Below are 72089 nucleotides of genomic sequence, written 5' to 3' on the forward strand. Positions count from 1 at the left end.
GACGTATGGACAACAAATGGACAATAACCATCGGCTGCATTCAGATAAATGTTAATGCATTAGTAATTATATTCCAACAACATATTGTATGTATATAAACATTAAGAGGTCATTTACAGCAGCATTAAGAAGGGCCATTCGGTATAATACTCTTGCTTCAGTGGTCGTGTGTAATCACAATTAAGATCATCAAAATGTAACAACCATCTTTCTGTCTATTTAAGCCTGAGATTACATTTATATATAGGCTGTTCAGAGGCGTTTGACTGGCAGCTCCTCACACACAGACTACCCCCCTCCTTTAATTGATATGCAGGCTCTGCTCACGAGGACAATGAGTTGTACTTTGGTGAGGGCTGCGGAGAGTCACACATTGACCAGGAGAGGGCATCTCAAGTCCTGAAAAGAGCAGCAGTGAGCTCAGTATAATCCTACACCAGCATAATTCCTGTTGCTATACTACTGATTTATTCTTGATGCCACGTTCACTGGGTGAAATCCACAGCAGACTTCGCCTTATCTCCCACATCTCCATCTGGATACAACTTGGGTTTGGACTTGAGTTTATTCCTCTCTGATTTCTTCACTTGGTCGGGTATCTGGTGTCTTACCTGGCACTTAACCTTAACAATTGGCGACTCTGTGTTGAAAATGTATCTAGCCTGCCAAAGCATGCGCTCAACAGTGTGATTCTCATGAGGCTATAACAAGCTTGAGCGCTTCCACCCAAACGGCTTTGAAAAGGTGGAAGGATGAAATATGCATCATCCAGCTGATGTTGTTCGGTAACGTAGGAAACTATAGACGGGGGTTGATGCGCACCTTTTGGAGCTACTCACATCTCCGACAGGTGTGCGGCTGTGCGCAAAGCGGATCTGACTGCGGTGCAAAGTACTAATATTCTCCGGGCAGACAGTCGTCCTGGGTGCGTGTCCAACTGTTTGGACTAAACGCCGAGTGTATCTAACATGTGGACCTGGGACGCATGCAACAGAGAGCCCTAACCATGAGGAGGAGCCGACACCGCGCAAATATGGGTATGTACACCGTTCCGCATGGTACTCGTGCATTTCAAAGTCTTTTTCCTAATTACAATTCACTTAAAGCCAATGTCGCTGGTGTCTTTGCCCCCTGTGGTGTATGAGTGATGACTGCAGGCTGGGGGATCGGATGGAGGTTTTTCTCTCAGCAACTATTTTACGGATACTGCTTGATGCATGTGATTATCAATCTCCTTTCCAATGTTCAAGAGCATGACTTTGACTGTGATAATGAATGTAAATGTGTGTCTAGATGCAAATGAAGTAGGCTGCAAATAACCCCTCTGATAAAAAATGAATATGGGTTAAAATGTTTGGTCCCCTGATTCAGATTACATTTTATTCAATGTATTCTCTTCTTGTTTGTGTATAATAGTTTTGATTTCTATTTATGAGTGCTCATACGTCTATCACTTCTCTGTGTGTCTGCAGGACTTCTCTTGCTATTCAGATGGCTTGTATTCACAGTGGTGGTGCCCGCCTGGCTGCTTGCTGCTCCAAGTGGCATCCGTGAGCGTCCCTGCCTCCAGAGCTGTAGATGTGATGGGAAAATAATATACTGTGAATCCAATGCCTTCCGTGACGTGCCAAACAATGTGTCTGTGAGCACCCAGGGCCTCTCCCTGCGTTACAACAGCCTGGTGAACCTCCGAACACACCAGTTTGCAGGCCTGAGTCAACTAGTGTGGCTCTACCTCGACCACAATTACATCAATGATGTGGACGGCCAGGCTTTCCATGGGATACGGAGGCTGAAAGAACTGATTCTCAGCTCAAATAAGATCACACTGCTCAAAAACAACACTTTTCATGATGTTCCGAATTTACGCAATCTAGACCTTTCCTATAATAAACTGCAGGTTCTCCAGCCTAATCAGTTTGTGGGTCTGCGAAAACTGCTCAGTTTACACTTGAGATCAAACTCCTTGAAAACTGTCCCCATGCGAGTTTTCCTTGACTGTCGCAACCTGGAGTTTCTTGATATTGGCTACAACAGGCTACGGAGCCTCACACGTAACGCCTTTGCTGGACTCCTTAAGCTCATCGAGCTTCATCTGGAGCACAACCAGTTCTCAAAGATAAACTTTGCTCATTTCCCCCGCCTGACTAACCTGCGGGCGCTGTATTTGCAGTGGAACCGTATCAAAGTGCTGACCCAGGGCCTGCCGTGGATGTGGACCTCCTTGCAAAAGTTGGACGTCTCTGGGAATGAGCTCCAAGTGTTGGACCCGAGTACGTTTCAATGCCTTCCTAATCTGCAGACTCTTAACCTGGACTCCAACAAGCTGAGCAATGTGTCTCAGCAGGCAGTGGAGGCTTGGATCTCCCTCACCACAATCAGTCTGGCTGGTAATTTGTGGTACTGTAACCCAAATATATGTCCCCTAGCGGCCTGGCTCAAGGCCTTTAAGGGTAACAAGGAGACCACTATGATTTGTGCCGGCCCAAAGGAGGCCCAAGGAGAGAAAGTGACCGATGTGGTGGACACTTATAACATTTGCACAGCAACACCGGCCCCCGTCCCATTAACAACATCTCCCCTCACCTCTGCATTTCAACCTGAGCTGCTGTCTCTTCCCACAGAGTCTGTGGAGGATAAGAAGCAGATCTGGAACAGGACAGCCTCCCCTACTCCCTACGAGGCCACCCCCACCTTCTCTTTGCCAGACACTGAGTATGTTTCCTTCCATAAGATCATAGCTGGTAGTGTGGCACTCCTCTTATCCGTGGCTATAATTCTGCTGGTAATCTATGTCTCGTGGAGGCGCTATCCCAGCAGCTTAAAACAGCTTCAGCAGCGCTCAGGAGTCAAAAAGCGCCAGAAAAATGCACGGGAGACCGAGCGCTCCCTTAATTCACCACTGCAAGAGTACTATGTGGACTACAAGCCTTCACACTCAGAGACTATGGATGTGCTGGTTAATGGGACAGGACCTTACACATACACCATCTCAGGCTCCAGGGAATGCGAGGTATGACCGTTGCCCTCCAAAAATCCATTTCCACTGCGAGGCATGAGAGGTAAATTTTCTAACAATCTGTGGAGAAAAAACGTTATTTTTTCTCCTCTGCTCTTGTCTGTTTTGGGATAAGGAAGCAAAGGTCAGTGCATGGTGACTTGTTTTACAATATGCTGGGTTTGTTCAGTTCCATATGATTACCCAGCTGTTGTTCTGAATCATACAGTTTTGCTGCTAAAATATGATTCCCATTAGCTGAAACTGCAGAGCCAGCTCTTCTCCCTGGAGAACTTACAGTAAGATGCATTATGCACAAAGGAGACCCATCTTTTATTTTTGACATGAAACAGCCTATTGATGAATCTATGTATTATCAGCCAGCCTATTATTTATTCACAAATGGCTTGCTGTCCACACAGGAATAACAACAAATCAAGTCACTCTGCAGGTGGTCCTTTCCTCTCCTGTGTGTTTGCTGCAACAACTGTAGTGGCAAAAACACAAGTGGTGTGAATTTTGATATCTGTTTTTATTTGCTGTATCAAATATGTTAATATTTACAATCATACCAGCTGATCATATGTCTCCTTGTCTGTCTCTAGCAAGCATGTACTTAAGATTTTACTTAATCTCCAAAATGAAAATAGTCACTGCAGGCTGGAGAACACTATAAAGGCCTGCAGCCAAATAAAAGATAAATGATGCATTTGGGCTCGATTCCTGTCTGGCTTAAGTGTACTAATGCAGTTACAAACTTCAATATGCTGCTTTTGTTAATCTCAAAAAGATAACGACAATATTCGGCATCACAAGTGTAACTTTTGTCCAAAAAGTTGAAATTGACAAAGCCAGACTCCTTCACACAGCAGACTCTGAACCACTGTATGACACGGAGGGATTAAGACAAAAAGCCTTGACAGAAGGACTAATCAATCTGCTCATGCTTAATTAGGCACTTTTTCGCCTGTGTAGTCTTTTTCGTCCCTTAATGCTACGCATCTGTCTTCCTCTGTCCAGTATCTTTGTTTTTAATTGGCAGTATGGTTAAAGTGTGATTACCAGGACATGTTGTGTTGAGGGAAGACATTGTGTCACTGGAAACCTAGTTGAACCTTTTGTCGGACTAACCCAACACGTTGTAAAGTCCAGAGGACATCTTTCTTCTTAGTTATTTCTGTCAGTGCAGCTCAGAGACACAGTTTTATCTAACACTCCCACACAGCTCATTAAATATATTCCATATGTACCCTATGAATCATTCCATAATATTTCAAGTCAGTGGATTGCACTGTAGCCTGACTCACGTTCTTGTTTTGCCCTTTACTGAGGACACCAGAGAGACCAGCTGAAATGTGTCATGGTTTCCAGTAATGTCAGATACTTCGAGGTACACAGGTAGCTAAATCAGCTCTGTGTTAGATTATCTGTGGTAGAGCATTTCTCAAACACAAAAGTGGCTTGAGGTGAGATGGTCGGCTCATCAATCTTGTTGCTTTCATGTGAGAATGTGGCATGGGAGCATTAAATGGCAGACCTAATGGGGCTTCTACTAGCTAGAATAACGAATAGCCCATCAGAGGTAAGGAGCTGAGGCTTCCCTCAGCTTTGTTATTTCTTGCCCTCTACAGTTCAAGAGGGCAGTTTTTCACAACAGTAGTTGTGAAAAATGTAATAGGATTTTGTTGCCCCTTTCTGTGTTTGTGTATATTGGGCCAAACATCGCAAGGATACATAATACATCAGGAGACTTTCCAGACCAACAGCAGTTTTTTTCATGCAAGTAGAAACAATTTCAAACTGTTCGATCAGCTGCATTGTTTAATCTATTACAGTGTCATGTTTATTACCCATGACACTTCATCAGAATGATAGGTCGCAGTACAGGAAGCTCATAATGTGCAGTGATAGTGTCTTATTAGCATCACAATACAGGCAATGAAGCACAATCTCTGCATATACAAAATAAGGTTGCTCCTCAGTTTAATTGAATGGCACACAGTAGATAGTGTAGATAAAGATGGAAGAGATAGAGATGTTTCTGAAAAAGGCTTCTCTAGAGTTTAAACCCCACAGTCAGTATAGTCATCACCCCAACATAGTGAGCCCCCTGTACATTATTTTAGCTTTCCCAGATAGCAAGCACTTAAGCTATTAGCTGTATTTTCAATTAGGAGAAAGAGCTTTGTAAATGAAGTCTGTTATCTTCTGAACATGCCTGGATCAGCAAACTTGTATTACATTTGTTTCTATAGGTTTCCTCCAGGACAGCTTAGGAGGTTGGTTTTGACGCTGCAATCCGAACCCGGCAAGTGTGCATTTCCATGAACACTTTGAACTGTGCGGTTACACAGCCTTCCTGTGGCTCATTATTTAAACAAAAAAAAGCTCTCTCTTCCCTTGAATGCCATCCACTTCTGAACTCACAGAGCAGCTGCAGTCGTTGACGTCCGCCCACGGATCATCCCCAGCAAAGTTAGCTCAGAAAATATCACCGTGCAAATCCTACTGTCTTAGCCGAAGGCGATTCTTGTACTTGGGCAGAATTTGCAAGCATTAATAAAGTGAGGGGTTCCTGCTCACAGATAATTTAAGTGGGCTGTGAGATCAGATAAAGTGAGGAGAAATGAAGGTGTTCCACCTCTGCTGCTGCATCGACCGACTGATACAAAGCTGCCTGAACTAGACTTTATTATTACAATTTTCAATTCCACTCATTTTTAAGCTCAGGGGCTTTGTCACCTAAAGGTCACCTACAGTATCATGCAAAATCCACTTTTTCATGTATTTTATACGTGTCCTTTCTGTGTAAAGAGATTCTGAAAGTTTCAATAACAAAGATTCGCTCACTTTTTGTCCGGATCCATTTATATAAAAACCTGCCTGAAAATGAGCTGATCAGATTTTGGCCACTTTATGATGTCATAACGATTTTTTGGCTTGTGTAACCATTAGCCAATCACTAACCAGGGTTATCACCTGAATCACCTTATCACCTGCATCTCCTCCTAGAGCACCATTGTGTTTTTTTTAACCAGATATCTCTCAGAGGGGCGTGGGGAGTGGCTCCTTATTTTCATCTAAAGTAACAGACAGAGAATCAGCACTTTGGAAACAGGGCTGAAACAGAGGGGATTATGGGATGCTGCAATGATCTGTTTGGTATTTCAGCCAAACACTTCAGAGACATGTTTTGTATATGTCTGAGACCTATAATATATTGATTAAAAACAGTATAATAGGGGACATTTAAAGTAACGATTTAGGCTAGCACAAGCCTTAATCGTGCATTAAGTCGTTTTCACTTTTCATTGCTCTCTGAAATGTGGCACCCTGCATCTTCCTCGTGGTTATATTTCAAACTAATGGCTTCTCTGGATCGAACTAGTGTTTGCATCTTTCAAATCCTGCAGCTGTGGGTACATTTCATTCAACAAACATTTGTTTAATTCTTAGGATTTAAAAGCTGATCCCTGTCTTGAAAATGTCACGAATAAGAAACAAAGATGATAAGCGATCAAAATATACTGCTTTTTCTTGCCAACATGGCAGCTTGCACTTCATCTTTGCGTAAATGCACAGAAGGCAGGCTTTCATCCTGTGAAGGGAGTTTGACAGCCTTCAACATTTTTTGTTCACTTGCCAAATAAACGTTGAGTAGAACTGCCTCTTGAAAAAGACGTGTCATTTCCTGACACATCTGTTTTTACGTATGTTGTGGGAAGAACGTTGGTGTAATTTATTCATGCTGTGATGAAAGAATACTGTATGATAAATGACACATCATTTGTGCTTTAGACATTCTATAAAAAGGTAATATCCGACCTATGCCATTAATTCTCATTTTTCTAGGTTGCCTCTTGTTTAGTGGATTTGAAAATTACTGTTACAACAAGACCGTATGGCAACGATCCATGGTTCCAAGAAGTAGAGTACTTAGCTTTTTATCATACCTGATGATTTTCTGAAAAATGGGCTTTGGTCATCTTGACTCGATTCAAACTCAACTGCAGCAAAATACAGGGAGAAACAGCCTTTTAAGTGAATTGGCTCTAATGGCTCTTACATAACATCATTTTTAATGTCATGTATTATTTATCATCAGTTGTTTACATGTATACACTTATGGAAGCTTTACAGCAACAGGATAACGTCCAAATCCAATTTTTTTAGATGTTGAAAGCAACAGTTGGATATTTTGGTAATCTTAATCGCTTCTTGTTAAGAGTTAGATTTATACTGCTCTCATTCTAAATGTAGCTAGCCTGGTTCTGTAGAAAGGTAACTAAATCCATCTACTGCTAAAATGTCTCAGTTTACTAACATGATAAAGGCTTATCTTGTTTTCATCCAGGCAAATGTGTAAAACAGCATGCCCGTGGTGATATGGGGCGTTATGTGCCAGACTTGCCTGGATTCCTTAACAGTCATAACAAAAAAGGAAGAAATAACTCCTTTTCCACTCTATATGTGAAAATAAGCTAACCAGCAGTAGCTTCATATTTAGCATACATATCAATCTTTAAATAACTCCCTGCAAGACAGTGAAAAAGTATATTGTACTGTATGTTAATCTACTCCTCGAATGAACTATCCATACTTATCTGCTTTAAGTTCATATTATTCAGTATTTACTTAATCAATAGAAATCTATATTAACTGTATACTAGCCTATTTGTGCGAAAGCCAGTGTTTAAGTGTAGCAATGTATGTAAAAGTGTCTAATGAGACTTTCACACCGGACGCACCTTAAGGCTGTGATTTCATGAGTCTAAACGCTGCAGTGTGATTCATTAGCTCCAATTATCATAATCAAAACTGAGGCCTATCTTTGGTGTTAAGCACTGCTCAGGTTGCTCTGTGTGTGGGGTGAGATCAACTCTAAATAAACATACTCTGCAATATTTATGATTCTGACTTTTGGCAGATGTTCCCTTCTGGAGGTGTGATGTCTGCTGTGGTGAGGAGGTGGAATACATTTCACAAAGCTAGCAGCAGGAAGAAGAGACACGAGCCTGTAATCCAACATGGTTTGTTTAAACGAAGACGGCAATTTGGTTGCTTCATAATAATTAATCTTAGCATCTCCTCTTTCATCCAATAGATGTTTTCAGGATTGTATTATTCTCATTATGATGTACTAATAGAGCATGCCCCAGCCTGCTAATAGCTTGATCTGGCACAGGCGGGAAATGTGATGTTCTTCCTCCATGCTTCGACACAGACAATATTGAATTTCACTCCGGGTTAGATGTACTTATTTACAGAACATGTACAATGAACTGCTTTTTGTGTCTCTGACTGATCATCACAGGCTCTCACAGAGGCTTAAAGCCAGACGAGTGATAGTCGCAGGTAGATATATGAGAAAACATTTAGCCGCTGAGGAAAAATAAATGGAAATTATTGCTTTGTTGGCCTCCAAACCTCCGATTTAAATTGAGGTCAGCATTGATTGACAGCATCATTAACTCTGATATGCACTTGATATTATACAATAACCGGGCCCTTCACTTTAAGCCCAAAATCAAATTAACTTGTCTGTTATAAACAAATCAGGTGACTGACATTTACTACACTGTAAAATTCATTTTAACAAAGAACTGTTGAAATTACCAAATGGAATTAGAGGACCCCTTTTTACCGAAAGTAATTTGAGGGAGAATGACAAAGACCACTGAGATAAATCAAGCTAATTCAAACATTCCCATCACACAATCTGCAGTGGTCCTTCCCTCCTGCAGCCACACATAAACCATGATGAATATTTAATGGGATATTAAACTTCTCTTCTCTTTTGTGTTCATGGCCATTTTGTTCCGGCGATTGTGAATGAGCTAAAAACCAATTTTGTGTTAATTAGAGGTATGTTTTAATGGAAATCCTCTCTGATACTGAACATCTCACATCCGACTGAGTGAAAACAGCTGATGTCAATAATTAACTGGAAGAGTGCAGACCTCCTTCAAGGACAATGGTGCATTCACTTACAGCTCTGACGGTCCCATTTTTCTAGTTGGGAATTCTTACTTAAGACTTCCGTGTGTTAATGAGCTTTAAATCATAATATGGAAATAACATGGACATTTAAAAAAAAAAGGTGTGTGTATTTTATTGCTCACAACCTTTAACCTACAACTCAAAGTGAGGGCACAGTAACGTACATTTTCCAAGTCAGGAACAAATGTTCAGCACATGAATGCACCACAACCAAAGAGATGATTAGATACTTCCGACTTAACGAGCCAACAGTCTGACATTGACATCCATTATAGTCATTGTTGCAAAATGAGTCATCTGTAAATGCTTTTCAGAACTAAACAGACTGCATTTCCTGTCTTAATCTCTCCCATTCTACAGGCCAATTAAATATAACGAACAAATAACTGAAAAAACTATTCTTAGGTAGCTATCTATTGACTACTACTATCTACTTAGTATTCATATACAGAAACTATAGATTTTCTCTCTCAGTGATCAGAGAATCTGCCCTCTAGCTATAATTTTCCTATTTTGCTGTTTTTGGGACATTTCTTGGTGTCAACTTCTAAGATCATTATCACAAAAACCAAGAGAACACACACACACACATAACGAGGTGAAACTTGCTACAAAACAAGAGGGAATCTCTGGCTTTCACAGTTGGGAGGGGGGAGCACTTCTAGTGTTGTTGTCCTACAGTAGGCAAGGGATCACACTTGTGTTATTGTGTTAACAATGCACAATCGACAAGGTTAGGTTTAGGCATAAAACAAGCTTAGTGAAACATTGTGGTTTTTCATTAAATCAATACTTTGACAGAGACAGGACTATTTAAAAATGAGGTGAGGAACAGGTGGAAACAATCAGGGGCGGGGCAGACACTGATGATGGCGGGAAAACCACACAAGGGGAGGAAGAAAACAGGGCCTGAAATTAAAGACAAGAGGTAAATACAAAATAAAACAGGACATGACAGACAAATACATAAACATAACTAACACATTTGACGAGACACAACAGTACCCACCCCCACCCCCCCCTCTAGGGACGGCTCCTGACGGCTCCTCCTCCACTCCTCTAAAGCTGCCTTGACTGCTAGCAACTTCTTGTCACCTACGTCGTAGTTCCGCTCAGCTGAAGACAACTTACGGGACAGGTAGGCGCAGGGATGCATCCGGTTTTCCTTTGTGGATCTCTGGGACAACACTGCTCCTATTACCACATTGGAGGCATCCACTTCCACCACAAATGGTTGCTGGGGGTCTGGGACGGTAAGAACAGGTGCCGTGGTAAATCTCTCCTTAAGAGTCCTGAAGGCGGTCTCGGCCTGGGGACTCCACTGAAACAAGACTTTGGAGGAAGTGAGATTATGAATGCGGGAGCAGCAACAGAGCTAAAGTTCCGGATAAACATTCGATAAAAGTTTGCAAACCCTATGAACTGTTGCACCTTTTTCTTGCTGGTTAATGTGGGCCAATTAGCCACAGCACTAACCTTGGAAGGGTTTATCTATACCTGGTTGGCGGTTACAATGTGTCCCAGAAAAGAAACGGTGGCTGCGTGAAACTCATACTTCTCGGCTTTGACGTAAAAGTGGTTTTCCAGTAGCTTCTAGAGGACTTGACGAACCTGTGGAACATGGGTTTGACTGTCTCGGGAAAAGATTAATATATCATCCAGATATACGTACATACACAAATACATTCAAGAAGTCTCTTAGAATGTCATTAACGAAGGTCCGGAAGACAGCAGGAGCGTTACATAATTCAAAGGGCTTGACCCGGTACTCATAATGTCCACTGAGGGGTATTAAACCCCGTCTTCCACTCATCCCCTTCTCTTATCCTGACCAGGTGATAAGCATTTCTGAGGTTGAGTTTGGTAATAATGTTAGTGCACTGAAGCAGTTCAAACGCTGATGACATTAATGGCAGGGGGTAGCGGTTCTTTGTGGTAATGGCGTTAAGTGGGATGCACAATGCAGTCAATACATGGCATGAGTGAGCCATCCTTTTTACTCACAAAGAAGAATCCTGCTCCTGCCGGTGAAGAGGAGGGACGGATGATTCCCGCTTTCAGGGAAGACGAGATGTATTCATCCATGGCCGCTCGCTTTGGTCCGGAGATGGAATAAAGGCGTCCCTTAGGAATGGGTGCGCCGGGTAGCAGATCGATAGCACAATCAAAAGGGCGATGTGGAGGTAGTGACAGAGCCTTGGTTTTGTTAAAAACCTCTCAGATCGTGGTAACATGCAGGAATCTTAGACAACTCAGGATACTTATCATAACCATTAACTGGTGTGGTCTCTGAGTTTTTACTGGACATGATGACTGGGTGAAGTCTGATTGCCGGGGTCTGCGTTATAGCAGGGAGAGGCGGATTAGGAACACTACAATTTTGCTCACATTCCCCTCCCCATTCCTTAACTTGGTCTGGTTTTTTTAACCAGGGGAATCCTAATACAAGTGAGTGCTGAGGGGAGTTAAATAAATGAAATTATAACATTTCAGAATGATTCTGAATAACTACCTGAACGGGCTCGGTATGATCAGTGATTTGACACATTCGTCTGCCGTCCAAAGCGCTGGCATTGATGGGGTGGGCCAAAGGAATAGCCTTAAGGTTAAGTAGTTTGGCTAGCTCCCAATCCATAAGACTCTCGTCGGCCCCAGAGTCAATCAGTGCCCCTAGTGTGTGTTCTTGGTTACTACCTATGTAGTGTTACCTGAGTAAGTGTGTGTGGAGGGTATTTCTAGGGGAATTTGCTTACCAGCGCCCTCCTCATAGCCGGTGAGCTTGTCCTTTTCCCGGACATGCGGCATGCTGGTGACCCGGAAGTCCACAGTAAAAACAGCTTCCCTCCTGTAGTCTGCGCTGTCTTTCCTTTGGGGAAATCCTGGTCCTTCCCAGCTGCATGGGTTCCTCCCGTGATTGTGGAGGCGCTGTTCCTGGAGTTGCAGAATCCGGCGGAATTCGCAAAGAAGAATTCCCAGGAAAACGCCCCTGGTGGCTTGGAGGTCTAGGTGTGGCTCAACGCCTCTCTCTCTCCCTCTTTCTGAGACGATTATCCACTCGAGTAGACATGGAAATTAATGTTTCCAGGTCTTGAGGCAATTCCAACGGAGCCAGGCAATCCTTTATGGGATCTGACAGTCCGTTCATGAACGCATATGCGGGAGTGTTCCAGCCACTGTCCGAGGTTGCGGTCCGAAATGTTATGGCGTAATCTATGACAGGGTAGGAGTGCTGCTTTATCTGCATAAGAGTCCGGGTGGCCTCCCTGGAGGTTGAGGTCTGATCGAACACCCGGCGGAATACGACCTGCATATGGGAGAGTCTCGAGCCCATTCAGACGTGGCCCATGCCGCGGCTCTGCCGGTGAGGTGGGAGACCATGAAGGCGATCTTGGCTTCTTCGGAAACAAACGCCACCGGATTGTGTTTATAATGTAGACCACACTGGACCAGGAACGTTCTGCAGTTTCCAGACTACCCGGAAAACCTCTCTGGTGATGCCAACCGAAGTGGAACAAATGCTGAGCGAACCTCTGCCTGGCCAGCGGCAGGATCGACGGGAGGTGGCGCCGTCGGCACATCTGGAGTCTCTAGACGGGTGAGGATCTGTTGAAGCTGATTGACCTGTGCGGTTACGGCGGTCTGCAAACCCTCCTGGCGGTCCGACAAACCTCTTACTCCGTGCCCAATAGCTGTTAGCTGCTCTTGATTGTAACGCTCTCCACAAGCTTACAGGATTGAACTCACAATGCTGAACACAAGGAAGAGGAGACAGAGTTTATGAGGTAAAAAAGGTTTATCAACCAAAAAATCTTTCAGGAGACAAAAGGAGGGATTAGATGTCCACTTAATCCTGGGCCAGGGTTTTCACCAGCGGAGGTGCGGAGATGCACGGAGGTACGCTGGCGAGGTGAGCCGAGGATTCAGAGCTGGCGAGAGTTTACCGGTTGGAGCTGGTGTGCGTGGAAGCACGGGGGAAGGCGAGGAGAGCCGGGGATCCAGAGCTGGCAAGAGTTGACAGGCTTGAGCTGGTGGCAGGCAGAGGAGTAGGCAGACGGATACAGCGTGGTGAAACGAAAAACTGGTGAATACTGGATGGAGGAACCGGGTATATATGCAGGTGAAGGTGAGTAGTTGTAATCCGGATGATGAGCAACAGCTGAGGGGATGAGTTGGCGGGAAACAGAAGTGGGCCAGCCACGCCCAGCCAGGAAGACAAACACACAGACAGACAGACAAAAACAAACACAAAATAAAGGGGAGAAGAAGGAGGGAGAACTACAAATACTCACATTAATGCTGGTGAATTAAACTGCCTTGGGCAAACAAAGCAGTCTGAAGCGCTTTTGGGTCGGCTGGGTCCATTTTTGGTCAGTTCGTTCTGTCAGGACCTCGACACAAACTGATGAACCCAAATGCACGACCCAGAGACAAAGTCTTGAATGTAATAAAAAAGTGTATTTATTTTAACAGATCAGGTAATCCCTCTTAACAGAGTAGGTAGTGGAAATAACAAAAAGCGATCACAAGGAGGAAAAGACTAGCGTAACACAAAGAGGACTTAATAAAAACTTATGCCTAACAAAATAAACAAACATAACAAAACCTGACATGTAAAACCTGAAAGTACAAGGGGAGGAAGAAAACAGGGCCTGAAATGAAAGACAAGGTAAGTACAAAATAAAACAGGAAATGACAGACAAAATACATAAACATAACTAACACATTTGATGAGACACAACAGTTATAGACCAAGCTAACCTCTATACATTCTCTACTGACTCTGTGGAGCTTTAATATTGTGCCATGACAACATTTATAAATACTGTTGCTGAATGTTGTGTAATGCTTTTTGGGGGCATTTTTCAAAACAACTGATAATGTTGTTTTTCTTTTGCTGTTGGGATGATAATCCTTATTTATTTCTTGGGAGGACGATTAAAAGTAAACTAAACTAAATTGTCAATTTGGTCTTATCCGAGGCCATAATTACAAATGCCTTAAAGGAACTGCCTTATCAAACAGTTTTAATGCTCTGCTTATCGGCCATGTACCTTGCTACTGGACGGAGTTTGTTGTTTGAAGATGTAATCCACTGCAACATTATAACTTTAGGGGTGAACATCTCGTTTTGTTGTCAGACACTCTGAAAGATTGGCTCACAATTTCACTCCGGCATTCACCACTCCATCATAAAAGAGAAATGTATTATAGAAGAGGCACAGAAACCAATTTATCTGCTGACAGCAGCCTTAACACACCACAATGCAATGAAGCATGGTGATATGCTGTGGTTTGAGTGAGTGTTTTGCCTCTTTTGCCTCTCACTATATGCTATCGCTCAACACATACGGCCCAATGCAACAAGCTGAAGCTCACTTCCCTGGCAGTTGTCGAAAGGCATTTAGGGGAATGCAAGGAAATCACTAACTGAAGTCGAAGCAGGTGTGGCGAGTAAGGGGAAGTTGGGTATCCGAAAAATAATTGATGTCACCTCAATGCTAAATCACTTCTGGCATGCACCAAGCACCACAGTTGATAACAATGTAAGTGTATCCAAGGGAGGATTTTCCATCAAGCCTTCAGTCAGAGTTAGAGCAGAGGAACAAAAGCACTATTTCAATTCCCAGGGAGTCCAGGCCAATTTTTCCCTTGAACAAAGTATTTGCCAAAATCTGTAATTTTCTCAGAAATCGGAGTCCCATATTGCGTGTCCTATTATTATGGCATATCTATCAATGATCACATGCCCTGGATTCCCTCAGTTTAAGCTTCTGCTCACTCTGTCAGTGACACTTCTGCTTTAATGGGATTTGACAGCTTATCTACCACTTTATGAAAAGTCGGGCAACACTGACAGAATTAACAATATAACATGAAAACATTAGACATAACATTTAATGCTGCTTTATGGTCACAGCAGCCGCGTTAATTATTCAACTCAGCTTGAAGCAGTTACTGCCTAGTTAGGCCTTCATTTTATTATGATTAATTTAATTAAGGTTATTAAGTTAATTTCAATGAGATGCTGTAGTTGTCGACTGGGTCACTTTCATTCCCTGCATAAGAACTTGAAAGTGAAACTTATAATAGAGAATAAAATGTTGACTTGGCACATTTTAACTTGTGCCAGTAAGTTGGTGGATTGCAATTTGTATCTTCTCCCTTCTCGGGCATAGAGACAGGACAGTTTCTCTTTATCTATTTCCACTGGGAAGGATTTTGATGTAAGTCTACCTCAAGAACAGTATTGGGATTTCCCCAGAAACTAAAACCCCTTCATCATGTAGCGATGTCTCAGTGTGTCTGATGGGATAAAATGGTGAGTCAGTGAGCACCAACTGCCTCTCTGTCAGCTTCTTCTCCTCCTCCTGGTTAAGAAATGCCTGTCAGGCAGCTGCATGTGTAGGGGGAGAATAAGCTAAACATAAGCAAAACATGGCATCTTTCTCTTGAGGTGTGTTCTTACTTTTGTGTGGTCGATATAGACACTGCTAACACAAAAACAGATATTTACTAAACATTTAAACAAGACCAGGAGTCGACAGCCCCGCTAACAGCTCTGCGAGACTGTATAGACTATACAGTAGGGCAAGGCGTGTTTTGTACTAAATTCAAATGTTAACATGCTATCATTCTTACATTTAGCATGTGTACACAACCTGTTTTTTGCATAAGTTCAAATTGCTCAAAGAAACCCAAGCGAAACACTGTAAATGTGAGAATTTCTGTTTTTAATGGTCGCAAAAGCTTTTTTATTTCTTTGAAGAGGTGGAAAAATTGGAAACAATGGATACAGACATGGCAAATTACTCATGATTTACATAAACCATGCAACTTTATTTATTCATGCTTCTGCTTTAGAGAGATTAACAAATCTGTGTGGAGCCTTTAGAAAGTTGGAGTCATTCTTTAAATTAATTCATTATATAAAAATGAATTCAATTTTCCATCCGTTTTCTACATTTCTTTCCATCGTCTGAGGTTCTGGTTGGCACCCCTTTAATTAGTTCATCTCAGTGCACTCCCCTCCTATGCAATTATTGAATGGTACCTAACTGTAGTTCAAACCGGAGAGACGTGATGTAAGGAATACATATTTATTGTTTACACGTCATATGAATGAAATGATTGCCATGATAATACAAAAGGAGAATGGAATGGTGTTTGGCGATTAGGCCCCGGTTTGCAGGATAATCATTCAGGAGGGAAAGAACCGCTCCGATGAAATCCCCGGGGTCTAGACACTGGTGGTGGTGATAAGTAGGTGGGACCGGTCTGAAGAAGGAAGTTTAGCTTTGTCCTGGAGGAGACGGGAGGCGAGAGGGGTGGAGGCGGGTTGCGTGTAGTCACCTGAAATGACAACTGATGGGGAGGAAGAGCAGGTATTTAAGGAATTTAGCCTGTGCAGCAATTGGCTGCTGAGGGGTGACGCCCTCGTATTTAATGAGGGGGGAAGGGAGCAATAGAGTGACGTGTAAGTGACTCATGTTAGGTCTTCCTTATTGAACTTGCGCTAAAGCTTTCATAAGTATTGAAACCAACTCTTTATCTTATGAGTCCAAATGTTGCATTTCGCTTGGACTGATCTTCTGTCATTTCAGTTAAAATGCCTGCTACAATTGGATGGAAACTGTAATGCTAATGACAATGCTAATGTTTAGCTGGTTTTCGATCAGCCATTAGCATTCTAACTAATAAATAAACACAAATACACAAAATACAGCTGAGTCCAATAGGAATGTTATTTTGGAAGTGTTTGGAATTAAATTATTGAACAAATTAATATGTTATGTGATAAATAAAAAGTTAAGAGTAGACACAAGTGGATTTATCATCATGGGAACATGAATGTCTGTAACACATTGTATGTCAATTCATCAGCCAGTTGACAAGATATTTCACTCAAAAAAAACCCTTCAACTTATAGTGGTGCTACAGTAGATAAAAAGTCAGGGAATATGGAATGAATTATCTGGCAACATGAACACTTCGAGGGCATACATTACATTATGTAGATGTTGAGATATTTCACTGAGTGAAAACCTTTGCCTACTGGTGGCATTAGATAAAGAGTGGAGAATCCCCATTTTCCTCTGAGTACTATCTGTATCGCATTGTATCTTCTGGCGCATAATTTGTTGTGACATGTATTGTGCACAGGTGGAAAAAGAGAAGGGAATGATCTCTCCGTTTTCCCTCCTCGTGCCACTGTATCCTTTTCAAATCACACAAATGGGGCAGCCCTTTGTTTCAGCAGAACATTTTTACTGCACAAACAGGAAGACATGTAATGTTTTCTGAACGGCGGTTGCAATAAACATCTAAAATGCTTTCTGGATTTGAGTGGATATCGACCTACAATTTCATTTCCATGGTGTGCGAAATTAAAGCAAATTTGGTCAGTCACAGTAAAGAGAAACAACGCTATCTTCACAACACAGCGGGACAAATAAAGGATTTCTGAATCTGATTCAGTGTTTGAGGCAGATCATCCTCTCAGGATTATATGTGCTCTGAATGAGCAGACCTGTGCTGATGTCTTTTCCCTCAATCATCCATTCCCTAGGTACCATTTGCTACCATTTGCTACTTCTACCCATGTTCTTCTAGTCAATGACAAAAAAACAAACAGGGCCTCAAAGCAGGTATCCTGCAGTCTGCAGACATACAAGACTACAGAAAGCTGCTAAGCAGGATTTCAAATGTGATGTTTGGTTAACAGTAAAGCAGAGCACAATGTGCTTGTAGTGTGGGGAAAACAATCATTTTTACAGGTAGTCATAAAAACACTCTTATTAAAAATAAATACACAAGAGAGCAGCAGAATTAGTCAATTCTCTTGGAATTTAGCTCATTTTCTTCTTCCAATAAACTCTGCCATCAAATATATTTGAGAGTGACATATTGAGATAACATTCTAATTTGGTCTTAATGTTGGTGGAGGGGCCAGATCATATTGAGATTATTGAGTGCCAGAGTAAAGAGAACTTGGTTATGAGGTGAAATCATATCTGCATGTCATCCAATAATTCATTCTCATGAAAACCATGCCATGCATATTAGTTTTTGCGATATGAGCCACATCCTGAAAGATCACTTGCATAGATTTTGAAATGTCACATCTTCTAAAGTAACAAAGAGTATTTTTCAAAACATGGTGGTAGTGTGTACTTTATTATAGGAAATAGCTTTAAGGTGCTTCCACTCCCAACCTGTTATGTTCAGCTCAGCCGAGTATATCTCTGGAGCATTGCAGTTTGTTTGGGCTGCAGTGAAAGCTGTCCGTCAAACTCTGGTGCAGACGAGACAATTGGACTGCAATCGCTTGAAAAAAAGGGTCTCAGTCCACTGTTTTCATTTGGACTCTGGTGCAGTTCATTTTTGTTCTCAAACTAAATAGACCAACAACAGGCTTGAATAGAAGAAGATATAGGACTTTAGTATGAATCCGTGATCAATCTTAAGAAATCTGTATAAACAATACAGATTTTTTTTTACTGCAAATCAGATATCTTTCCTCGTCTTAGGACAATCAAGAGTGGTTAAAATTGTCATATTGAACTTCTGACATACTCTCTGATTTTTGGCAGTTCATCAAGTGCTTTAAAAAGTGTGCAATGTAGCAACCTCATGGATCAAAGTCTAGTAATGCTAAAAAAAATCATAATCGCTTATTTATGAACTCTTTGTGACATCAAAGAACAGAAATATACACATCAGAAGCAAGAGTGTAGGGCTAGGTTCAGCCGAACGCTAAATGTTATGTGTCAAAAATGCCACAATTAACTTGTCACGGACCGAATGATGTAAAGGTGTGAAAGTGCCGTGTGTGTGTGCTGCACACATTTTGTTCTTCAAACTAAAACTCAATATAACGTTTGTCATTGCCTTTAAAATGACTTCAAGCTCTGCTGCCCCTGTATGTATAACGTCAGGGTGCCTCATAAATGTCGCAAATTACAGTTATATCGTTATACTGCCTTTTCGGGCTGGGCCCGGCCGGGCTCCGTGGCAAGCCCGGCCACCAGACGCTCGCCGACGAGTCCTCCTTCTGGGCCTGGCTCCAGAAGGGGACCCCGGGCTTCCTCCGGGCCGGGTATCCTCACTTCTTAGTTTTTCTTTCATGAGGTCCTTTGAACCAATCTTAGTCTGGCCCCTTGCCTGAGACCAATTTGCCATGGGAGACCCTACCAGGAACACAAGGTTCCAGACAACACAGCCCCCAGGTTCATCAGGGCACACAAACCTCTCTACCACGGTAAGGTGCTGGTTCTTCAGAGAGGGCAACACCTCCGCTTCTCCGTCCCGCAGGCCCACCACCTACGGGAAACATCGATGGGGTCGGGTGCGCTGCCAGAAGGGTGGCAGTGAAAGCGGAGGGTCTCGACGGACCAGACCCGGGCGACAGAAGCTGGCTTTGGGGACGTGGAACGTCACCTCTCTGGGGGGGAAGGAGCCGGAGCTTGTGCGGGAGGTGGAGCGTTACCAGTTGGATCTGGTTGGGCTCACCTCTACGCACAGCGTCGGCTCTGGAACCTTACTTCTGGATAGGGGTTGGACTCTATTCTTCTCCGGAGTTGCTCAAGGTGTGAGGCGCCGGGCGGGTGTGGGGATACTCACAAGTCCCCGGTTAGGCGCTTCGTTGTTGGAGTTTACCCCAGTGGACGAGAGGGTCGCCTCCCTACGCCTGCGGGTTATGGGGGGGAAAACTCTGACTGTTGTGTGTGCTTATGCACCCAACAGCAGTTCAGAGTATACGGCCTTCTTGGAGACCCTGGAAAGAGTCCTGTATGGGGCTCCTGAAGGGGACTCTTTAATCTTGCTGGGAGACTTCAACGCACATGTGGGCAATGATGGAGACACTTGGAGGGGCGTGATTGGGAGGAACGGCCCCCCTGATCTGAACCGGAGTGGTGGTTTGTTACTGGACTTCTGTGCTAGTCATGGATTGGCCATAACAAACACCATGTTCGAATATAAGGATGCTCATAAGTGTACGTGGTACCAGAGCACCCTAGGCAGAAGGTCCATGATCGATTTCGTTATCGTATCATCGGACCTGAGGCCGTATGTTTTGGACACTCGGGTAAAGAGAGGGGCGGAGTTGTCAACTGATCACCATCTGGTGGTGAGTTGGGTCGAGTGGCGGGGGAAGCCTCTGGATAGACCTGGTAAGCCCAAACGTGTAGTTCGGGTGAACTGGGAACGTCTGGAGGAGGCCCAAGTTCAGGAGGCCTTGAACTCACACCTCCGGCGGAGCTTTTCGGGCATTCCTGTGGAGGTTGGGGACATTGAACCAGAGTGGTCGGTGTTCAAAGCCTCTATTGCCGAAGCCGCGGCGGGGAGCTGTGGTCTCAAGGTCCTAGGTGCCTCAAGGGGCGGTAACCCTCGAACCTCCTGGTGGACACCGGTGGTCAGGGAAGCCGTCCGACTGAAGAAGGAGGCCTTCAGGGATTTGTTATCCCGGGGGACTCCCGAGGCAGTTGCAAGGTACCGACAGGCCCGAAGGGCAGCAGCCTCATCCGTGGCCGAGGCAAAGCAGCGGGTGTGGGAGAAGTTCGGAGAAGACATGGAGAAGGACTTTCGGGCGGCACCAAAGTTGTTCTGGAAAACTGTCCGACACCTCAGGAGGGGGAAGCAGGGAACCATCCAAGCTGTGTACAGTAAGGATGGGACGTTGTTGACCTCAACTGATGGAGTGTTAGGGCGTTGGAAGGAACACTTTGAGGAACTCCTGAACCCGACAACTCCGCCCTCTATGTTAGAGGCAGAGCTGGAGTATGACGGGGGATCAACACCAATCTCCCGGGGGGAGGTCACTGAGGTCGTCAAACAACTCCACAGTGGCAAAGCCCCGGGGGTGGATGAGATCCGCCCGGAAATGCTGAAGGCTCTGGGTGTTGAGGGACTGTCATGGTTGACACGTCTCATCAACGTTGCGTGGAAGTCGGAAACGGTACCGAAGGAGTGGCAGACCGGGGTGGTGGTCCCCCTTTTTAAAAAGGGGGATCAGAGGGTGTGTGCCAATTACAGAGGCATCACACTACTCAGCCTCCCCGGGAAAGTTTACTCTAAGGTACTCGAAAGGAGGGTCAGGCCGATTGTCGAACCTCAGATTGAGGAGGAACAATGCGGATTCCGTCCTGGTCGTGGAACGACGGATCAGCTTTTTACTCTCGCAAAGATCCTGGAGGGGGCCTGGGAATACGCTTATCCGGTCTACATGTGTTTTGTAGACTTGGAGAAGGCGTATGACCGAGTTCCCAGGGAGTTACTGTGGGAGGTGCTGCGGGAGTATGGGGTGAGGGGGGTCTCTACTCAGGGCCATCCAATCTCTGTACTCCCAAAGCGAGAGCTGTGTCCGGGTCCTCGGCAGTAAGTCGGACCCATTTCCGGTGAGGGTTGGCCTCCGCCAGGGCTGCGCTTTGTCACCAATCCTGTTTGTAATATACATGGATCGGATTTCGAGGCGTAGTCGTGGGGGGGGGGGTCTGCAGTTCGGTGGACTAAGGATTGCACCACTGCTTTTTGCAGATGATGTGGTTCTAATGGCTTCATCGGTCTGCGACCTTCAGCACTCACTGGATCGGTTCGCAACCGAGTGTGAAGCGGCTGGGATGAGGATCAGCACCTCCAAATCTGAGGCCATGGTTCTCAGCAGGAAACCGATGGACTGTCCACTTCAGGTAGGGAATGAGTCCTTACCCCAAGTGAAGGAGTTCAAGTATCTCGGGGTCTTGTTCTCGAGTGAGGGAACAATGGAGCGTGAGATGGGCCGGAGAATCGGAGCAGCGGGAGCGGTACTGCAGTCGCTTTACCGCACCGTTGTGACGAAAAGGGAGCTGAGCCAGAAGGCAAAGCTCTCTGTCTACCGGGCCATTTTCGTTCCTACCCTCACCTATGGTCATGAAGGATGGGTCATGACCGAAAGAACGAGATCGCGGATACAAGCGGCCGAGATGGGTTTTCTCCGCAGGGTGGCTGGTGTCTCCCTTAGGGATAAGGTGAGAAGTTCGGTCATCAGGGAGGGACTCGGAGTTGAGCCGCTCCTCCTTCGCGTCGAAAGGAGCCAGTTGAGGTGGTTCGGGCACCTAGTTAGGATGCCACCTGGGCTGGGAAGAGACCAAGGGGTAGACCTAGGACCAGGTGGAGGGATTATATCTCTTCGCTGGCCTGGGAGCGCCTTGGGATCCCCCAGTCAGAGCTGGTTGATGTCGCCAGGGAAAAGAAAGTTTGGGGCTCTCTGCTGGAACTGCTACCCCCGCGACCCGACCACGGATAAGCGGAAGAAGATGGATGGATGGATGGATCGTTATACTGTTGTCTGCTTGGACCACAATAAAATATTTAACTGGGCTCCGTGCCCTGCTGAGGTCCCCGGTCAATGATCTCTAAAGAAAGCAGAGCGGAGTTTAACTTAAACAAACCGTTGAGTGTGATAATGGCAAGATATTGTTTTAAATGCTAATCCAGTAACAGTTGCTGGTAGGCATGGCTCAAATCCAGTTTTGTGAATGTCCTCCAGTAAATGAAGATTAAAATAATCTTCATGTAGATTAAAATAGCTACATTACAAGGGATAGGTAACCTTCATGTAAAACAGCTTTGTTAGGGTAAAGCAATGATAGTGGTCATATCTTTTTTTTCTTTTCATAAATCTGTTAGTATTTCATGGGATTGAATCCCAATGGAACAAAAACATTTGAAACACAAGAGAACAACGATCAGGGATACTGCATGTTCTGCAGAGCATACCACAGATAAATCAGTGGATGAGATGATCCCTGGATCCAGGAGAAGAGTCATTTCATCAATTGGAGATCAGGACTTTGTATTGATCTCGTAGCGTATGCATGTTTGACATTACTCTTGGATCTTAGTCAATCTCCATTTCCATAGAGCACAGAGGTGTTACCTCGCTGCAGTGGCATAACTGATAGGTTTCGTGCTTCTGAAGTAGGGTCTTTCTACTTTTTTCCAGCATATTGTCAAAGTGTTTTTGTCATGTAATAGTTTAACCACATCGCATAGACAATGTCCTTATATGCCCGGGTTCATTATTTATTGCATTTTTTTTTATACAAACCTAATTTTGTGGTTCACTGTAAAAAAAAACACAATGTAACTTTTTTAATGCAAATATGATCCTGAATTTTGAATGCATATTTTTTACTTTTTTGGCTCTATTGAGATCTTTCAATGAAAACAATAACACGTTTGGTGGCGTTGTAGAGTGACATGGGATCATTGGAGTTATTGCAGTTTTCTTCTGTTTCATCGTGACATCACTGTGTAACACTCGCGCTCCAACGTGTTGTACGTGAGGACATCTCTAAGTGGTGGACCAATCACATCAGAGCAGACTGGGCTCTGGTTTCAGACGGAGGGTGAAAAGAGGTGCAGCAGCAAAGGCAGCATAAGAAAAATAAAGATCTTTCTGAACATTAAAGCATTTAATGTCACAGTAGAGGCAAGAAATACAAATATGGAAATAAAAATAAGCTTACTAGGGCATGCACTTTAAAGCTGCTTAAAAAAGAAAGTATAAAGATTCTTTGGAATTAATTACAGCAGCCATTTTCCCCTGCAGAGCCTTTAATGGCCCACATTGGATTTGATAGTAATGTTTTTCCAACATCTGTTACAGCAGCATTCATTGTAAGATATCTATTTTTGCATGTCTGTGCCAGGACACGCTTGAAAGGGCCTTCATGCATTCAGATGTCTCAAGTGAACAGAAAACGAGGCTGTTGATGTGAATCGTTATGAGCAGCAACATTTAGTTCAATCTGCATCGTGTCAACCATCAACCATCAATTCAAAGACATGCACACATACAGCTGGAGTCATGCAAGGCTTGACATCTCTCTTACAGTACACACACACACACACACACAACACACACACACACACACACACACACACACACACACACACACACAACACACCCACACCACACACACACACATCACACATCACACAGCCACACACACACACACACACACACACACACCACACACACACACACACACACACACACACACACACACACACACACACACACACACACACACACACACACACACACACACACACACACACACACACACCACACACACACACACACACACACACACACACACACACATCACACACACACACACCACACACACCACACACACACACACACACACACACACACACACACACACACACACACACACACACACACACACACACACACACACTCACACTCATTATCAAAAAGTGGCGAGAAGAACATGGTGGCAGTTACGTTCTCCAGCAAAGTGAAGAAAACAAGTTTCATTGTAGAAATTATGAATAAATCATCATCTGTTTGTCAGCAATTTACAAGTCAGGCAGCTGGCAAGGCCTTTTTCCAATTTAGTGACAATTACAGCAACAAATACTGGAAACTCATAACAGGGACCCTAAAGTGTGTGTGTGTTGGCTGAGAGCCTATCATGTTCCTGTTAACGTACTTGAAAGATGCTGAATGGGGAGATTTTTCAGTCCCATGAATTTGTCTCGCTCTTAAATATGTATTTATTACTACAGGTCACATACAGTGAAAGGCTTCTCCTGTTTTAGTACTAGTAATATTACAGTAAATGCAGCAAAGGCCCATTCAGGGTGGAATTCATGTTGCGGTAATGATTCAGATTTTGCATAATGTGCGGGAATGAATTGCTCCCTGATTTTTTAAAACTATAATTAAAAGAAAATCCTGACTGTAGTGGTATGAAAAGGAAATTGGAGAAAAGGAAAATCCTTAAGTTGAACTTCCTGGCATCTCAAAATTACCTCCATTAATCATAGCTTATGGAAGCCAACAACCATGGGACTATTTACAGGAATCAATGATGCGGACCTCAGCCGACCCTCCCAACATGGCGGAGGGGCGGCAGGACACCGGGCTCCGCTCAGATCAATGAACTTCTCACCCTGTTATGCAAAGTGAGCCGCGTCGCTCTGTGAAGGAATCTCATTTGACTGCTGACGACATTTCAGGCTCGCATAGCTCAGGGGGTGGAACAAAAATCCACCAGTGAATCTGGAGCTTTGCAGCCCAGATATTTATTCAAGCCAGTGTCATTCTAGGTAATGTGACCTCAACATACCTTTGTCTTCTTGTTTTTTATACAATACAAACAAGAATGCAAAAACAATTTGTGGATTCTTCTACCTTTTGTAGCTAAAACGCACTCACTTTGGGTACTGATGCAGTGTTATCTATGCATGGCTCACCAACACAAAGGAGTCTTCAAATAGGAAATAGAAAAGTGAATCAACTTGATTTAGCTAGGACTGATAATGTGAGGATTTGCAGTTCTCCCTCCTTCTTCTCCCCTTTGTTTTGTGTTTGTTTTTGTTTGTCTGTCTGTGTGTTTGTCTCCTCTTCCAGGGGGGTATACTACGAAGCAGAATTTTCGCTTAGCCGGGTAACTTCAGGGAAAACTCGGGGTTTCCGGTCCTACGAAGCTGGTTCTCTTTTTAGCAGGCTAGATCTCCATGGTAACTTATGCTGTGCGGCTAACCTGGTCGGGACCAGGGGGGTATACTACGAATCTAGTTCAACCTATCCTGGATATGTTTTGAGTTATCCGGTTGACTTAATCCAAAACAAAGCCGCTCTCGCTAAACTGTCCTACAACGCTGGCTATCAACTCGTTCGCTCAAGCCAGCCGTGTCCTATCTAGTTAGGTGCGCGTTCACATAAAAGGGGTGGTATCTGGAGCATTCGACCAATCACAAACATGGAGAAGCGCACTGACAGCGCAGCGTCATACTTCCTGAATGAAAAGTCAACTATAATATTAGTCAAATATGAAGAAGTTAAACTTTAAGCATCCATGACTTAAACACTTTATCCAGGATCAAAGCCACATAGCTGCACCTGCAAGGTGAATACAGCTGGTAAAAGAACAAGTGTTTGAATGCGTACATTAACAGGTTTATGATATCACTGCCCCGTCCAAAACACGAGTGGATCTGACTTTAATTACATTTGACTCGAGTGTTTCGTCAACTTAATGTGTTGCTTAAAATAATACTTCTGTATACAGTTCATGTGACACTGTGAGTGTTGCACAGCCAGATACGGCTCGGCTGACTCAGATAAGGAAATATATGATACATTATGATGCATGTGATATGATGTGATATGAATGATAATGGGACACATCGACGTCTGCACTCACAGTGCCGCGGACTGTAGACTACGTAATGTTACTTTGATCTGGTTACTTATGTTGTGGCAGATATTTAATTAAGCTTTCTTAACATAATAGTAGGCCTATAATGATAGTTATAATAGTCCGATTGCTCTGAAGATGGGAGGTGATATTCTATTCATTTTCACGTTCACACAGTTGGTGATTTTGGCCGGCCGGCCGTCTTTCCTGCAACCGCAGTTTAAACTGTATTTCCTCCGCACACTGAGCTCTGATTGGTCAGCAGGCGTGGTGCTTTCGCTGAGTTGATCTCTTATCCTGGAACATATCCTGCTTTGGAGCACAGACTGGGTTCCAGGATAAGTCACCATGGAGATCTAGCCCGCTAAAAAGTGAACCAGCTTCGTAGTACCGGAAATTACAGAAGTTATCTTGCTAAACGAAAATCCTGCTTCGTAGGCCTAGTATACCCCCCAGGTTAGGTTGCAGGCTAAGAGCTTAAATCAGTGAAAGCACTGCCTGCTGACCAATCAGAGCTCAGTGTGCGGAGTTTAAAGCGATCAAGTCATATTACAGGAGAAAGGAAATACAGAAAAGTTGCCGTTGCAGAAAAGACCGCCGGCAAAAATCACTGACTGTGTGAACATGAACATTAATAGAATATCACCTCCCATCTTCAGAGCAATCTGACTATTATAACATTAGCGTTAAGAAAGCTTACTTAAATATCTGCCACAACATAAGTAACCGGATCAGAGTAACATTAAGTACAGTCCGCGGCATATCAGATCATAATGTAGCCTATCATATATTTCCTTATCAGAGTCAGCTGAGCCGTATCTGGCCGTGAAACACTTACAGTGTCACATACTGTATGCAGAAGTATTATTTTAAGCAACACATTAAGTTGACGAAACACTCGAGACAAATGTAATTAAAGTCAGATCCACTCGTGTCTTAGACGGGGCAGTGATATCATAAACCTGTTAATGTAGGCCTACGCATTCAAACATTTGTTTCTTTTACCAGCTGTATTCACCTTGCAGGTGCAACTATGTGGCTTTTATCCTGGATACAGTGTTTAAGTCATGGATGTTTAAAGTTTAAGTTCTTCATATGTCTAATATTATAGTTGACTTTTCATTCAGGAAGTATGACGCTACGCTGTCAGTACGCTTCTCCATGTTTGTGATTGGTCGAATGCTCCAAATACCACCCCTTTCATGTGAACGCGCACCTAACTAGATAGGGCACGGCTGGCTTGAGCGATCCACTTGATAACCCGCGTCGTAGTACCGTTTAGCGAGAGCGTGTATGTTTTGGATTAGGCCAACCGGCTAACTCAAACATATCCAGGTTAGGTTGAACCAGCTTCGTAGTACAGTGCCTCTGGTGTTCAGCATTGTGAGTTCACTCCTGTAAACTCCCGGAGAGCGTAACAGTACGAACTGGTCAACATGAAGTCCGTTGACACTGGATCGGATCCCGCTGCTCTTCAGCACGCCCTTTCTCATCAGGGTAATCTTCTGGGCCAACATGAGCAGATGATCCGAGCCTTAGTTGACAGCAATCAGTCCATGGCACTACACATCTCGAACCTTGCTGCTCAAATCTCAACCCTGACGTCTTCTGCTGCATTTCCTGCCCCCTCCAATCCACCTCTGGATTTACTCCATGCCGGGATTTTTCCATTGCCGACCCTGAGCCTTTCCATGGAGAGGTGGAGAAATGCAGAGGATTTCTGTTTCAATGCAGCAAGGTATTTCGCCAGTGCCCCTTGTCTTTTTCTTCTGATGTGACTAAAATTAACTATGTGTTGAGTTTGCTTCGTGGAAGAGCTTTAACCTGGGCTGAAGCATTGAGTTCTTCTGTGGATTACGACACTCTTTCCTTTGGAGTCTTTTCTGATCATTTTTCCTCTGTTTTTGATCACCCGACCACTCTGGCTCAGCTGCTAGTCGTCTGCTAAATTTACAACAAGGGACTCGAACCGTTGCAGATTACTCTATCGAGTTTCGCACGCTGGAGGCAGAAGCCCGATGGGACGAGGCAGCTTTAAGGGCTGTGTTTGTTAGGGGATTGCAGGATCAACTGAAGGATGAGCTGGCAGCAAGAGATGAGTCTGCTGACCTCCAATGTCCTTGGTGTCTCGTCTCGACAGCCGGCTGCGGGAGCGCCGTGCGGAGCGAGCGCAGCGTTCACCTTTTGCTTTGCCAAGTAAGCCAAACATCTCACCCCAGTTTGCCCCCTCCCAGTCCAGACCATCTGGCTACACCTCACCACCTCGCGTGCCCACCTTTGCTAAAATGGAAGCAATGCAGTTGGGACGCGCCGGATTATCCCCTGAGAAGCGCCTTCAACGTTTGAGGTCTGGAGAGTGCCTGTATTGTGGTAAAGCTGGGCATATCCTTTCTGGTTGTCCTGTCCGCCCAAACGCAGGGGCTCGTCAGTGAAATTGGGGGTCCTGACGAGTTCGCAACCTACACCTATTGTAGCCCCAACTTTGAGCCGTTTTCTGATTCCTGCCAGACTTTGTGCTAACTCTCAGACCTTGCCCCTCTCTGCCCTCATTGACTCTGGTGCTGAGGATAGTTGTGTGGATTTTGAACTAGCCAATCAGCTGGGTCTAAGCTTGGAAACATTACTGGAACCTTTGACTGCTTAAGGCTGAAATGGTAAAAGCATGTATAGGGTTACACAGCAGACACAACCCATAACCCTGTTAATTTCTGGAAATCACAGAGAAGAAATTCAACTGAAGGTTATTTCCGCTCCTGCAACCCCTTTGGTTCTTGGTTACCCATGGCTTCGCATCCACAATCCACATATTGATTGGGCTGGAGGGAGAATCATAGAATGGAATCAGTCGTGCCACCTTAACTGTTTACAGTCTGCTGTGCCTCCCGTTCCTGTAGATCCTATGCCTGCTCCATGTGTCTCAGCTAATGTAGACTTGTCTGGTGTTCCTGAGGTTTACCACAACCTGAGTGGGGCCTTCGACAAGGATAAAGCTCTCTCTCTCCCTCATCATCGTCCCTATGATTGTCCCATCGATCTGCTACCTGGGGCTCCTTTACCTACCAGCAGACTTTAAAATCTGTCTCGGCCAGAGAGAGAGGCCATGGAGAAATACATCGGTGACTCCCTTGCTTCTGGAATAATTCGTCCTTCTTCCTCCCCTCTGGGTGCTGGGTTTTTCTTCGTGGACAAGAAGGATAAATCACTCCGACCCTGTATTGACTTTTGTGGGTTAAATAACATCACAGTTAAAAACAAGTACCCACTTCCCCTGATTAACTCAGCTTTTGAACCTCTCCAAGGTGCCACCATCTTCTTCAAACTCGACCTCAGAAATGCATACCACCTGGTTCGAATTCGCCAAGGAGATGAGAGGAAGACAGCCTTCAACACCCCCCTTGGTCACTTTGAATATCTCGTCATGCCCTTTGGACTCTCTAATGCCCCAGCTGTTTTCCAGGCCCTTGTAAATTATGTCCTACGAGATTTCCTCAACCGATTCGTTTTTGTTTACATCAACGACATTTTGATCTTTTCCAAGAGCCTGGAGGAACATCAGGACCACGTCAGTCAGGTTCTACAGAGGCTGCTTGAGAACAAGCTGTTCATCAAGGCTGAGAAATGTGAGTTTCATCAGGAACGGGTCAGTTTTCTTGGTTACATTATCAGGCAAGGCAAGTTGGAGGCAGATCCAGGAAAGATTCTAGCTGTCTCTGAGTGGCCAGTCCCCACAACTCGGAAAGGAGTTGCAGAGGTTCCTGGGTTTTGCCAACTTCTATCGCCGGTTCATTAAGAACTATAGCAAGGTAGCAGCTCCACTCTCCAGTCTCACTTCTGTCAAAGTCAAGTTTTCCTGGACAACAGATGCTAACAATGCCTTTCTTCTTCTCAAGTCCCTGTTCACTTCTGCCCCCATTCTCATCCAGCCGGACTCAAGCAAGCAGTTTGTTGTTGAGGTAGATGCATCTGACATCGGGGTTGGCCCTGTTCTGTCCCAGACTGCAGGGCCAGACAATAAGCTTCACCCTTGTGCTTTTTTCTCTCGTCGTCTTTCTCCTGCTGAGAGAAATTATGATGTGGGAAACATAGAGCTTCTGGCGGTGAAGATGGCATTGGAGGAGTGGCGACACTGGCTTGAGGGCAGTGAACAGCCTTTTCTTGTTTGGACTGACCACAAGAACCTCGAGTACATCCAGTCAGCCAAACGACTAAACTCCCGGCAAGCCAGATGGGCCCTCTTTTTTGGTTGTTTCAATTTCTCCCTGACTTATCGCCCTGGTTCAAAGAATGCTAAGCCCGACGCCCTGTCCAGATCGTTTCATTCTGAGGGTCCTGTAACCTCCTTGGACTCTATTCTCCCCCGGAGTTGTGTGATGGGTGCCTCTCAAGGAAACAATACTGTTCTAACCATTATTGACCGTTTATCCAAATGTGCCCATTTTGTAGCTCTGCCCAAGCTCCCCTCAGCCCTGGAGACCTCCCAACTTCTCACCCAGCATGTTTTCCGCCTGCATGGAATCCCGGCTGACATCGTCTCCGACCGAGGCCCTCAGTTCACCTCTCAGGTCTGGAAGAATTTCTGTCTTTCACTTGGTGCATCTGTCAGTCTAACCTCTGGTTACCATCCCCAGTCAAACGGTCAAACTGAAAGGGCCAATCAAGACCTGGAATCTACTCTCCGCTGTGTTGCCAATCGCAATCAATCTACCTGGAGCTCCCTTCTACCCTGGGTTGAGTACTCCTTCAATTCACTCTTCAGCTACTGGTCTCTCACCTTTTGAAGTCTCCTTAGGGTACCAACCTCCCCTGTTTCCTGAGGAGGAGAGTGAATTAGCAGTTCCTTCCGTCCAGCAACACATTCAACGGTGCCGTAAGATTTGGAGGGACACTCGCTCAGAACTCCTCCGGACTTCTGCCAGAAACCAACGGTCAGCCAACCATCACAGACATGCCGCTCCCCCTTACACCCCTGGACAATCTGTTTGGTTGTCTTCCAAGGACATCTCCCTCCTCACCGAGTCTAAAAAGCTGTCCCCTCGGTTTCTCGGCCCCTTCCTCATTGAGCGCATCATAAACCCCTCTGCTGTCCGCTTGAAGCTCCCCAGTACCATGAAAATTAATCCCACGTTTCATGTTTCCCAGATCAAGCCAGTCCACACCAGTGACCAGTGCCCTCTAACCGTTCCCCCTGCTCCCCCCGAGTCCTCGATGATCATCCTGCCTATACCGTGCGTTGGCTCATGGATGTCAGGTGCTGGGGCAGGGGCTTTCAATACCTGGTTGATTGGGAGGGTTACAACCTGGAGGAGCGTTGCTGGGTGCCTCGGTCACGCATTATGGACCCTGTCATGTTGAGGGAGTTCCACAGGGCACACCCTGACAAGCCTGGTGGTCGCCAGGAGGCTCCCATTGAAGGGGGGGTACTGTGAGGATTTGCAGTTCTCCCTCCTTCTTCTCCCCTTTGTTTTGTGTTTGTTTTTGTCTGTCTGTCTGTGTGTTTGTCTTCCTGGCTGGGCGTGGCTGACCCACTTCTGTTTCCCGCCAACTCATCCCCTCAGCTGTTGCTCATCATCCGGATTACAACTACTCACCTTCACCTGCATATATACCCTGTTCCTCCATCCAGTATTCACCAGTTTGTCGTTTCACCACGCTGGTAATCAGCTTGGTATATTCGCTATAGCTAAACTATACTCTCTGTGTTCTTGTAATCCTTACCTTGTGCTCTCTGTCCAGTATCTGTCTGCCTACTCCTCTGCCTGCCACGTCCAGCCACCAACCCCTCGTCTGTGTTCCTCCGTGCTTCCACGCACACCGGCTCCAACCGGTAAACTCTCGCCAGCTCTGAATCCTCGGCTCACCTCGCCAGCGTACCTCCGTGCATCTCTGCACATCCGCTGGTGAAAACCCTGGCCCAGGATTAAGTGGACATCTAATCCCTCTTTTTGTCTACTGAAGGTTTTTTTGGTTAATAAACCTTTTTTACCACATAAACTCTGTCTCCTCTTCCTGGTGTTCAGCATTGTGAGTTAAATCCTGTAAACTCGTGGAGAGCGTAACAGATAAGTGTTTTTATACCCTGCCGTTAAAGCCACATTAAACTTTTTTTGGACAGAAGGAGGTAGAAGACTGTGTCCAAAATGATCTCACTTGTTCAGTCATTATCAGCCGCGACCCTATGTGGTATCGTTTTTGCCTTGTGAGTCTGGGTGTTTGTCATCATGGCAAAATATGGTCAAGTGGACACCTACTGTGGTGAGAACTACCACAGAGGCAGTTTTAAGTAATTTTCCAGCTGTTATTACTATATTTCGGTCTGTTGGAGTGCAATTTTCCCTTTTTTGTGACTGATTGCAATCATCCATGTGGCAAGGTGTAAAGGTTGCCTTTGTGCTAAGAACACAGTAGGCGCAAAAATGGAGGGAAGAAAGCTCCAGGTCCTGACTGAAGGAGTCAAGACTCTTTCAGACAAGGAATTTGAAAGTGACAGAGAAAAAACCTATTTGCGATTTTAAGTCATTTAAGTTTTTGGGTGTGTTGATTTGCATGTTGCTTGTTTTTATTACTCGACTGTTTTCGTAATGAGGCCTTCTTTGCATCAAAAGGTGGCACATTTTTGCCGAACCTATATTACTTTACTTAAATATGTACAAATAGCACAGGATTACGAGACAGTATTTTTCTTGCTCACGCTGGATGCATTTGACCCTTTGCAAGTGCTTGAACATGTTTTGTTTTTTTGTCTAATTATTTAGGGTTTAGCGACTGCAAAAGCAATCTGTATGTAAATACAAATAATAATAATATTAATAGCAATAGTGAGCAGTAAATTGACATTCGGCCACATACATCACATTCATTTTCTGTCCTCACAGATGCAGTGTTACAACACTGTCATGTTTGCATCTAAGTTGCAACACATATTTTGGGGATCCTTAATGAAATTTGCATTTTATACTCAGTCATGTTTAACTGTTTCATATAAGCTTAACAGGTTTTTATATCCACCGTGTTACCAAACAGCTGCCTACCCACTCATCTCCAAAATACAAACAAAGCTGCATGTGTTTCCTATTACAATCCTTCTTCTCACTGTAGTTGAAATCAATCAAATGCAATTGCATCTACAGTTGCAACAGATGTTATTATACTTAGGCTATATGTATTTGAAGGGACATGCCTAATTTTTATCACGATAATAACAGAAAATATGTTTCCTAAACTAATTTCCTGTACAGCGATATGTATATTCAACTATTAGACCTTTATGAAAGTGTCTACGACTGTTTTTAAATTATGAAACACATTCAATCCAACAAAGGTACTTTATCCACATTGCTGCCGCTTTGTTGTCGCTTTTCTCTCTGACCGTTGACATGCAACTGCTTAACAGTGGCACAATTACAACAGCTGTATCTCATTTAGGAAAAAACATGTCCCTCTAAATAGTGTATAGCAACAAATACCATTTAATCTTGTTCCATGTTGCTATAAAGACACACATGTGAATGCTGAGTGACATTAAAGACTACATACACACCACCCACACCGAGCCAGGTGCATTGATGACTCAAAAATTGCTTCAACAGTAGGTGTATGTGTGTGTGTGTGTGTGTGTGTGTGTGTGTGTGTGTGTGTGTGTGTGTGTGTGTGTGTGTGTGTGTGTGTGTGTGTGTGGGTGTGTGTGTGAGTGTGTGTTTTCCCGCCTTCCACTTAATGCTCACTTAGATTGGCTCCAGCTATTGGACATGAATGAGATGTACAATGCAGAACACAGGAACCAGATGTTCACTGCTATTGAGTTAGTTCTGTCCAAGTCAAATGTATTTGCACATATCTGATATGGACAAACTGCATTTAAATAAAACCTTGATTATGAAATCAAAAATGTCTGTATATAAGTGGTATAAATGACGATGTCAACATCATTTGAACAGAAAGCATTCAGTGGAATGGAAGCCAAATGTCTGCACAGTCTAACAAGGCTAGGATGAAAGCAGCCCTCAACTAACTGTGTTCACACCTCCTGTAGTCCACACACTTTCATCACCCAGCTCGGTCATGAAAGTGAAGTCACACACTTGCAGGCGGTGGTATTCTTTAATAAAAAAGAAGAAGAAACAAGCAGGATGGCCATCAAACACGTTTGGTGGTGTCTGCTTGTTGCAGGCAAGTGAGAGTTCATGTCCTTGTCGACACAATGATTCGTTCTTGTTGTTCTGTGCAAAAGCATCCTTATCTAAGGATATAGCTCAACCTCCCAATGTTTATATCCTCCTGCTGACAGGAAACAACGAAAAGAGGCAACAACTTTGAATACATTGAAAGAGACACCTGGCTGTCTACATTTTGATTTTAAAAGGCTAATTAAAGGGAGACAGCCCATTGGTTAATTTGCTATACTCAAACTCGACTGGCCCTGACTTTCCCCCGCCCCTCCCCCCTTTGCCCTCTCTGTTTCTTGTTGAAGATGCCAAGGCACAGAGCCAAAAATCTGTGGATGGATAAGGCCATCAAAAGGGATAAACCAAAGTGCAAGGGTGGTCCGGAAAAGCTGCTGGCAGAGAAATTGACGCGGATGTTGCAAAATGTGCAAAAATAACTGACGGCTTCAAAATCCACAATATCTGACATTGTGAAGCAACAGGTTGAACTTCCAAGAGTTGGAGACCATGGCAACTGACAGGATCCCTCTCCGAGGATATTCGGAGTCGACGTGTAATAAGTGTCATGTGCTAGAATATAAAACATAATAAATTAATACATAGACAATCAAAATGTCAAAAGTTATAATGTGAACGTATGTAAAAATGTAAATCAAGAGGGGTGTCAAAAAGCTTCAATGTGTTGCCAAGCAAAACATAACTTAAAGTAAAATAGAAGAGATTTTTCTTTCATGGTATTTTTTTTTTACATTTATATTTTATTAGACATTTTCAATGGTATTTCTACTTGAGTATGTAGATGGTGTACTCCACGGCCACCGCATGGTCAGGGAGTCCGTCAGAGTTAGAGAGCACACTGGTCCACTTGTCCATGGGGACTGAGCTTTGTAGTGTATTGGGGGAATAGTACAGGCTCGCATATTAAAGAGGATGGAAAAAGATGTTGTACTTGAGGATGGTGTCCGACTGATCGTTGCCAGTCCGTCAGGGCCGAAAAATGCCTGGGGCGATTTTTTGCTCAAGTCCAAACCTGCTTATTGGATTGTGTAAGTTGTGACTAGAGAGAAGATAAGTCCATTCACATCTTTTGAAGGCTACTTTTCACCTTTGCTGATTAAAATGTAGCTAAGAGAGTGCCAAGACCACAGGGCTAATTAGTCGTTCTTCAGTGATTGATATCAAGGATGTAGAGACATGCTGAATGAGTAAAGCCTGAGATGAGTCACGATGCAGGATTAAGCAATAAAGTCTGAGGAATACTTTTTGGAGTACAAAGATGTCAGATACTTTGCCAGGAAATGTTTTGATATATTATTTTTTCTTGATGATGGACACAGTTTATGATGGATACGGAGAGAATAAAAGCATGTGTATAAATGATAAATGATACTCCTTTCTACTATGTTCGGATCAGTCAAATAAAGACTGCAGGGATGCTGGCATTCTCAGATGTACAATGACTGGCTTACGTGATTTGGTATTTAAAAAATGACACTGAGGAGGTGTCATGCTGAGAGCTTTATTTGTGACACTGCTGCCATCATTCACAAAAATAAATGTCTTATTCACAGCAGCACATGCTCCCAACAGCAGAAAACCAATTGAATTATGGGTGACCCTATGACCCCATGATTCACCTCAGTGCCACCTTCAACTCAACCTTGGGCATGAAAAAAACAAGTCTCAAACTGCTTTTTCAATTTTCCACAGAGCACAGTATTGACTATGAGGGAAATGGTTAACAGGGGAAACTATTGGACCTCGTCGGAGATCTGCTCTCTGAGTTTTTGATTACTTATTGGTTTAAAAGGAGGATGCTAATAATTGACGAAGCATCCTAAAGCGATGTAAATGATCTGTTCTCTCATATGGTTGTGAATCGCTTCACTGATCCACACCCTGGGAAATTATCTCCTTTCTCTGTTGAAAATCAGCATTTCAGATAACACTAATTTAAGAAAGAAAATCATAACACATCTTACTTGCACTATTGTTTCACTTCCACTATTTTACCTCCCAGTATGTTGCACTGTTGGTGGAGCCTTGGACTTAAGATTTTCATTGCCAACAACTATTATAGTTACGCTCGACAATAAAGCCTTCAAATCCTTTGGAATCCCATGTCATATAACCCATTAATTAGCTGTACAGTAGCATAGATAAACAGCAGGCCTACGCTTTATGAAGATGACCAACAGCAAAAGGTGGGAAGTGTGTTTTCTGTTGAATAGTATGGTGCTACAAGAAACCTAGGAACCCTTATCTAAATGTAAAGGTGAGCAAAGGCTACGCTAGGCTACGCTACTGGGTTTGTTGTAATGGTACTGGAAGTCCTCTTGAGGCAATTGCCTCTCCTTCACTTGTCATTGTTCTAGAGCTATATTTAGAAACACCAGCACTGGCTCTGAATGGAGCCCCTTACAGGCTTACATTATTGCCCAACCTGTATGGGATTACCGTCAGTATAACCATTCATCTTTGTCCATTCTTCTAATGTGGAAATGAAGTGTGTAGGAGTCACTATGTCACTGATTTGTGTTCCTGTTTCTTTCAAATGGTAAAATGTGTCCTAGTTTTACTTACGTATTATTGTTGTTAGATTACTGCTGTATCAAAGGACATGTGCAATGTCAAAGGTATCGCTTGTAGTGACTAACCCACATATAATAAGGGTCATTGGAGAGCTCCGCCAAGACCAATGGTGCATAAACATATTCCTCAGATGGTCTCATTTCATGGTGTCATCCTTCTGGGGTTTTTTTTATATAAACTTTGAGTCATAATGTTTTCCACAGCAGCATGCTACAGAGAAGATGTTGTATTTTTTTTATTGGAGAATTTAAACATCACATTAATACACATTTTTCGGATTATTCTGAAACAAAGAAAATCCTTTTTTTGCAGTGTTATGACTAAAGGAAAAATGATTTGCGTATCCACCCCAGTACCATATTTGCTCCATAATTGAATAGGCCCTTCCTTCGCCCATGCTAAACCCTTCTAAAAAGTTAGATCCTGATGACAACAAAACCGACCTAAAACGTAACTTTACTGTTGCCACTTTTATCAACCTTATTTCCAATCACATTTAGGATTAAAAACCAACCTATATAACCAACTGTATGTTAGTTGTTCAGCACCAAACAAAAGACAGGCATGGTTAGGGACTCACTCAAACTAACCAACCTCAAGTAATAGCCAACTTTCTACCATACTGTACATTGAGCTCTCATACAACCTTATTTGTGTTTATTATTCAGCTTTGCATCCTGGAGGGAGTGTGGCTTTACGACATATATATGCCAACACTTACAGTAACATCTGGCTAGAAAGTCTCAGACCACTTCCTGCAGGATTTCAAACTGTTCTTAATACGTCTTAAGTGTTTTTGAGCCGTTTTTTTCAGTGTTAATCCCTATCTAGATATCATTTGATTGCTCAAGATGCATGACCACATTAACTGAACTGGGTAAATTGCAGAAGAAGTGTACTGTATAGTCAATATGTTACTTTCACAGTCAACACTGTGTAGTGAGGATGACATAATAATTAAGTCAATGCACAGTCTGCCTCAGTGCTGCAGGAAAGGTCAACAGCCATCAAAATCAATACATTTCTTTCGGTTTGCTTCGTGTAAATATTCATTGTATTCCAGCCTCTTTCTTTGAGAACAATATGTTGGTCAGAGGATAACACACACAACAGATTGACCAATGTGGTCACTGCTATTAAGAAACGGTTATCAGGTCAAATATTCATCTTTAATTCATTTTATGTTTATCGGATTCAAAATCACTTTCATTTCCTGGTGCATAATGTTTGAGATTAACACCCACATGTTTCCCATCTGCAGCTACACAATTAGTTTGAGTGCCAACAGTCTGTTATATAATTTTCTAAATTCACTTATTTTAACAATTTAATTAAACAAAAAAGGTTTCCATCACATCGTTCCTTCATTTTTCAAAGCTAATTACACTTTCCAATGCCCCTTTACTGGGGGCCCAAGGCATGTAATACACATTTCAAAAGCCCTTGTGGCATGGATATATAACAAACATCTCCTTGCCCCATCAAATGAGATCTGTGCCCTTATTTGCACCAAGGTCCTGAAGCTCCATTTCTCCCACAATGAGGGGAAACGGCCACAAGGCTGGCAGATCTCGTCCATGGGCAAGAGAGGTTCAATTACTTCTGTTGTCATGGAGCAATAAATGACAAATTAAGTGGCTGGCACCGAACACTGCTTGAAGGGGGCTGTATCAGAATACTAATGTCAGCTGTGTTTGACAGTAGGTAAAGAGAGAGACAGCTAAAAAAAAAAGTGTGGCAAAGTAAATTCAAATAACTTTCTTTCAGCAGGATTTGTACTCCTTGACCTCGTAGAAGAATAGTTATGCCTGTTTGTTCCTTGAAAGATAGAACAGAGATATTTGATTGCAAACAACATATTTAGACGTACCATAAACAGCTGTGTTCATTGTTTAGTTGTGTATAAATAAACTGTGCAGTCCATGATCTCGTTGCGACAGACTGGAACAGGCATCGTAATCCTGTAATTAGTGTTGTATGTACTGTGCACACAGATTTAAACACTGGCTAATGGAAGTGCTCTGTTGTGCCAGTTTTCATCACAATAAAAAGCCAAAAGTCTATAGCTACACTTAAGACTTTAATGCTTGTTACACACTAGACAACAAAATCATTAGATAAAGCATGGAGACATTGTGCTACACTCAAATCCTTACCACTAGTCGGATATGATTAATCAAGTTGGACCTTATTGTAGTGCTAAAGGTAACAGCAGGTACAGAAAACCTTTCAGAATTAGCTCTTACTGTCAGACTTAAAGATTTTCATTTAATTTAATCTTTGTTCTGGTACTATTGGCAATCGTTTACTATTTTCTGTAACTTGTGTGACCTAATTAACATACTTGTAAAAAAGCCAAACCATGATATTTTACTAAACCTAAAGCAAGGTTTTGTTATTTTGTTTTGTGTTTTGTTTTGTTGTGTTTTGTTATTTTCAATTAAAAAAATAAACCCCCTGTCACAATGAACCTTATCTGGAAAAAAGACACTTACATGGTAACATACAGTAATTAAGAATGCAGTAGTTGGCGGGGAACGTAATTTTCACTGTAGACTGTAAGCTTTTCACCAACACCTCCCTCACCCGCCTCATTAGATCAGGAGGAGGACTGGAGATAAATGAATAATGTACGCCTCAGACACGCTTTTGCAAACTGAGAACCAAACACACACCTCCTATCCCTCTGCCAGCTATGACCCACAAGCTAACGGTCAAATATGGTTATGATGGTGTTTGCTATTGCTCCGAATTACATTTCATTTGATAAATGTATGAATAAACCCCAGATTCAATATCATGTTTTCATTTTACATACAGAAAGAAAAGAGAGGATTTTATATATATATATTTAGAAAGATATATACAGAATAAACAGGGACACAGGATTAGAGGTTTGCTCATATATTTTTCATTTACAGGGACTATACAGCTAGGCCACCAGCATTGATAAAACCCACAGCAATGTTTCAAGCAAGTTTCAAAGTTAATGTGATTGTTCGGCATAGTAGATTAAAAGTCAACCCTGACCTGCGTGTTGTTAATTCCCTATTTTGTGCACTGACAAAAAAACAAAGTGAACCTTTATACCATGTAGTCAATTATATTTGCTCCATCCAATCCTGTAGGGCTTAAAGAACAGATGTAGGGTTGTGCTTTTGCCCACAAAACATAAAAGTCATCTTGTACCACTGCAAGAGACCAACAGACCCCACTGACATCTTTTATGACCCCCCATCCTTCATAATACCCCTGAATGTAAATGCATGTTGTTCAGAAAACACTGGGGTTGCTGACCTCGAATCCCCTGCTCCCTTCATTCTCTCCACTTGTTTTTCTTACGTGATTTATCACCGTGCTTTCTCAGCTGGGTACATTTCACCCTGTTCAGCAGACAGACAGTGTAACTGAGTCATGCTGCAGCAGCTTTGTAAGGGCAACAACACGTTTGTACTGGCACTGTGAACTTACATCCCAAGGTCACCTCCAGGGAGATCCTGTCAGGCTATCCAAGGTGACAGCTGAGCACCTACGGTACAGTCAGCCGCGCACACTGGGAATGTTGTGCAGTAAAATGAAGGCAGACGTCACACAGATGAGATTCATTCATCTTAATAAAGTTGACCATCAAACTGATGTGTCTGCAGCGGTGCTAGTTAGACAGAGGAGGAAATGCAGGAAGACAGAGAGAGGAGAGAAGCAGACAGGCAAGAGGAGAGGCTTCTCGGCTGTAAACACAATGTTATTTTCCCACCATCACTCCTCTGAATAGAAAAGTACCCGTTTATCTGTTGGCAACATTCTGGCAGAAAAGCTAGTTTTGTATAAACGCTGCAAAGCATGTTTTGATTTGACACTCAAATGCCCGAAAATTACTCTTTAAAAGTGAAAATAAGTCAAGTGTTTTGCCACTTCAAATCATGACTTCCAACTGTAGCACTATAACGCTTCAAAGCATAGTCACTAACAGCTTTGATATTACTGTTTTAAAAACTGTCTGTGGGGTTTTACCATATGATGGAATAATGCAGCAGTTTGTCTGTAACAAATATGGTAGGCAGCTACCAAAAGAAGCAAACAAACAAGGAAAATAGCCACCAAAAGAGGCTAAAATGTCATTAACTTTAACAGAAAATGCTCAGAGAAACACCTCATTTTGATTGACAAGTAATCTCGTGCGGAAATACCACAGCAGTGACAGCTAATGCCTAAGGCCAATATGGCAGTGGAAATAGGTATACTGCAGAACATCTTTATCCTACCAGCTGCATTCTTCCCTGTGATATTTATCACAGGGATTAATCTCACAAAAATAGTACCAACCAAACTGAGATTTGAATAAGCAGTCCTTGGCGATTGCTGTAAAAGCCTTTCAGGTGTTCGCTAATTATATTGGCAAGTAACAGGATTTGAAGGCACTTGTTGTAATGTATTTGTTTTGTGACTCAAGTTGGAGAAATATACTACTATGTATACTATAGTATATGTAAGGAGATATAATACCATATTTATTATAGTGCTGTTGTCAGTAATGTGGTCCTCTAGCCATGTGGACAGTTGTAATACTATTCCAGCAGTTTTAACATTGTTATGTGTGTCTGTAAGCACAAATGATTTCATTACAGTTACTATGGCGCACATACAAGTGAGCAGTGATGATATTACCTTTAAGATGAAATATCAGAAACGCAGGAATTGAACCAAACCACAGAACCACGTGTCGTTGCTGCCTCAAGCTTCTTGTATCTCCTCATAGTGAGATTTATCACAGCTTTGTTTTGTCTGTGGCATGACCTCACATGTTAAGCAGGTGAAAACAGAATGGTCGTGATCATAATAAAATATAGAAGCACAGTTTTTACCAAAGCTAGAGGGCTGCAACTGCCCACATGGACCGCATGATTCAGGTGTGCTGTATCATGCCTTAGGAACAGCCATGGTGTACTTGAAAATGATGTTCCCATACAACGAAAATGTATTGTTTTAAAAAATATATATAATGTCACCGGATTACTACTGTTTTTTACATATCAAAAATGTTTGATTGTTTGTAATCCAAGGCGACAGATGTCGCCGTAGCAAGGAGGTCCGGCTGGATGTTAGAGACAAACAAACAGTGTTATTTTATCGAGGAGAACATTGATCGTGAAACCAAAAGTCAACTTTGACATACAGTACATGTTTATTTAAAGCCAAACCAAACCAAACTCCAAACTCCTTTGTTTTCATAATACAACCAAGTATATATTTTGTGCCTTCTTTTTGTTTGTTTTCTTTTGTTTCAGTTTACAACGATAGCCACGTGTTTAAAACTGAGACCATATTCCGGGAGAAGAAACACTTTATCCTCAAAACGTTACAGAGGTTGCGGTTTAGTTGTGAAAGAACTTCATTTTTTAGAAAACATATTTGGTGGGGAGGAGGCGGACTGCATAAGCAGCCAAATTACATTTTGCTAAAATAAAAACATAAATCAGTTCCATGAAGATGAGAGTGTGAGACAACCTAAAGTAGGTCAACACAGTTTCATCACCATCAGTCCATTTGTTTGACAGAGGGAAGAATAACAAGGTAATGTGCATGGGTCAATGCAGCAACAGTGTGAAAGAAATCACTGGCTTCATGCAATTTAACTTGGGTTGAACTGCAATATTCACATCTCATCACCACAGATTAGATTAGTGCAGATCGTCCCTCTGTGGAAAATCACGCCATGGCCAACAGCTGGCTCCGGTTCATCTCTTGTCGCCTTATATCTTCAGCCACATCAATATTGGACAAGTCTGTTCAAGTTTGGAGGCTGTTTGAGATGGTAGCACTCAAACAGATGGCTGTTCTACTTTGAAGGCTGCAGACTTACAGAACATCGATAAATTAGATGAGATTTTTTTCCCCTGCAAATCATTGTCTTAAATATCTAGTGCAATCAGTTGTTTTCCTGATAGATATGCTCAACCAATCATGAGGGGATAAAATCTTGAGCAGGAATATGATGAGTGTGCGTAAGTGTGTGTCTCTCTCTGTGCCTATGAGATTTCTGGTCAACATATTTAAAGATGTAATATCAGAGCAGAGACTAAAGTAGATATTCATAAGGACAGAGCACATAAAATATCATGTGGCAAATACACTCACGCACACACACACACGCAATCGTCCCCAGCATTAAGACTTAGACATACAGCCCATTCTTTAGAGTTATCACCATGGAAACTGGACAGGAGTGAAAAGTCTGTACTGTGGTGGATGAAGCAATGGCGCGACAGCATCCTGAGTCCTACACTCTGACATATTAAATGGTTTAGCACCACGTATAAACTTAATCTGTCAACTCCTATGAAACACAACAATGTATAGATTTCATTTGACTACATCTTTTGTTTTGCTGTAGCGACACTGAATTAAAGCAGCTCTGATTCACTGGAAGGGGTCAGTGGTGTATTAGAAGCCAGTGTCAGTGATACCATTTTCACAGCCATTATTCAGTTATACATCAGTAGCCTAACAGGTTCACAAGTGGTAGCAACTCTGACTTAAAGCATGGCTGGATTAAAGCCTCCCATGGGCAGTGGTAGCCTCAACGGTTAAAGAAGGGGGTTTGAAAGCATTTCGGTGGTTTAATCCCCAATACCGCACGGATATATAATCTGGGTGGTAAATGTGACAGTGGGAAAGATCCCTCCATCTGCTTTTAAGCATGGCACTTGCTGCTGCTCCACTATAGCTGCTCAGTTGTTGGCAGACTGTAATGTATTGGGAAGTTTGTGTGAATGTGATAAGGGCGTTCCTCCAAACGAGAGAAATGCTCTTTAAGACATTGCCCTGTTTCAGAAAGTCATCCACCTCGCCAGACATGTTTAAGGAAACGAGCTGTAAACACAAACTCACACAACAGCCCATTATTCTAGTGAGTAGTAACATTGTTAGCCCTGACTGATCCAAACTACAATCACAAAACAAGACTTGTACAAGTTGTTGGTTTCTCGTCTTGCACACAAACCTGACAAAACATTAATTCAAAGTTTTTCCAAATAGGCATCATGATGTCGTTTTGAATCCTCTTAATTGTGTATTGTAATTAAATTACGGCATATTGTATTTATTTAAATATAAACACATTTTGATTCAAACTGTCGGATATGTCCCCTTTATTAATTGTATTGTCCAATGCTCTTAATCTAATAACTATCAACAGACAAAAGTAATACCTAATGATGTGTTCAAAGCCACATTTCGCCTTCACTTCAGTGTAATGAACCCAAAATAAACACACAAAAAACTAAATATATACAGAATATAAACTCTGTATCTCATTATTCCAATTTGTTAAACTCTGAATTATTGGTTTGTCAGGTTTTTGATGAGAAGCAAAAAACGTATTCATGTTTTGTTTTGTGATTGGAGTTCGGATCAGTCAGGGCTGTGCTAACATTGGTACTACTCCATAAATAATGTTTTATTTGGTCAGTTTGTGTTTTCAGCTGGTTCCTTGTGCCCACAAGTGGCCAAATAATCTCTAAATTAGCCCTTTGTGTGCATTAGAAAAATGTATCTCTGTTTTTGTTTGACAGGAAGCCAAGCCTTTATCAACAGTTGCTTGTCATCTTCCTTCTCAATGCTACCATTTTTGAAAAGTTCGTTTTTTTTTTTGTTCCCTTACATAACTGAAAAAGTTTGCCAAAAGTTTTAAACCCCCCCACAATTCAGTTAAAAAAGGCCCCCCTCAATCTCAGATATTCAAATACAGATTCTTCAAATGCAGAACTCTTAGCAGAGCGCTCATTATCTTAATACAGTACTGGAGTAGACATTTTACCAAGGGACAGTTTACATATGACTAATTACCTGCCTTTTGCAGAGTGGTCGGAGTCTTCCTTAATTAGCAGATATCTTGCATAGTTTGGCTGCTTCATGTTGTTGTGTCTCTCAGACAATTGCAACCGAGACTGGATATGGAGTGGAGGGAAACAGAATATAGTGAAAAAGCCAGCAGGGAGGATTATAGCAGCGGCCCCTCTTGAGTTAAACCGATGTGTCCCCCAAAGCTGAGTTAGGTTTATTCCAACCCCATGTTTAATCCTAAACCCCAATCCTTAGCCTTTCCTTATTTTGCAATTTAACTGTAATCCTCTATTTAACCCCTACAACAAAAACTCACTTATCCTATTCACATTTTAAATTATAGCAGACCTCAGCAGACTTGTGTCTAATAAATCTCTTAATTGGATTCAAACTAATAAACTGTGGGCAGATTACCATACCTCTGATATTCTAGACTCCTGCAAATCCACCCAGATGTAAATTGTATTCTTAAAATGACTGCAGACTCCAAGTTGAGACTCTATCTGTAAAATCTTCCTATCAAACAACAATATTTTCTGAATCAGTCATCCGAAAAATCAATGAGCATTCAATCAGAACCAAAGTGATTGTATTTTTACCATTTCCATTAAACACACATATGTCCGTGTAGTTTTCTCTATATCCTTTTTCACCTTACAGCACTAAATGATCTGTGATTTGCAACATTAGCTTGGTATCTCATCCGGACAAAGCAGGGCTGATAAACTCTGGAGATCCATTAGAGAATGAAATAGCTTGGCCTTAGATCACTGAATCCCTTTAGTCTTTCTTTTAGTGTAACCATCTATGTCTCGACAAACCTCTTTTCTTTTGGTGGGAAAAATGAGTCTAGGAAAACCTCTCATGCAATATGAAAATGATTATTATTATCGGTTTTCCTTCATGAATATTGTTTTATACATTTCTATTATGAGGGGGGGAGGTTGCTCCTCCCTCCAGTGCACGCTGGGCTAGGCGCTATCCATCTGAAGTGACCGCATTATCACCTTTTAATTAGATAGGTGTCAGGTGTCAGCAAATACCGCCTACTGTATTTATACATCAAACTGATCCGGAGCAACATTATCCTTCATTTGGTGTGTGTTTCTGGCAGTGGCGAGCTGTGACTTTTATACCTAGGCCCAGGGGCGGACTGGGACTAAAATTCAGCCCTGGAAACTGACCCAGTCCGGCCACATGAAATGTCAAATGTTTGAAATCCGCTGTTTATTATTTAAAGTTTCTGATTCACTCCTTTTTCCCTCTCTGTACACAGCTCCAGTTTGATCATTGGCCTGTCATCAGATTTCATTTTTAGTTGCTGCTGTAGCGGAAGTTTAGTACAATTATTTTTGATGAAATACTCCAAATCTCCACCCTCCATAATTGCACTTGCTTCAGTTGCTTGCTACTTTTTAAGGGCAGTGATGACAGTTACAGTACGAACTGAAGTTGATGCGATTTGATTGGATTGTGAGGCATGACGTGAGCCTCATCTGATTGGTCAATCCCTCCATTTTTTTTCACCAAGGGAAGCCAATTTCGGCTGGCCTCGTCTCGCAACAGAGTGTGCAATCTACTGTTTCACCATAACATCTAGAGGGGCGCTGTTTCACTCTTTGTAAAATACTCAATGAGAATGGGGGAGAGACGGGCCGACAGAATAATTACCGAAACTAAACGAAGTGTTTTCATTTATGTATTAATATTATAACTACAATGCAAAAAACAGGGGAAGACTGGCTTCCCTTGGCCTCCAGGAGAAAACGACACTGAGTTCAAGGGATAATTCTCACCCATCTCTTGCTCTTGCCCTGCACGTGTGCCGGTTGAGCTGGTTCTTCCAGCAGCTCAACTCTGTCACTCATCATGAATGCGGCTGTATATCTGAACTCGCGCCCACATCATTCTCTTCATCATCTTGCACTTGTTTTAAGCTGCTGATGATGATAGAGCTTGTAGCAGCGCTGCTGCCAAAAAGGTCTGTCAATTTGCGACATTTATATGCTCCACCTAAGAGTGACTTCACCTTTTTTTCTCTTGCCTTCTCGGCCCAACTTTTTCTTTTCGTTTTCTTTGATTTAAATTTTTTTAACCATGTTTTTTCATTCTCCCTGTCTGCCGCGGCGTCTAATTCCTTCTCTTCGTGTGGCCGGTATTTGTTCTTCTTCGTGTGTGATTATTTGACATAAGAGCCACACAACTGCATTAGCGACCGCTGTCGCCCTCTGTCGGCCGTCAGCGCAATTTAAATGATGACGTTAAAGCTTTTTTATTTTAAAGTGCCAGCCGCCAACGGCCCTTGACGACCGGCCGTTCTGTGGTTCTCCAGATTCTACAGATGGCCAGTCCGCCCCTGCCTAGGCCCTCTGACCCCCCCCTCTCCCCCCCCCTCCCTCGAAAAAAAAAAAGAAGAGTTATTACGTCTCAGCGTATACTTCAGCAGAATATCAAAACAGCGGCCTGGGATGCAAAACGCATCAATGACAGCGACCCTCTACCACACAAATCAACACCATTTATATAAACACCTATCATGACAGGGCACCCATAGCCAAGTAACAATTACAAATGAATGAAGTCGGCACGGCGGCCCGCATTGAAAATGACTTAGGCCTACCTTTGATGATCAAATCACTGAAACACAAAGTCCATCCTCCTGTCCTTTTGGATGAAGCACTTGCGGGTCATGCAGCTGATCCTTTGCCACTCCAGTTTATCATTGTAACTCAATCTTGAAAATGACTCGGTTAATAATTTCGCAACGATGTCATCACTATCACTGAAGTGAGCCATCATGAACGAACTTATGCTAATCATAAATCTATCGATCATAAATCTATCGATTACATTTATGATTCGAAAATAATAAAAGTAGGGTAGACATGTGGATATTATTCGGCTGAACAAAACGTGCATTTATCTAACAGGTTCGTTTTCCACAGACCTTATTTCGAGCTATTTTCCAAAATCCTCTGGAGAAATCCCACTGCTTTCTGTCGAGGGAATCCGAGCGCAGCTTACTTCCGGGTTTTAGGACGCGTCACTGCACCACTTGCATAGACCTCACAGCGGGCGGAACTTGTCATAAAGTCCGCGAAAATAAAGCCCGCCCATTTAGAGGGAAGATATGATTGGTCAATTGTACTGTCATTTGACATTACTCTCTCGTTGAGTTACTATAGATGGCCCTCTGTGAATGTACAGAGGGACCAACAAGCTCTCCCGTCTTCACAGTAACTCGCAGAGACGGCATTTAACCCTTCACATTCCAACAGAAACTGAACAGGCAGATTCGAAGGATTTATTTCTTTCGAAATGGTATTTTAAATACAATTAAATCAAGTTATTTTTGGTAAAGCTAATGAAAAATGTAACAACAAAAAAATATAAAAAATAATATTTAAAATTTTTTTTTTTTTTTTAATGTTTTCAAATATTATTTTTTAGAATATTTTAGGCCCTCACAGAGGGCCTAGAGGGCCCTGACGGCTCGCCACTGGTTTCTGGCGACCTGATTATAAATCCAACATCCACTCTCCTTTTATCTTTTAATCTCTGTCAACTCCTGAGGGAAATATCTGCCTCTCGCTGCTAAATCATCCACTCTGTTTGTCAAAGGACAATGTGGACAGTAACTAAGTCCAAGTACAATAACACTTAAGTTGAGTATTTCCCTTTGCTGCAACTTTATATTTCTATTCCTTAACAATTTAGAAAAACTATGTTATACTTTTGACTTCACTACATTTATTTGCTAATTTTAGTGACCTCAAAGTTTCTCAATCAGGGTTAATATTACAACATACTGTATAATCAACAGATATGTTGTATGTGTTATTACAGTATAAATAGAGATCAGACTTGATTTATCCCTGGAGGAAGTCAAAAGCTATCTGAGAGTACAGATGCCATAGTAAAAAACTAAAACATACTGTAAAATCATAATCCTATAATGTATTATTCTGAAATTAGCTGTTGGACCGTACATTTTGATGCTTGATACTTCTATTTAAAAATCGTTATGAATGCAGTACTTCGCTTTGTAAGTATTTTTTCACCGTGGTAGTTGTTACTTATACTGAAAGACATGTGTACTTCATTCACTTCTGTATGTTTGGCTGCTTAACGTTTGGTGATGGGAAAGTAGTGTACACCTGAGTTTTTCGCCCAAAAATAAATAAACTGCAGCAAAAAAAACGAGAGCAGTGAGTGTAAACCAAACAAAGATGCGGGATGGTAAACAATTGAATGACAATCTCCTTAGAGCTAATGGGAACTGCAGGATCAGGTAATACATATATTTGTGTTATCATCTAAAGAGGTCATGTGACCTATTTTAAATATCCAAATGTTGATGATGAAAATGATATTTTAACAATAGGTCGAAAAAACGAATTATATTTTCCTGGTAAAGCATAATCTGTCTGCATGCAACCAGAGCTCAAATTAAATTATACCATCATCTAGCATTACAATGTATGGTACTTGTTGTACATTGTGGGCATGAAGGAGCTCTATTAAATTGAATTACTTAAGGTCTCTGTCAGAATTTAAAGTCGTAGATTTATTTTTATTTTCATCATATTATTGGAATTGCATCAAGGACGGCCTATTCAGAACAATGCATGTTACAAAGTGAAAGCAGCGTTTAAAATAGATATGAAAGAATATTACATGTTACCTTCACAGTTCCAAGTAAATAGCTGTAACCTTAGAAGCGACATATTTTCAATTTTTTTAGTTGTCTATTTTCAGGATTCAGGCTGTTTTGAAAAGAAGCACCACTGTTTATCTCTGTGTGTGTGTGTGTGTGTGTGTGTGTGTGTGTGTGTGTGTGTGTGTGTGTGTGTGTGGGTGTGTGTGTGTGTGTGTGTGTGTGTGTGTGTGTGTGTGTGTGTGTGTGTGTGTGTGTGTGTGTGTGTGTGTGTGTGTGTGTGTGTGTGTGTGTGTGTGTGTGTGTGTGTGTGTGTGTGTGTGTGTGTGTTTATGTGTGCACTCAGGGACGTGTGTGGGAGTGTAAAAAGAGAGGAAAACAGTCAACGAGGGAGAATGCAGCAACACTGTGGTGCACATCGCTTCTCATCATAGGAATTCATCTAAGCATCTATATTTTCTGGTATCCCTATTCAGGTTACTTATATACATACATACATGTGGAAAGACTCTTTAGTGACTCATACACTGTTGATCCAGTAAATAACATAATCTTAGCGTGCATTGCCAACATTGATGAGCAGAAAATGGGATGAGCTGCATTAGGAGAAGATAAATCCCTACATCTGATAGATTATGGTTATTTTGACGAATGCAAAGAGCTTTTCAAATAGAAATGTAATTACATGGTGAATATTAAAGTCAGCGAAAAGATGATCTTTTTAGAGTTCCATCTCATGCAGTCTTACAATGAAAAACGTTGAGTTTCAGTTCAGATACAAATCAGTTGTTTCAGTCCTTATTTCTGACGGCCTGCTGTGTGTAATATGTGTTCAAAGATGTGTTTAACATTACAAGGAGAGACTACAGGCGATTAAGGGAAATGTTGTATCTTGTGAAATCACCATGGAAGTTGAAGAAACACACTTACTGTATGTTGCATTTCAAATGTTCTGAAATGCGGATACATTCTCCCTTAGGGATAAGGTGAGAAGTTCGGTCATCTGGGAGGGACTCGGAGTTGAGCCGCTCCTCCTTCGCGTCGAAAGGAGCCAGTTGAGGTGGTTCGGGCACCTAGTTAGGATGCCACCTGGGCGCCTCCCTAGGGAGGTGTTCCAGGCACGTCCAGCTGGGAAGAGACCAAGGGGTAGACCTAGGACCAGGTGGAGGGATTATATCTCTTCGCTGGCCTGGGAGCGCCTTGGGATCCCCCAGTCAGAGCTGGTTGATGTCGCCAGGGAAAAGAAAGTTTGGGGCTCTCTGCTGGAACTGCTACCCCCGCGACCCGACCACGGATAAGCGGGAGAAGATGGATGGATGGATGGATGGATGAAATGTTATGTTGAAATATGCTAATGGAACTTATCTTATTACATTTGCTCTAATTTTCAGACATTTCCAGAAAAGAGATCTGAATGTTAGATAAAGCCAGGTATATTGTTTTCAATATGCAAATGAGGCCTTTTCTGGAAGAAATCCACATACACAAAGTGTAATAAATAAATACCTAATTTGTATTTAGGAATTCATTAGTCAAACATAAGACATGTTATTGAAGTAATTGGGCCAACAAGGTCAAACAAATCAGTGCAAGAGAGCATTATTCTAAGCTTTTGTGTATATGAATGCAACATAATAATTCACAGGTATAATAAACCATATCTGACTGTAAACGCTTTATTAAGCGAAGTTGTTATCAGCTTCATCTCTGTGCCATTCACCCTGAAATCATTTCTTAATTTATCCATACCAAGCAACAATCAGGGAAGAGTGTCTTGTTTCCATTAGCATGCTATTCAGCATCCGTGTGTGTAGTCTAATAGACAGCGATGATAATAGAGGCTTGTCTGTGCTCTCCCGCCGCAGCGCTGACCACTGAGTGAATTATCTCGCTGACAGAGAGCAGCAGCACAGCGCAGGCGGAGGATGTTGTTAATATGCCAATGAGAGCTCATGCCTCCCTTGCCAGTCTGAGGCATGCTGGCATGGTGCAGCTGCCTATCACCTAATTGGGAATCATTTAGCTGCAGCTTGACCTACATTCAGAGCAGTGCAAAGGGGGACCACCCATGTTAATGTTTTTATTAGCAATCCAAAGCTAATAGCTTGGGAATTATAATGAATTGCTGTGTGCTGTGTCACACAAGTTTATATCATTGTCCTTTTCCACAAGTGCTTTAGAGTGAATCAGTGGATTGCTTTGAAGATCTGCGCCCTTTGTTATAAAACACTGGGATTGCCAAAGAGCCAGTTTCAGTTCCAATTTAATGTTTGTGACATAAGGGCTTTGCAAAGTGTCCGGAATAATCTGTTTTTTTTAACTTAGTTGTGTCCTCTGTATTTTATATGTCTGTGTTATGAGTAATAATGTGTAACGTTGCTGCCTTCTTGGCCAGGTCAGCATTGTAAATGAGATTTTATCTCAATGCTTTTTATCTGGTTGAATTAAAAAAATCATATTTTGAATGATTACACTTGAAAATATACTCTTTTTAACTAGAGAGTAGAGTGCATTTGGAGCTGCTTAGCTTAGTTAATAACGGGAAACAGGGGGGAAGAGCTAGCCTGAAGTAACACAAACCTACCAGTACCTCTAGGCTCTGTGTGTGTTTACAATATGAAGCCGTTTGTAATAATATGTCCAAATAGCTTAGTCATGTTAGCATTATAAAATGGCTTGGTCAGCGCCCTATATATATGGTTCTGGGCTTGGTGATTGCTAGACATTGTTAAACCTAACACTGCAGTGTTGGGCAGAAATTATCTCACTATTTCATGCCTGCTTTAATTTATTACTTCCAAATTAGAAGTTTATGTTTTGGTCATTTTAATGTATCTTTTGTCTAACAATGACATTCTTTCTCACTACTGATTAAATTGTGTGTTATACACACTACAAAAAAAACAGCACTATGGTTTATAATAATAGCTGTTACCACTTAAAGCCTGAAACACTTTGCGGACCAATTAAGAAGATCACTTCTTAACACTTTAAACTCTTGAGGTTTCCGCTGATAAAGAGTGAGTCATTCTAGCTGAGAAGAAGATACAAAAAAAAAGAAGTGTTTCATTAAATTAACATGGGATCACTTAACCTGAGATATAAATTACCCACACTTACAGCACCTGGGACGGAAATGTAGTTTCAACAGGTAGCAAGCAGCCTTTGTACTCAGTTTACTTTGTTCTCTTTGAACTCATTTCAGGATAAACACATTGAGCTGTAGTTTAAACAGTTAACTTAAAGTGAGGACAAGATCGGACTGATGCCAGATGCCCGCTTTATTACTTCGGCTTGACGCCAGTGACTCACTGGATACCGTCTTACAACTGTCAAGAGGAAACAACACTATTCCTGGAAAGCTATTGTAATCAAGAGATTTGAATTCATTTTATATTTATCCGCTTAGGTTGCACACAACTAGATTGTAAAGGACTTTGTCAGTCATTAAAGTGGAGGGAAGATGGTGATCATGCCTAAGGCAGAATCTGAGTGTTTGCAGCCCTAAGCAGCTCGGCTGGCCACGCTCCAGGCTCTGCTAGCCAATGACTCACCTCTCTAAGAGCTCCAACCATACCAGCCAACATTTCCTCAATATTCCTGATTAAACCTGAATGCTCACTCAGCTTAGTTGGCCAAAAAGGCTTTGCTTATATTCTTCTGTGGTAATACATGCAACTGATCCTTTTTCTAGTTTACCGACTTTGAAATGCAGATATTTAAACTCCACCTCACACATTAAGAAAATCCTGCATCTGCACAGTATGAATTGAAGATGTAATACAATATTTGGTTGACATATGAGATGTACCAACATAAAATACAACATTACCATTAAATCAATGTAATGACTCTCAACTGCATCAAACCTTCATCAGACTTATAAAGAGAGCTGGAATTAAGTTAATGGACTTTCTTTTGACATTTGGTATTTTAGTAATTAGATGATGCTTGTTTCCACAAGGACCGACACTGAGGTAGAGAAGCTTTTTGACATTTTTAACAAAAACACGGAGCGGTGGTAATGATCTGTCAGCTAATTGAAAGACATAAGGATGTTGTTGTAATTAAAAAATGTGACCTTTTGGTTACAAGACAGTTTACATTTTTTCCTGATAACTACAGCAATATACTATCCCAAATTTAAAAAACAAGCATGTTAGTCTGCAATATCCGTGCAGATTCAATCTTCCTATAGTTACAGTTTATAGCTTTTTTCAGCCTGACTATACTGATAGCAATCTTGGCTTTTTTGTTGTCCAGTTCATCTCTTTGGTCCAGATAACTATAAGAAAGATTGCAGAGGAATTTGATACAGATATTTATGGGTGAACTCTACTGACTTTGTTGTATCCGATGGCTTTTCCTCGAGCACTACAATGACGTTCACATTTGTGGTTTGGAGTAAAATGTCACTGGATGGATGAAGCATCATAAAACGCATTGATGTTGACCTCGGGATGAATTGTTATCACTTCTAGTCTTCTGACTTTTCCTTTAACCCCAACATCAAGTCAGCTTTTATTTGTCCAATATGTTTCCACCTGCATTCCCATCAGCCCCTGCTAAGCATCAGCATTTTAGTAGGGATGGGAACGATTAATCAAATATTCGAATATTCGAAATTATTCAGGTATTCGAATAATTATTCATGTATTCGAATATGAGTTATGAATTTTTTTGAATTTTTTTTTGGGAGTGATGAGTGATGCCTAAGTTGATTACATATTATCAAATTGAATATTATCAAATTGAATAATTCAATGTTATTCAATTAAATGTGTTAGTTGACGTCTAAAGGTGTGTTTTGCTCCGCTCACCGGTCCCTCAAAGCGGGCAGGGCTGCAGGTGCTGATTTTATAGCATATGTACATTTCGGTTAACCGGTTAACCGTTTTTTGGGGGGTCGAATATTCGAATATACATTTGCTTTCAAATTCCCATCCCTACATTTTAGCATTGTCTTTGGGAGCATGTCAGCATGCTAGTATTAGCACTGCAGTGCCTAAACACAGCTTCATACAGTCGCTTGATGGCATGGCATCGGAAAGAAACGTGATGGTAACAAATCAAATTAATATATTCTAAACTGCAAAAAGTAGTCCACTCATCCATTAGTCGATCAAACGAACGTTATTTGGTATCCCTGCTTGCACAGTATCTGTTGAAATTTAAATGAATATCTATATTGAGAATACGTTTTTTTAATGTTGGGTTTTTTCTTACATTATATAAACTGATTAATCTAGAAAACAATCAATCTTAAAAAGGAAATTTAGATTTAGATTAAAATACAGATTATATTTCTATACTGTTTACCTCATTGCAATGAAAGATAACATAGATGCCAGCGTTGTAACCTTGTAACATTCTTTATTGCTGTATTACACAACTACAGTGCATCATGTTGGCCTGTAAATTACAGAGTCATACTCAAACTGGTCTTTCTGGATCGTATTTCATTGTCCTGCCTCCACATTTCCATTTTTGCAGCCCATTGCTTTGTTTTCAGGCAGCGCTGATTTCTGTCTCTCCGCATGGTTTGTCTTGTTAAATTGAATATGTATAGAAGAGGGGAGATTGACTCAATATACATAGAGCAGAAGAGATGACATCAAATGAATGCCATTAGAATGACTTGTACTGTAAGTGTGAAATCCCAGTTTCCATCACTTGCTGTTTCACATCCCACTGCTTCACTCACAGAAACTCATTCTTTATGACGTGTGTTAAAGAGTTGCACATTCAGTGATGTTTCTGTCTCTCTTTAACTCTGTAATGTGAGACCAACAGTGTATTGAATTCATATTTATGAAGTGCTTGAGAGGGCTTATCTGGGGCAAGTCATATGGGCTCAAATGATTCGATTCAGACCTACTTTGCAATTGTTATCAGAGAAAAAGTTACACTTATCACCCTTAAATCAATGAAAACATTTTAAGGAGGACCTTACTAAAATTTGATAGACCCAATGAAATATAAATTATGTTTTTATCATGGTAAGCAGCTACAAAATAACAAGCAAATGTAGTGAACTGCAGGCTAAGAGTGCACTTTATGTAAGCTCTGCAATAGGTGACAGTTTAGGCAAAGTGGTGGGAAAGGCAGCAACTGACTAAAGTGTTTAAGGAGGAGGCAATAGAAAAAACTCAGAAAGGTCATGAAACAGTGTGGTTGTTTTTTAAGAACCAAACTTGCTTGGGGGGATAGTATGTGTTTATCTGCGTGTACTGTATGACTGTATCTCTGCATATTGAAGTGCTTTTTTATTTGTAGCATACAAATCTACACTGGACAATTCTACAAATGTGCATACATGTTGTTTTGAAAATTAGTTTTCAATGCTTCCACTTTTTCCTTTGAGATGTCATTGCGTCACAGCACTATGTCTAAGCCGAGGCATTACCACACTTGTTGCATCACATTTTATTTCCTTGGCGAGCAGAAAAATGAGGTGGACATTGGTCAATTTAGAAACTCTGATCCATTATAAGTAATTGTTAAGGTTAATGTATGGGACATTTATAACGTTTCTATCCCTTCTTTTAGTCTAAAATGGTCTAATTTCAAACACCAATTGCAGACACAGATCAAAGCTTTAACATTGATACATTTGCCATGGACTGAATACATTGATAAAGAAATTAGGGACTTAATTAAGAGTAATATTTTGGCCCACTGGAGATACAGTATCTGCCTAACTCTAATCTCCTAACATTGCTGATTCACCATACATTATTGCCTATGCCATTAGAATACTTGTTACATTCCGAAATAACTATCTGCCTAAGGCATCTCTTTGACTTCATACAAAGAGGCTGACCACAAGTGAAGCATTAGCTCTTCTATTTGATTCAAGATCGAAAGTAGTCAGGAAGTGACATGGACACCTGGTGACAGATTGAAAGGAGAAACGGGAGTTGAAGCCTCCAAAGCAGCTCCTGATATATGGTCAGAAATGGAAAAACTGGAAACATATGACTCAGGCAATTAAGCTATTAGGCTAACGCTATACAGTAGAGAGCATACAGTATATATTGTTTTTTTGGCCCACAGCAGAAATAACTGGCAGTCACTATCAAAAGCTTTTCACTGCAGATTTAAACTATTTCACATTCTCTTTTGATTATTTTGAACCAAACAAATCCTTCAAAGAACAAAATCCTATTTTAGTCCAAAAAAAGGCAAAATGGTTCCCCATAACTATTTAAGAGGTTATACTCTTTCTATTTTAAGTCTTTTTATCCTTTCTGGACTTTTCATGCAGTGGGAGACATATATAATAACAGCACCTCACATTGTTTAAAGGTGTATTTATTTATGTATTGACTGATCTGTGGAGGGAAGGCAAAAAATGCTTTTATTGTCTCAGTAACTGCAGCTCGGTTTACTTTATGGCACCTTTGGCTTTCAGCTGTGATAAACTGGCAGTGTGGAAGTTAAATAGAGGAGGCAAGAGATGTTGAATAGGCAAAGGTTGCAAGTGCTCTGCCAACTACTTCTGTACACACACAGAGAAAGGGCTATTGGTTCAACCAGCCAACCGACCAAATGAATATGGACTGCGCTTACATGTTGGACTCTTTCTATTGCAATAATTGGAGAAAATAAATCCTTCCCCCTGACACTTTGCACCGAAAACTCCCGGATTCAGATCCCCCCTCCCTTCATTTTAAGCTCATTTTTCATTCTGAGCATTGTTTAGTATATGCATTTTTTATTAAGGCCTCTGAATTAGTGTGCAAAGTTCATCTGTTGAAAAAAACAACAGCCTGTTTTCAACTAATCTTCTTTCTTAGAGTGAAAAGCAAATACCCTGGAAAACATAACCCTTTGAAAGCTGTGACCTTCATTTTAAAGGTCTAAATGGGGATGGCGTTGTGAAATGTAACGTTACCAGAAATAGAAAAAACCCTAAATCTGACAACCATTTCACATCAAATCAGTTTTTAAATAATCCCTTTTGTGGCACAATCAAATAATCCAACATATTATACGATAGTTCTGTCCACAGCTCATAATACGACAGATTTTCGAGCAGGCACTGTGTACTGATATATATTTTTGTATGATTGTCTTTCATGCTATTAAAGGGGCCCTGTTATGCAACATTTCAGGTTTCATAATTGTATTTTCTGCCACTCCTGTGACATGTTTATACAGTATGTCTTAATATTTCAAAAGTGCTTTATTCTCTAATTCTGCCTGTGCTGCAGGACCTCTTTTCACCCTGTGTCTGAAAACCAGAGCCAAGTCTGCTCTGATTGGTTAGCTGGCCGGCTCTGTTGTGATTAGTCAACCACTTATCCTAACATATACAATTTGTCCAAGCGCTCACCAATAAAAACAAAAGTGTTACATTGTGATGTCACTATGTTATGGAAGTAAACAAAGGAGAAGAATGCTTTTTTTTTTGGCTGTTCAATGGTACAACCCATCTGACAAAAAACTATAATATCATCATGATGTGTTCAAATGTACACAGCAATATCAAATACTGTAGGTATATTAGAGATATAATTATGTTCTATTTAACTTAAAACAATAACAAATATGCAAACACAATCGAAGAGTATAAGTTGAAGCTTTCTACATAGGATTTACTGTTTTGTTTTTGGTTTATCTTATTATCAAATTGGTAAAAAGAGTGGAATTGTACTTGTATTGATATTGTCTACTAACTCTAGGGATCATGACAACTTTGGCTGACAAAGCACAGTTTAAACGTATTCCATCCAACCACTGAGAAAACTTCAGAGGGCCCAAATACAAACAGCTTCCAACAAATATATTGAGCCCATAAAAAGGTGTCAATATTAATATAACGTGCAAAGAAGAAAAATGTGAATATATAACAGATAATTCAAATGTCTGAACAGTAGTGTTAATGTACAGTGTATCTCCATGTGGAGGTGAATGATACATAGTACACTCAAGTCCTGCATGTGTCCTCCATTATCTCTCATATATGAATGTTTCTATGCACTGTATAATGTTGCTTTGTGAATTTCAAGAAGCACGAGTGCATTCATATTTTGTTTAAAAAGCCTCTGTAAACACAAGGATATTAATATCAATATCGCACAGGCCATGATGCAGCTATATTCCTTTTAATTGACATAATTCAGACCACACTAACACGTAAAACCAAGAGGGGTCTTTGAATCAACAAAGTGCTTGTAATGTAATAAGCACTCTCTTTCTAAATGGAGCCTTGACTCCATTTAAAAGAGGGCAGAAAATATGTGTGCACTCTTGCTTAAGGCTTTCATCTTGCATATAAATCACTCCCGCTGAAAGTGGGTGTTTGAGCACCAGATTTCAGGTCTTGGGGCGCGCCAAGGCTGCATTAATGACAGTGCTGAGCCACAACTGCATGAAGTAAATTAAACCAATTCCAAATATTCTGGGAGCTGATAAAAAATGTTGAAACTAAGGCTCTTTGGATGATTTTGAAAGCTTACTTGTAGTTCTCATAATTTCTCTCCTTTCCCTTTCCTGCTTCCTGTTTCTGACAGATACCGCAGCAGCTGAGCGCTCTTACGTTGTATAGGTGTGAGCAGTCTGCTCTGGATTACTGCCATGCCCACCTGTTGCTGCACCTCAACATGGGCATGGAGCACCCAACTCAGGCATTTGGAGGTCCGAGGCCAGCCAAGTACCACCCTGGCCTCATGCCTCCCCTCCCCTCCGAGCCTGTGCTGCCTTGCCCCCAGACCCGCTCCCTCCACCAGTGAGCTGTTTACACTGTGAGCCTCTGTGTCTGAAATACTGACTGCTGCACAGAATCAGTGCAAACATGAAACACCAGGCTGTGTGGGAGGGAACTGGGACTGGTAAAGAAGCAAAGGAGACTTATTCATCTACTGCAGAGCATCCTGGACCCAGGGTAATGAAAATGGAGATATTTCTCAGTGGAAATAAATGGGTGCTGCCATATTGATTAGTAAAGCTTCTGACCCACCTGACCCACCTGACCCTCAATGTCCTCAATTAGAAAAGGAGGCTGAACAGCAGCATGACTTTCCGCGTTCTGCTCTGCCTCCTAAGGAATATTAAGGCTAATAATTGAATGATTTTGTTAATCTTATTAAACGTGTTTCCTCGGCTGCTCCTCATCTGGACACCTCTCTGCTGCGTCAGGTTAAATAATCAAATCCAAAATGCTATTAACAGAGAAGTATGATAAGCAGTTGAGAAGCAGAACAAATGAAAGATCAGCCAAGCTAAAATATTTTCTGCTGCTTTCTTCTGATCATGCTGTCAGTCAGAGCGCTCTCCCCCACTCAGTCCCTGTGGCGTTTTTCATCTGGAGGAATGAGCCACCCAAATAAAATTAACAAAGACAAGAGAAAAGAGAAAATAACGGACAGTAATTGTTATATAAAATGTACAGCCTACACATCTTGCCGGCAGTAAGTATAATTTACATGGTGACTTTTGATTTCCCTCATGATTTTGGGTGTCGATCACATTATAGTTGATTCGTGCTGAGAAATAAACAGATGAAAAATAAACACCAGATCTCGGTGCACTGGGATGTTCGGATATTTACTTTTCGTCATCCATTTAAATCACTCTTGTAGTTAATGTTTTGTTGTTTTTGAAATGTGTTCTACAACCAATAATCTGATTGTGCACTCATACTGTATATCTACATGTGTGTGCTTTTTACAAGATGTTGCATTATAATATATGGTAAATAAACTGTGGTAAATGACCAATAACAGTGTCTTTCATCAAGATCAGTGGTATCAACCCAACACACTCTCTGCTGTATTTCAACAGCTGTGTAATTAGTTAAGAATGGAAAGTGCAGCTCTTAAGGAAAGCCTGATGAAGAATCATGTCTGTTTTTTGCATTACTGATCTCTTCCTGTGACTGTATGTGAAAGTTATCTGACGTAATACAGTATACTCCACTCTCTGAACCTTGTGGTCTTTTATGTTGCTTCCTAAGGAAAGCTTGTGTGCAAAAATAATACCCAATGAAAGGTGCAGGGTATTTATAGACAGGAGCTAAATGTTCTTAGCACACAAGACGTGTGCCTGTGTCATAAAAGGGGGTAATGCTAAATGTAATATAATTTGAACGTTTGTCAGGAATTGACTGTTAGTTATATCTTGCTATCTACAGCATTTTTTCAGATGGAGCACTTAATTAGTCATCTACATTTTGTGGGGTTACAGGTAAGACCCTAAGACCCCAGAACCGACTGTATGAGGGTCCTATACTAAGAGTGTAGGGTAATACTGTTATAATATAGGGATATTTACACCAAAAACAAACTTTCAAAACTCACTACCAGAGAAACAGTAGCTTGTCATGGTACAATTACAATAAACAGATGATGAAGGATACATCTTATGTTTGTGTTGAGGTTTGAAAGCTAAGCAGGAAACGGTGGATTCATTTTGGACGCAAAAAGAAAAGTAAGATGGGACTTTTAGAACCTGATACTAATATCAATCAATCAATCAATGTTTATTTATATAGCCCAATATCACAAATGTTACATTTGTCTCAGTGGACTTTACAGTTTGTACAAAATATCAGTATGACAATACGACACCCTCTGTCCTTAGACCCTCACATCGTACAAGGAAAAACTTCCGGAGAAAACCCACAGTTTAAGGGGAAAAATGGGAGAAACCTCAGGGAGAGCAACAGAGGAGGGATCCCTCTCCCAGGACGGACAGACGTGCAATAGATGCCGTGTGTAAATTGAAAAGATAATACATTTGCAACATAGGTAGTCCAAATGTTTGGAAATGCATGTGTGTATAATAGGAAGATGAATCCACGAGGATATCCATCCAGGACCTATGATCCAGGACCACAGCCACGACTCAAGATCCAGGGCTCGCAATCCAGGACAGAGGAGCGCAGGATCATCCATGACTCCGGATCCCGGCGTATATAGACACCAAAAAGAAAGACATTTGGGGAAGCTGGGTTAATCGGAACATGAGAGTACACAGGTATAGACAGAGAGAAGGAAGAAGTAAGATGTCCCCCGACAAACTAAGCCTATATCAGCAAAACTAGGGGCTGGATCTAATCAGCCCTAACTATAAGCTTTATCAAAAAGGAAGGTCTTAAGCGCACTCTTAAAAACGGATAGGGTGTCTGCCGCCCGAACACAAACTGGAAGCTGATTCCACAAATGTGGAGCTTGATAAGAAAAGGCTCTGGCTCCCATTGTACTTTTAGAGACTCTAGGAACAACCAACAACCCTGCATTCTTGGAACGCAATGCCCTAGTAGGACAGTAGGGTATAATGAGTTCTTTAAGGTAAGATGGCGCCTGCCCATTAAGGGCTTTGTAGGCGAGAAGAAGAATTTTAAATTCTATCCTGTGTTCTATAGGGAGCCAGTGTAAGGCAGCCAGAACAGGAGTAATGTGGTCCCTTTTCCTAACTCTGGTTAGTACACGAGCCGCAGCATTTTGAATCAGCTGAAGCGACTTGACTGACTTCTTGGTACACCCTGATAATAAAGAGTTACAATAATCCAGCCTTGAAGTAACAAATGCATGGACTAGTTTCTCTGCATCGTTTTGAGGCAAGATATGCCTGATTTTTGCAATGTTACGTAGATGGAAGTAGGCGGTCCTTGAAATTGATTTTATGTGGGCGTTAAAGGATAAATCCTGATCAAATATAACACCAAGATTCCTTACAGTCTCACTGGAGGCCAAATTAATGCCATCCATAGTTAGTATATCCTTAGATAATTTGTTTCGTAGATTCTTCGGGCCAAGTACAATAACTTCAGTTTTGGTCGTGTTTAACATCAAAAAGTTTAAGGTCATCCACGTTTTTAAGTCCTTAAGGCAGTCTTGAATTTTATTTAGATGATTAATTTCATCAGGCTTGATTGATAAATATAGTTGAGTATCATCCGCATAACAATGAAAGTTTACAGAATGATTCCTTATAATATTGCCTAACGGAAGCATATATAATGTGAACAAAATAGGTCCGAGCACTGAGCCCTGTGGCACTCCATGGCTAACTTTGGTTTGCGTGGAAGATTCATCATTGACACGTACAAACTGAGAGCGTTCAGATAGATAGGACCTAAACCAGTCTAAAGCAGTTCCCTGTATGCCAACTAAGTGCTCTAGTCTTTGCAATAAGATATCATGGTCGATAGTATCAAATGCAGCACTGAGATCGAGCAAAACAAGAATAGAGACACGTCCCTTGTCAGAGGCTATTAGAATGTCATTTGTGACTTTAACCAGAGCTGTCTCTGTGCTATGATGTGTTCTAAAGCCAGACTGAAAAGCTTCAAATAAATCATTGTTTTTTAAGTAATCACACAACTGTTTTGCGACCGCTTTCTCAAGAATTTTTGAGAGGAACGGAAGATTAGAAATAGGTCTATAGTTGGCTAAAACCTCTGGATCGAGGTTGTGCTTTTTAAGAAGCGGTTTTATCACTGCTACTTTGAATGATTGTGGAACATAGCCTGATAATAAAGACATATTCATAATATTTAATAAATAAGTGCTAATTAATGGAAAAACTTCCTTCAACAGCTTAGTTGGAATTGGGTCTAACATGCATGTTGATGGTTTAGAAGAGAGAATCATTGAATTTAATTGTTCAAGGTTTATGGCTGAAAAGCATTCTAGTTTACTATCTAGTGTAATATTAGAACTTACGTTTCCGGGAGCTGTTGATAACACTATACTGGTCAAAGGCAAGAGGTCATTAATTTTGTTTCTAAGAGTAACAATTTTATCGTAAAAAAGCACATAAAATCATTACTACTAAGTGCTATGGGAATAGAAGGCTCAATCGAGCTGTGGCTTTCTGTCAGCCTGGCTACAGTGCTGAAAAGAAATCTTGCATTATTCTTATTCTCATCTATTAATGAAGAGTAGTAAGCTGCTCTCGCTTTACGCAATGCTTTCTTATATTCATTGAGAGTAATATGCCAAATTAAACGAGATTCTTCAAGTTTAGTAGAACGCCATATCCTTTCAAGTTGTCTCGACTTTTGCTTTATTTTGCGGGTTTCGGCATTATGCCATGGAGCTAGTCTATGTTGTTTTATTTTCTTCTTTTTCAAAGGAGCAACAGAGTCTAATTTTATTCGCAGCGCATCTGTAGCACTATCAACAACATGATCAATTTGGGGTGGTGTACATTTTGTATAAGTTTCCTCCCTTACATGCAGACATGCTATCGAGTTAAGTATTGGTGGAATCTCTTCCTTAAATTTGGCTATAGCACTAACAGATAGGTTTCTGCTGCAGGAGCTTTTGACTAATGCTTTGTAGTCTCGTAACAGTACTTCAAAAGTTACTAAGAAATGGTCGGATAAAGCAGGATTATGCGGTTCGACTAATAGTTGCTCAATTTCAATACCATAAGTCAGAACAAGGTCGAGAGTGTGATTATAGCAGTGGGTTGGTTTATTTACACTCTGACAAAAACCAACAGAATCTAATATAGAGTTAAATGCAACAGTAAGGCTATTTTTATCATCGTCAACATGAATATTAAAGTCACCTACGATAATTACTTTATCTGTTTTAAGAACCAAGTTGATAAAAACTCAGAGAATTCAGATAAGAATTCTGAATAAGGACCTGGTGCACGGTACACTGTAACAAATAAGATTGGCTGCAAAGTTTTCCAGGTCGGATGCGTAAGACTAAAAACGAGACTTTCAAAGGAGGTATAATTTAATTTTGGTTTAGTATTGATAAGTAAACTTGAGTCAAAGATGGCTGCAACTCCACCTCCTCGGCCCGTGCCTCGGGCAATATGAGTATTGATATGGCTGGGTGGAGTGGCCTCATTTATGCTGACATATTCTTCATGTCTCAACCAAGTTTCAGTGAGACAGCATATATCAATATTATAATCTGATATTAAATAATTTACCAATATTGCTTTAGATGCTAGAGATCTTATGTTTAAGAGACCACATTTAATATTCCTGTTTTGTTGCACTGTAGTAGTTGTTACATTTACTTTGATTAGGTTATTATGTATGACACCTCTATTAGGTTTTACCTTAACTTGTCCTTGGGCAGACACACACACCGCTAATATTGGGTATTTTATTGGGTTCGGGATTCCTATGGATGACTGCCTAGGAGAGAGCGCAGAGAAGCGTGTAAGACTGCGACTCCGCCTCCTGGTCTCAACTCCAGTTTGTCATGGATTAAGTCCACAAAGCCCTGAGATGTTTGCCGAAATGAGATCGGCACCTTCCAAAGTAGGATGAATGCCGTCTCTCTTAATCAGACCAGGTTTTCCCCAGAAGGCTGTCCAATTATTTACGAAGCCCACATTGTTTGCTGGGCACCAGGGGCGGACTGGGACTAAAATTCAGCCCTGGAAACTGACCCAGTCCGGCCACATGAAATGTCAAATGTTAGAAATCCGCTGTTTATTGTTTAAAGTTTTACGTCCGACTCGCTCCTTTTTCCCTCTCTGTGCACAGCTCCAGTTTGGGCATTGGCCTGTCATCAGATTTCATTTTGAGCTGCTTCCTGTAGCGGAAGTTTAGTAAAATTATTTTTGATGAAATACTCCAAATCTCCACCCTCCATAATTGCACTTGCTTCAGTTGCTTGCTACTTTTTAAGGGCAGTGATGACAGTTACAGTACGAACTGAAGTTGATGCGATTTGATTGGATTGTGAGGCATGACGTGCGCCTCATCTGATTGGTCAATCCCTCAATTCTTTTCACCAAGGGAAGCCAATTTCGGCTAGCCTCCTCTCGCAACAGAGTGCAATCTACTGTTTCACCATAACATCTAGAGGGGCGCTGTTTCACTCTTTGTAAAATACTCAATGAGAATGGGGGAGAGATGGGCCGGCGGAATAATTACCGAAACTAAACGAAGTGTTTTTATGTATTTATTAAAATTATAACTACAATCCAGGAGAAAACGCCACTGAGTTCAAGGGATAATTCTCACCCACCTCTTGCTCTTGCCCTGCACGTGTGCCAGTTGAGCTGGTTCTTCCAGCAGCTCAACTCTGTCCCTCATCATGAACGCAGGAGGCTGGCTGTATATCTGAACTCACGCCCTCATCATTCTCTTCATCATCTTGCACTTGTTCTAAGCTGCTGCTGATAATGCTCGTAGCAGCGCTGCTGCCAAAAAGGTCTGTCAATTTGCGACATGTATATGCTTCACCTGCGAGTGACTTCATCTTTTTTGTTCTCGCCTTCTCGGCCCCACCTTTTTCTTTTCGTTTTCTTTGATTTGTATCCATGTTTTTTTATTCTTCCTGTCTGCCGCGGCGTCTAATCCCTTCTCTTCGTGTGGCCGGTCTTTTTTCTTCTTCGTGTGTTGTTGACAGATAAGAACCACACAACTGCATTAGCGGCCGCTGTCGCCCGTCAGCGCAACTTAAATGATGCCGTTAAACAATTTTTTTTTTAAAGGGCCGGCCGGCCGTCAACGGCCCTTGACGACCGGCCGTTCTGTGGTTCTCCAGATTCTACAGATGGCCAGTCCGCCCCTGCTGGGCACCACCAAGACAACCAGCGCTGAAATGATGACATGCGGCTATACATGTCATCATTGATCAGATTGGGGAGGGGACCAGAGAAGATTACGGTGTCCGACATTGTTTTAGCATAACTACACACCGACTCCACATTAAGTTTGGTGCATTCTGATCGGCGTATACGAACATCATTACCACCGACGTGAATAACAATCCTACTGTATTTACGTTTATTTTTAGCCAGCAGTTTAAGATGCGCCTCAACGTCGCCCGCTCTGGCCCCCGGAATGCATGTGACTGTGGAGGCTTCGGTCTCTAATTTCACGTGTCTCATAATAGAGCTACCAATAACCAGAGTTGGCTTCTCAGCGGGTGTCTCGCTGAGTGGGGAATATCTGTTAGATACGTGAACGGGTTGGTGGGGACCTGCGGGTTTCGCGTTATGCCCCTTCTGAACAGTCACCCAGTCTCCCTGCTGCTCGGGAGTTGCCGGGGGACGGCTAATAGGAGCTACCTTTTGCCGGTCCGCACCGGCTAACATGGGCTTTACTGTAGCTGAGTTTCTTTCTAAGATGCGGAGCCGGGCTTCTATGGCTATGATTCCCGCCTCCAACCTAACAACTATACTACATTTAACACATGTACCGGTACCAGTAAAGGAGGTAGGGAAGTAACCAAACATGAGACAGTTAGAGCAGGAAATAGCACCCGAGGGTGGGGAAAGAGCCATGGCTAGCTATCAAGCTAAAGTAGCTACCGTTAGCAAACCCGAAAAGAGTGTAGGCAACTGTGGAGTTACAGTCGCTAAGAGAAGGAGAGTTGTGAGAGCTTACGTTATAGTAACGTGTGATTACAACGTCAGGCAGTTGCCGTGATCAAGAGTTTTAAAACGATCGATTAAGTTAAGATAATAAGCTATCAGCAACAGAACGGGCACACGGGATACCCGGAGATGACAACAACCGGAAGTTACAACATGCTTACCGCAATAGTGGTCCGTGTAGGACATAGAAGTAATACATAGAAGTCTGATAAATTAGCTCTACACTCTGATACATGAACAATACTAATGTTTTTATTTAACATTATTTTATTTTACATTGATTTTCAGGCTATAATTTAAGCTCTGGAGCCATTGCATTATTAAGAGGGGACATAACACTAAAAACGTTTTTCAGATCTTTTGAACACATGAGGGTCTCTGGAGTGGCTACCAACCCACAACCTGTAATGTCAAACATAATTAGACTTTTGGGGGCTCCCTATCAGGATACATGAGATCAAAAACCAATCCGATGTTTCTCCCTTTCCTGTCAAAAGCAGGAGGATCAAATTAAAGCACCATCTTTTAAGTATCTTCACCAGGGGCTTGTGAACTTCCTTTTCAAAGGTGCACCATATTTCCTCTGAGATAATTAGAGAGTATGATGAAAAATCACTTGTTTTTTAACATTAAAGCTTTAAACGTGTTCTTGTAGAAACCCAACATACATTATGAAAATAAAATAAGTACGATATGTCCCCTTTTTCAAATAATTATTTGGAAACCATTACTGTTTAGCTGGCAACAGCGTTTTTTTCACTTATTCATGGATTTCATTTTGAAGACCTAGCTCCAGGTGAAACAATCTGCCATTGAAGCTTGGAAAATCAATAATCCTCAGAAAGGAAGGAGAAGCTTCTTTTGAAGACTGCATTTTGAAATAAGTTCCATTGATTCAAAATAACTAAGAATTTCGAGTGGTAAATTGTCCCTGGTTTTAAAGTGCTGTGCGTCAACACAGAGCTTAGCAGATGTAGCAACTGTAACCAAGGGGCAGGATTTAGTAAGCTGTCAATGTTGCTGAGTGACTTTTTATTTGATAATCAAACTAAAAGCTTTTGGACATGCAACATAAATGAAACTGTCCTCAAAAAATGTTATAGTCCAATTGTATTTGGGTTTTAATAGATTTTATTTTTTGGGGGGGCTACAGTAAATTACATCTCCAATAATGTAAAAAGGTGTAATCTGAATATTTTCAAAACTGAGTGCAAAAAATCATTAATCAAACCCCATAATTACAAATCAATGACGCATTCAGTGCTCACTTGTTTATCAGATTGTCAATAATTCCTCAATAACAGACATTTTGTAAAGGCTCCAGCTGGTGTTTTCCTCTGTAAAAAAGAAAGGCAGTGCAGAAGATACATCTTCTTATGACAACACGTTGTGACACATGACAGATTCACGCAGCTGGAGGATTTACTGCTCTGCGGCCTCACACACGTAACAGTTTAACGACACTGATAGATTGCATACAGTGCACTCACTTCAAGTGTTCAGAAGAGCGCTGCCCGAGAGAATCAGGACAGGGAGGAGCGGGCCAATGCAACCGAATATCATTCAGACTTATGTGTTCACAACATGCGTTTTCACTAACAGGCTGATGATTCATGATGCTTCAATCGATAACAACCTCTGAAACAGTTCCGTCTCTACGACTTTACAAACTGGGAGAATAATAATCACCCGCAGCACATCTCAAATCTGTGACTGTGTAACTCATACAAACACAAGAGAAGTTTGAATAAACCACGAAAAGTTACTCGATACATTTACAGCTCAATTATTTTGGGATGTCAAAAAAACTTTGGGAATTGAGAAATGCTATCATTTGAAGCATTGAAATGAGTCAATGTGTAATAAAGACTGTATTTTGAAAGGAGGGTTTCCAACAGTGTATAATAACAGGCTCTGTGATCCTGACTCGGTGTATTTCATATCCTCTTCCATCACAGGCCTATTTTACAGGAATTTAAAATGTGTAAAGTGTTAAGGTAGCACCAGATGTTTTTTTGGTTTGTTATGACATTACATCTATTTGGACAAGATATTAGTCTTTCGGACAATCTGTTGGCTCTTCTTTGGAAAGCAGAGACAAGCTATTTCCTCCGTCTTGGGAGCTGTAGACAATGTAACAGTTTTTATTAGGTGGGCTTAAAATCCTCTCATCCCTCATTTTGTTCAATTGATTTCTTTCAGTGATCTTATTCAGGATGTCATCAAGAGAGCTCTCTACATTTGACAAAACTCATAAAAGCAGAATAAACCAGGAGAAGTGTAAAGGAGGTGCACCATAGCTCCTTAATTTAATGCAACTTCTGCAATTCTGCCCAAACGACTATTAGACTCAAATCCAGTTACTCTGTATTCATGCTTGCCTATCTCAAATCCAATACAATTGGGCCAGATGTTTTTGCTCCTGGCATCTTGTAACCTATATTTCTCGTCTGAATGCAGAGCGGAATGAATAACAAAAAACAAGTGGGAATATTTACTTTTATATTTAGAAGGAAACAGATGTAGGTTGCATTTAAAACTTTCAGGGTGAAAGCTATACACGCTTTCATGTTCAGCTGCTCTTCAGGCAGCAGCGTATTTATCTGGAAACACGAGGCTTTGTCTCACCCACAGGTTCATGGTGTATTTGAAGTATTTCAATAGAAGGTCAAGCTCAAGTTTCTGTCTGTCTTCGTCCGCTAGCCGTGTCATTTCAGAGTTGTGTTGCAACTGCTGGCGGGCAGGGCAGCTGTGAAAGCTCCTGATTTCCCCGGGGAGGTACACTGCTGCTATGCCCACACTTTGAGATTCCCATCTCACAAGCTCACTGTGACACCGGTGCTGCTAGTTTATTTTTAAACTGTCTCTTGAATCACAAGCCAATCGACTACCTTCCTCATACATTTCAGGTTCAAAGATGTGAACCCTTTTTAAATCTACCAATGACTCATAACTCTGTTTGTCTCGTTATAAAGTTGCATTCATCGGCATCCTTTTGAAGGGAAAAGTTTTATGACTCCCACGGGCTGTGGCTCAGGATGTTAAGCGGGTCGTCTTCGAATCAGGCAGAAAAAGTACTCATGTCTTTTACTAGCAGAAGTAGAAATAATACAGTGTAAAAACACTAAATTACATGTAAAAGTCCTGCATTATTTGATTGTACTCCAGTAAAAGTACACAAGTATTAGCATCAAAATATAAATGAAGTACCAAAACTAAGAGAACCGAATATGCCTTTACATTACATTACATGTTACTTGTTAGACACTTTTATCCAAAGCGACTTACATACTCGATACTGTGGGCAATCCCCACAGGAGCAATTTGGGGTGAAGTGTGTTGCCCAGGGACACAACGACATGCTGACTGCAGTGGGGTTTGAACCTGTGACCCCCTGATCCCAACACCAAGGCTCTATCCTCTGCGCCACACGTCTCCCAGAATCAAATCATATTTTAATTATAATTATTGATGCATTATAGTTTTCATAACTTCAATGTTGCACTTGGTAAAAGTTGGATTTATTGAAATAACCTTACATACTGCCAGGTAACTAAAGCTATATTTTTGACATCATAATGTATTAATTGAATGCAATTAGCTATGTCAAAAATGTGTAAAGTAAGTTAGCACAATGTTAGTAAGTTAGTTGTTTTTTTCTCTTATTTTCTTGTATTTTCTTGTAAAGCGTCCTTTAGCACTGGGAAAAGCGCTATATCAATATTATGTATTATTATTATTATAACCACTATTATTATTATTATTATTATTATTATTATTGTTATAAATAAGTAAATTACCTCAAATTTCAGTACAGTACTTGTAGTAAATGCACTTAGCTACATTCCACCGCTGCTAATCACAAGATCCTATAAGTCCCTCACCCATTGTCATCTGCTAATGCGGAAAGAAAATCCTAAAAAAAATGACATCTTTATAACTTTAAGTAATAAGAAGCAATTCACAAGAGGATTTCAGCATTGTGGATGAAGTTAAAACCTAAATCCAATAAGCAACACAGGCTTTTCCTTGATTCCACAGATTTACTGTGCACAATGGGACTCCAAGAAAATGGACAAAATGTTGATGCACTGAAACAGGGTTAATGCAGGATGATGCTTAAATGAGAGCACATTTGGTAGCAGGGTTGAAAGGCAATTCACGACTGCCTGTCACAAAATAAACAATGAAGTGAAGTTAGAAAACCGTGGTTTTCTAACTTCACTTCATTGTTGAATTTATGTATTCATTGTTGCTGAAGCCGCAGCTGTGTCAGCCACTGTCTCTCTGGTAGCTGAGGCCTGAAAGCCACGATAATGCATATTCAATGGCAGCTATTTAAATACTTTCAGAATCCATCTCTCTTAATGCTACATTCAGTGTCGGAAATACAAATCAATGATCATAAATGGAGCCACAGTTAAGCTGGTATTGTGCTGTGTTTTTTTTATTGAAGGCTGAATGCCACTCACTTTATATATGCTCGCTTCAGGATTATAGTTGTGCAGCGTGCTATATAATGTGGAAATTCTCCATCCAGCACTTAATGTAGTCAATCTAGTTCACATTCAGCTGCAGTTTAGATGACAGGCTATTTGGTTGACTTGGATTTTTTACAACATATATTTCCCCAAGTTGCCTCTATGCTGACTCACAGATACTATATTTTAGATGTGAAGTTTGTGTTCCCACATCATTTATTTCCTTAAAAGCTACAAGAACAAGGAGGAAACATGTTGCATACATGGCCGACAAGCTATGAAGCTATAATAACAACATTCACGAAAAATATTAACCATTATTTTCATTGATCAATGTGGCATATGTCTTCGAAGATTTCTTTGTTCCGTAAGGTGCTACGTCTGGTAATTCGCCCTTGCATAATAATTACATGGGTCTTCATGCTGCTGAGAGCACAGATTGGTGTTTGTACTGAGGAAAAAGGTTGCTAGGCAATCTATTGAGATCTAAGAAAAGGTCTGTATGAGATGTGGAGAAGACAGAGAGCTGGCAGTTGCTGGGTAAATTGCAAGTAGACAATCAAAGTCATATCACACTGCGCTGGGGAGTCAGAATGAGAGGAGCAAGCTGCTGAATGAAGCTGTTTACCTCCTGTCCTCATCTGCGGCAGCAAGTTGGGATCAACAGTTGTGTGAACAATCGAGTGCACCCTATAAAATAGTCAGTGATTGTTTATTTCGGGGCAAAAAGAAAAGACAAACATGCATTGCAGTCTTTTCAGGATATGACATGCTTGTATCTGTGACTGACATAGTTAGAAAGGCCTAGGATGTGGCTCTGAGCAAAAC

At 41.6% G+C, this 72089-nt stretch overlaps 1 protein-coding gene across 3 annotated transcripts; it reads left to right on the plus strand.

Annotated features, from left to right (window-relative positions):
- Positions 1 to 472: 472 nt before the first annotated feature.
- LOC117543840 (leucine-rich repeat transmembrane neuronal protein 4) lies at positions 473 to 60398 on the plus strand. 3 transcript variants are annotated; one of them, XM_034212410.1, is made up of 3 exons: positions 473 to 1037; positions 1473 to 3062; positions 58986 to 60398. In XM_034212410.1, exons 1-2 carry the CDS (start codon positions 986 to 988, stop codon positions 3017 to 3019), a joined length of 1599 nt encoding a protein of 532 aa, XP_034068301.1. In that variant the 5' UTR covers positions 473 to 985; the 3' UTR covers positions 3020 to 3062; positions 58986 to 60398. The 3 variants fall into 3 exon arrangements, with proteins under 3 accessions (XP_034068301.1, XP_034068302.1, XP_034068303.1); XM_034212411.1 differs by lacking the exon at positions 58986 to 60398 and adding an exon at positions 31948 to 32164; XM_034212412.1 differs by lacking the exon at positions 58986 to 60398 and adding an exon at positions 5254 to 5316.
- Positions 60399 to 72089: the final 11691 nt, after the last annotated feature.

This window comes from Gymnodraco acuticeps, unplaced genomic scaffold (genome assembly GCF_902827175.1).
Source record: "Gymnodraco acuticeps unplaced genomic scaffold, fGymAcu1.1, whole genome shotgun sequence".
Classification (NCBI taxonomy): Eukaryota; Metazoa; Chordata; class Actinopteri; order Perciformes; family Bathydraconidae; genus Gymnodraco; species Gymnodraco acuticeps.

Bases quoted from the DNA above. Each gene is read 5' to 3' on its own strand.
- LOC117543840 (XM_034212410.1), top strand. From the start codon at position 986: ATGCAACAGAGAGCCCTAACCATGAGGAGGAGCCGACACCGCGCAAAT. The intron at 1,038-1,472 runs GTATGTACACCG...GTGTGTCTGCAG, and splicing joins CCGACACCGCGCAAATATGG to GACTTCTCTTGCTATTCAGA.